Consider the following 72,089-nt stretch of genomic DNA (forward strand, 5'->3'; position numbering starts at 1 on the left):
CCACTACATCAGGTTGCTCAGAGCCTTGTCCAGCCTGACCTTGAACATCTCCAGGGATGTGGAATCCACCACATCTCTGGGCAATCTGAGCCTCATCACTCTTACCATAAATATATATATATATATATATATATATATATATTCCTTATATCCAATCTTTCACACAGAAAGTTATCATTTCCCTACATTACAGATGGGAGTGACTGCTCTGTGTTGGAGAAGACATCCATATAGGGGAGCCTCTCACCATATCCAAAATTTTGGTTCAGAGAACGTGCTCTTTCTTCACATTGGAGACATTCTTCTGTGCTCCTCTATTTCTATTTTAATCAATGGAAGTTTTTTTTTTCCTTTTAAACCTTTCCTGAGAATTTAATATTCCTTTAGTTGTTTTTAAAAGGCATGTAAGAATATGCATTTAAGCATTCCAAACACTTAGCTTTATGTCAACATGTTCTCACAGTCTAGAACACCAAGAGACAGTATTTATCTCAAGCACTGACAATAAGGATTATGACACCAGGATCAGATGCAGCTTTTAGTCCCACATGTTCACTGAAGTCAACACAAAGCAAGTAACAGAAGTCTGCAGAGAGATTCATGCAGCCTGACTCAAGTATACAGACAAGGAAACTCCCCTTTTGATGAAAAAAAAAAATTTTTTTTTTTGAAAGAGAGAAAGAAATCATGACAAAACGTCCTATATATTCACCATCAGATAAAACAAATGTTACATCCATGAAAGTCAAAAGCATTCCTGCTCCCTTATATTTTCATCCTAGACAGACAGAGCACCTTGGAATTGCATTGTTCCCCCTATAATTCCACAGAATATTTTGAATATTGATACACATTTAGTGAAATTTCTGGTAGGATTTTTTAGCAAAATATAAGAAATTACAACTGTAAGACTAATTCCTTTATAAGCTGAAGCAGATGATAAAGTAAATTTGAAAAATACTGAACATACACAGTGACTGAAATAACCTGTTACAAGCTTTGGATGTTAATTGGTTTGATGATCAGCAGACAAAAGCATTTGTTACATATTTGACTTCCACACTTGAAAGTGGAACTATTTTCATGCTGTGAATAGAGAATATATTAATTTTTTCTTTACTGCAGATTTATTGGATATTTAAACATGAATGGGTAAAAATGCATAATTGTCTCTGTGCTTGCTGCTACTGTATATAAACATACACTTTTGTCAGTTTATTACTTGAAGTGAAATTCTGGATCTCTTGAGTTCAATACTAATTTGTGTGGTATTAATTTAATGGAACTAAAATTCTAATCTGTATGTCTTATTCATAATTCAAATTGGAACGAGATTATTTCATTATGTAGTGAAAGTGAAAAGACTGTTTTCAGCCACACATTCAAAAAACACTGTTACTGACTAAAACTGACAAGAGAAAATAGTGATGAAGAAGAAACTTTAATATGCAATGACATTGGCTACTAACTGTAAGTTTTGGGTCCTATTTCCTCTGACTACTAGAACACAAAAGTGAAGTTGGAAAAAATATGCTTATGCAATGCAAGGGAGCAACTGCATGTCAACACCATATAAACAGCCAATATTTCCATTTGATTATTCCAGAATTGACTACTGTCTCTCAGATAAGGAAATGCCTGAGAGAAAATTCCAAGAGAAAAACTATTTGTAGGCATAGTTAGCTAACTTACACCTACACATAAGGGGTGCAAGGGAAATTTTATGCATTTGGCACCTGTTTTTGCCAGGAACATCACAACTTCTTCTTCTCCCATACCTTGCCTACTACTCCCACTCACCTCTGACACACACAGCTCCTCTGGCATCTACCAGCGAGCCACCTTTCACCAGCACAGCAGTCTCAGGAACGAGCATCCTCTATCAGCACTGTGCTCTTTACATCACACGTGTCCCGCAGGCCTCTGTCACGCACCTCTCTCCATTCCTTCTCTTTGCAGCTATGCACTCTCGGCTACCCACGGTCACGCTCCGGGACGGCACGGAGCTGTCCGTGGTGCTGAGCTCGACGTCTGGGTTCCTAAGCGGCCTGGTCGTACTGAGGGAACACACGAGTTTAGAGGTGATAGGCTGGGATATGAGCAAGCTTTCAGGTAACTGAGATATTTGATGCGCTTCCCAAAGAGTTGTTGTTTTGTTGTTTTTTGTTTTTTTTTTTTAATAAGGGAAACAAAGTGCTTTGCCTCAGCTGCCTATGACAGGTTTTATATCTTTTCTATGATGTCAGATGAATCACTGCAAATTAAGTTTTGTTAGCATACAGTGACACAAGTGCATTACTTCTCTAAATAAAATCAAATAAGTGACATTTTAATGTCTCAAAACACATAATTATAACATGCACTTCCTAGTATACTGTAAATACATTTACTAAATGCATCTTGTTCCACTAAATGGAACAAGGCTTAAAGAAGTAATTTCTTAAACAAATGCTCTTGGAACAGCTAATTCCAGAGTACAAGATGAGGGATTATTCTCTGTTAAGCCCTAAGTAATACAGAGTAGCTGGTTCAAGCAGTAATTATAAAATATGAGACAGATGAGCAACAGTGACAACATTAATTTCAACATCCTTGCGGATACAATGGTCTCAGTCTGTTGTGGGAACACAACGTCTGAAAATAAGATTTATCAAAACTAAGTAACCTGTTTAAGAGAGAAAGTGCTTAAGGACTGTCAGGAGATCCACCTGCTACCATTTAATAGCACTGAGGCATAAGCTAAACAAAAGCCTGTTTACTACTAGATACAAGTAAGAAGGCAAAAAAACAAGCAAACAAAAAGAAAAAGCAGCATGGCGAAGTTTGAAACATTAGCTAACTCCTTCAGAAAATGAAAAAACTGATAAGAATATACATCACATCAGCCAATACATAAGATGCAAGTTGTTATGGAATTCTAAAGGACTAAACTATTAATCCTTTAACAAAAGACGTAAAATTATTATTATTATTATTTTTTTAACTAGAAGCAGGAACACTTGAAAATGATCGGTAGGTCTACATCATCATCAAGAAGAAAATCAACCAATTAAGAATATGAAAATGGTGCAGAAAAACAGTTAATGATTTCTTCACCTCTCTCCTCAACACAGAAAATTCTAGGAAATACAGGCTGGGAGTAAATAAAAGAAAAAGTCACAGATGGAGATGTTAGGTCAAGGTGCTGGAAAATAAAGAGCAGCAAGTCATGAATGCATTATGTTGTATCTTGAAAAAATTCAATATGTTTTAGCTGACATGCTCTGATCAGCTCCTTAAAACCTTTAAAATGTCTTATGTTGAAGCAGTATCTAACATTGTTACTGTTTTATAAGCAGGTTCTATAAACTTGGTAACTGTAAATCTACATGCTTTCTTTTGGTACTGATTGACACAACAGATACAAGGGTTGGAATGTAAAGAGAACAATTACACATGTATGAAAGTAAGTATTATTTACATTATTTTTTCTTGCTTATGCAATGATAAATTGCACTTTGATAATCATAGAAATTTTGTTCATTTAGTAAACATTCATTCTGGGCACTGGAAGAAATAAGCATCCCATTGAGAAGACAATGAGCGTGTAATTATCACAATACAGATATCAATCAGAGCTTCAGAGCTTCATTATGGATTTATTCACAGAACTTTGATTTAGAAATATACTCAATATCTTCCTAACAGAGAGCAGGTAAAGGGATAGACAAGATACAATCATTGAAATTAAATTAATCCATCATTAGCATAGAAGGCAACAACTTATTCTGGACATTCTATAACAGAAATAAAGAGTTTTATGAAAGGAAGTGATACAAATACAGTAACAATCAGTAAACAATACCACCCAAAACTGCAGAGGAAGCATGATTGTTGAAAACTACATACTGGCTTCCTTAGCCTTGACAAGATCTTGTTCTATGGCCTCTCTCATAAACCAAGTATTAATTCCTCTCCTATTAAGACTAGGAGAAAAAGGTTTCTACAGTGATGTAAATGGCACAAGTCTCATCCATCACAACTCATGGTGGGTTTTTTTGTTTGTTTGTTTTTAAATAAATGCAAAAGAACTTTTACATTTAGTTAAAGAATTTGGTTTTTTAGTAATATGATGTTTAATGTTAGCCTCAGCAGTTAGGCACCAATATTTGTATTCCTTCTTAAAATGTCTATCATAAACTTTAAAAATTTGCTCAAAAATTCATATATTAGCACATGGGAACAGTTCATCAAAAGTTCCTTTTTTTTTTTCCTCTATAAATGATGAAGAAAGCACTACATTTCAGACTGCCAATAATCTGACACCAGAATGCATTTTAACTGAGCTGCTCAGTAGAGCGCTCAGGTTCTTTTCAGCATTGATACACTGTTTATACAGCATGTATCTACTCACCACACACACATTTAGATTAAAGCAGCTTTTTTCAGCTTGCATGTTATGCACAATTATAAGAGTACTGAAGTAATTCACCTGGGTGATTTGAAGAAGTATCAAGCATCAACACTTGATACAACATTTGACAATCTAAACAGGCTTAAATGAAGCGTATAAAGAGAGGGTGACTAAATCCCAGTGCATTTTCTATCCACAGACTTCTGATGGAAATCTGATTCTGAACTCTCAAGACTGATTTCAACTACTGGCTAAAGTACATCATGCAATTTATTTTAAATTCTTCTTATGTGACAGTCATCCCTGACTTCATCTTGCAGTATGATCTAAAATGATGGGAAGCAACATCTTGCTTGCATGCAGTGATATTTTTCTACCCATTTTCAATTTATTTCTTTACAACTAGGATGGATTATATGATGACCAAGTCCAAGGCATGCAGTTAATATTTTGTGGGGTAAGAAGAATATTTCAGGTGGCTGATGCAAATGATTAAAAATTGTCAAGTCAAGATGATGCCTTTTTATGCAGTTAATTTAATTATTTGACTCCATACTATAATATTTGACTCAGCACTGGAACAGACTGGCTAAAGATTGCAGTAGGTGGCCCAAATAGGCTGTGGATACTCCATCCTCAGAGATTGTCTTATCTGATCTGGACAAGACCCTGAGAGATGTCATCCAACTTTGAAGTTAACCCTGTTCAGAGCAGGAGGTTGAATTAGCTCCCAAAGATCTGTTACAACTTCAGTCAAACTGTAATTTAGATACTCAGTGCTGTAGGTTGGTTGCCTGCAGCTGTACCACACTTAAGTCAGCTTACTAACTGAAGTAAAATAAGCCTACTTTAAGGACACCAAATATTTCATTATTTTAAGTGATTTCAATTGTAAAAGAAAATATGAGAGACCGTTACATGATGTAACTTTTTATGGCAACAAGCTTCTATATAAAATAGCCCACATTTTCCTTCTAGAAAGCATAAATAAATAACATAAGAATCTAATACTGTTGGAAGGAAGAAAGTTTATTTACAGGGTGCCAACATAATTTTTTTAGGAATTAACAAGTATGCAACAAATAATGCTGCTGAAACGGTTCTGCGATTAATACAGCAGACTGAGTATTCTCTCTTACACTTTCATATATGTAGGTTATACGTATATATATATATATATATATATATATATATATATATATATATGAGCAAGCCCATTTATATGAAGTTTCTCTGACATAACTGAGAACTTAGCATTACTTCAAGGGTTCCTACTTCAATCTTCATTATCTGCCGCAATTAGGATTGAGCTCTTTGTGCTCAGAAGATGCTCTAAACCTGAAAAGAAAGACTGGAGTCCAGTTATTTTTACACTGAACTTCCAGTCAGGGCAGCCTTTGCAAATTTTTGCAATCTACATGTATATATAAATGATCTAGCAGCCTTTTTCATATGTTGCTTTTTTTTTTTTCTTAATACCTGCATTGATTCCTGCTGTCAGGGAGATGAACAGCAATCAAACAAAAAAACAAACAGCACAGCATACAGAGCATCTGCATCAAACAAGAAATAGTGCCTCATATGAAATACAGAAGACAAAAAGGAAGGTAAGTATCTGGCTTGAAGAGCACCCTGTTCCTCCTGTGCACTGAAGAAGTTGCGGATCTGATCGCAAATACTAATCAGTCAACTCATAAGTAGAAAAGGGCAGATCTAAGCTCATTGGAAGGTTAATAGCTCAGGACCTGAACAGTATTGCCACCTAAATTCTGTTATCAACCGCTGGATGATCCCTATTCAGCTAGACCATGGTGACCGTGGCTATGATATCCTGTATGATCAGCAGGAAACAGCAGTATTCTTATTTATGATACCAACGGTCGGTATCAATGAATGTTGTCTTGGCTCATCACAGAATGAAACCTGTCGCTGTTATTTCAGATACTGAATACCCTGATACTGAATTTGAGCCTCAACACAAAACTCTGCTCTTCACATGATTTCAATATGTACCCCTCCTAATTTCCTAGGATCAGCAAGACATGGGTTCTATGAGCAAAAACTACATCAACTCAAATTTGGCAAGATCCTTCCTGAAAATAGCACATGAAGAGAGTGTGTTCTTCTGCCACTGCTATGTGCCTTCCCAGAAAGCAGGCCTGATCTGTAATCCTCTTTGGGTCCACTCAAAGCGTACAAACAATAATTTGCTCCATGGTCTGTTGCTATCTGTTTTTCCAATATTCAATACATCTCAATCTCTAGAATGAAACCTCTGTGCATGTCATCTTTCATGATGCCAACTCTTGTTTGAAGGCAAGTTTGGTTATCTCTGGTTGAGACCCTCTCTAGGTGAATATGTAATAACAGCAGTGCTCCCTTTCAATCCCTTGTGAATTATACTGAGCTGCTGATTATTCTCTTCAGTATTCTTGCATCTGGAAAGAGGCAAGTCAAAAGACAGAAGAAACAGACTGCATTTGTATGACAGCTACTGTCTGAGGGACACCAGATTTGCATAAGAAATTTTAGGATATCAACAGAATTTTGGGAATAAGGAATACAGATTCTATTTTGACTTTTATCGTAAGACTGTGAGTTCATGATGGAGATATGAGGCCTGAGAATTAGCATTCCTACTTAAGAAGCAAGTATGATAGTTTCGTGCAGAGAAGACCCCCTTGGAAGGCTTCAAAAGGCAAAGTCAGCTTATAGCTCCTAGGTTTTTAAAATGAAATAGGCCTTAGATATCAGTTGGCCCTGTCCTACACTTCCACACATACCTTCTAAGAGGCTGTTTCATGTACCTTGTATTCATAGTTTACCAGACTTTTGCAGAAGGGTCATAAGAATATTTGAAAAATACAAAGCACCCAGTACACAAAAAAGAAAAATATTAATTATTAATGTTGTTATTATTAATAAATTAATATATCCTTTCAGAGCTTGTTGTCAGTATCAGTTCAGGGCACCCTTGTCAGCAGAAGAAAACATCTGCTAAAATGAAAGGTGAAAATAAGAAGCACATTGGAATCCCTAAGCAACATTTAAACTTGACACAAAATTGAACAATTAATTGAAACATAACAAATCCAGTACACAAAATACATAAGTCAGCAAAACTATGATTTCTAAAAAGAAATGATACAAGCCCATGTGTTCTATGAATAAAGATGAATATTGATGGGATTCCTGATATTTAGTAGAGATCTCTGATATTTTCATTTAGAAATAATTAGAGTTTTTACTGTAGCCTAAGGGAGACATAGATTTCACATGAAAAATAACCCACAAACAGATGACGAATTAATCTGTCCCTTACTTCTGATACATTAATTTTCTGCTCTTTATCATGGTTCAAATAAGCGAAGTCAAGTTTCAAATAAACCTTGCAAATAGAATATGACAAAAAGTTACCCACAAGATCAATGATATCATCTCAGTAAGCTGTAAATAAAGTAGCACTATGGAATTTCCTATCTTTCACAGAAGACGAGAATTGTCTCTCAAAATGCAGAGGCTGAGTCCAGCTCACTTCTAATACAGCAAAGGTACACAGTTACACAAGGCAAGCATGCAATTATTTTTGAAGAAATCCTGGTGACTGCTATAGTTTTATCCCAACTATGTCATTGTCCCAAGAAACATCAACCATGGAGTGATTCATTACAGCGTGAGGACAGTAGAGTATCAAGGCCAAATTACACATTCCTTAAACTAATAGAAGAGACCAAATAGTAGATGACAAAACTTCCAAAAAAGAATGCAGACAAGACATTCAAACAGAGAAATCCATCTTGCATCCATAAAATCTCTGTGAGGACGTTGCTATGTTACTATGATTCTTTTTCTATCAGTGCAGAAGAGGAAATTTGTTTTCCTCCCACACATCAAATACATCTGAGAGATAATTACCCAAATTTATTTTGTCCTACTCTCCACAGATTGAATTTTTTCTCAATCTGGGGGAGAGGTGTTACAAGGAGCAGATAGCTAGAGCAAGCTACTCAAAAAATGTTTTACTCTGAGCTGTAGGAATGAGAAAAAGCAGATTCTACATAGATAGAATTTTTTTTTTCCACACGCTATGCACATGTATGCCATTCTTAAAATATAATATGGATATTTAAGCCCTACTTATTTTAATAAAGCTAAACGCTGATTTCCCATATGCTGCCGAACAACTATCTTGAGATAACACTTCCAGTTCTCAAATGGGATGCCAGGAATACATTTGAGTAAGTGGCATCACAAAGAAAATGGTCCAGAGCTGAAAACTACTCCCAGAATATTTTTTTTCTAGCATATATAGCTTCAATAACTAAGATTTGCTTGAAAGTCACTAGCGGCTCATTTCACACATAGAAGGATGTATGCAAAAAAGGACAAGCATCCAGCAGTAGGCCTGGACATTTGGCCTTAGCAGCAGCAGTTGGGACAGTCAGAATGGCTTTTTATGCTTGTTATGATTTTAGTTTGAGTGTTCACATTGCCATGTGAGGATCAACTAAGCTTGCTAGGACGTTCTTTCTGACTTGATAAAATTGAATTAAATGCATACCAACGTGTAGAGACTGAAAACCTAATATCTGCAGCCAAACAGAGCAAAAAACACCTTGTACATTACAGCTTAAAAAGAAGGAAAGAGAATTTGCCTGTTTTTCTCAACACTGTGAAACCTCGTCGCAAAAAAACTGAAGATTCATCTTGATCTACTAGCTACCATAGGAGAGCGTCACTTTGGCTTCATCACTAAGTGTAATGAATACCTTTCCCAACAATGTAACAAACAAAAATTGCACAGGGACTATCTTCCTCTTTATTTTGCCAAGAAGCCATTTGTTAGAGAAGGAGCTAGCAGAAATGTGATTGAACGGTCACATAACATTAGCCTCAGCCTCTAGTTCAAACAGGCAGAGTTCAGAAACTTTTCTACAAAAAAGAAATCTTCTACCAAATACTTCTTCAAAATTTTTGATGCGTAGACAAACTTTGGAAGACTGTGACTTCTCTTGCTAAAGACAGAATCTCAGAACTAAAAAACTATGGCAGAAATCCAGTAATGTGTATCACTATTTATGATAAAGCAATTATTTTATACAAAAACCATTCACTTCCCACCTCCGTTGTCCCTTCAAGAGAGCTATATGAAATGCTTACTGTGTTTCTTCCTTTAAGAAGCAACTTCCCACAACCCGGCAACTCACATGACTAACAATTTGTTTCCATTGATTTTCTAAGTATACAGATTCTTTTTTTTTTTTTTTTTTCCTTTTTTTTTTTTCCTTCTGACAAGTTATTAGCTTTAATGAGACGAACTCCGAGTTCATTCCCCACATAAAACATTCAGCTTCCTGTTCTTTTCGGGGTTTCCGCTGCTTTCAGTTGGAAAGCCACATCATCTTGAAGATTCCAGGACACAGAAACCCATTTCCTTATCAAGCCAAACACCTTCAGGTGTGCCACAGCATGGAGTAATTGATGTCATTAATCCACTACTTTGCTCAGCACAAAGCACAGCTTTCAGGTTAACAGAACACCTGGGATCTGCTGAGTTCGCCCATAATTACTGCTTCATTGTGTTTCTGTTTGTTTCACTATCTCAAAATGGAAATTGCTAAAATCAAACATTCTAAGTATCCTCACACAGTTAATTTACTTTATAGTCTGAAAGTTGTCATTAAGATATTAAGGCTTAAAATAAGTGCTCACAAAATAAAATTTACATGCAATGCTTTAACTATGAGGTTTTTAAGAAGATTGTGTTGGAATCAATAGCATTTATGAGCTTCTGGTCTTTGCACAGGTAAGTGGGGTGTTTAACTGATGTGATGGATTGTTCACAAAATTGAACTGCCCTCTAAAAACAGGAAACATTCCTGCATTATTTGTCTCTGGTTAACCAACTATCTCCTGCTTGACATTTTAATCTAACAGCACTGGAACTACTGTACTGACTTCAAAATATGTCCTTACAAACTAGAAGTGCCCTTTATATTACATTCTATTAAAAAAAGTAGCAGTTCAAACAAGCTAAATTCTGGTGATAACATGGTAATAACAGCAAGCATTTGAAGCAATTAATAACAGACCATCACATTAGTGTTTCCAGAAATAGTTGGAAGAACTTTTAAATAAATCTGTAGATTCTGGCCAGTGTTCACAATTTCTCTGAACATCATGCTATGCCTAACCAAAAAATGCAAAGTAAAGTGTTTGCCATGTTAAGGAATGTATAGCAAAATCAGACACTATCTTAGGTGCCAAGCGTTACTCAGCTACAGCTCTACAGCTATATAGCAGTATCACAGCAGATGCTCTGACAACAAGAAATACTACTCACCCTTCTGACCAACCTGAGGTATAGACTGAGTGTCCTTGTGCAAGCCTCCTACACATTTTGTGGGAATGCAGAACATACTGTCTCCTACAACAAATTAAAAATAGAGAAGGGGCAGGTACTGTTGTGCTACACTTCCACCAGTCTTTCCTGGGAATGGCATGCTCTCAGAATACACTTTACTCAGAGCACTGCTTCCCTGAGTACTTCCTGTGGGACAAGCAAAACCCATCCGTAGTTGATAGTTCGAGTCATTTACTCCCATATTAGAACAAACAGTTTGAGGACTGGCTTATTTCTACAACCTTCCACTTCATATTCAGCTTGCTAGTTTAGCCTGGGTACCCATTTCAGGGGACTTCCATTTGAACGAACTGAGGTGAAACAACAGGATTAAAATCAGAATGATTTGTTAAATTACCAATGACATGATTTTAGCTATCACATTAGTGTTCATCCATTAGAGAATTTTGCTTCAAAACCCTTTTATTTATCTATTTATTTTTCCAAGCATTCCTAGGGAACTTTTCTTCCTTGGGCTGATGGTTCAACCGACATCCTGCAATACATAGCAAGAGTCATAATCCTGCCTTTTTCTTCGCTAAACACGTGTAATTTTATCTCTGCATACTTAATGAACTCAGGGACTAATGGAGCCTGCAATACCGGATCAGAGCAGCCCGGCTCTTCCCAACTGAATTCCCACAGCTCTAGGGGACTTTTTACGCAAACGAGGATTAAAAGACTGCATTCTTTTTCAGTCATATATTCTCATTCCAAATGGCTCTCGCTGATTTTACGTTTTGGAAACAACAGCAGAAAAGCAAAGCACACAATTCAGGATCCAGGGAGAAAGCCTCGACCACCCTCCAGCAGGGACACCCAGCCTCCTCTCCGAGCACGGCGCGCAGGCCCGGACAGGCCGAGGCGGGGCCTGCCGCTTTTGCCGCGGCGGCCTGGCTCCGCCTCGGACCCGCTCGGCGCGCGGAGGGCCGAGAGCTGCCGTGGGCCTTGGCGGAGTCTCAGCCATCCCGCCGGCGGGATGGGGCTGGAGACGGAGCCGCTGTTCCAGGCCTGGAGCTACTTCAGGAGGAGGAAGTTCCGGCAGTGCTCGGAGCTCTGCTCACAGCTGCTGGAGGGGGCGCCCGGCGAGCAGGTAGGGGGCTGGGCCGGGAGGCCGAGGGACGGGGTCTCTACCTGTTGCTGCCGCCAGAGAAACGCGCTGCGATCTGCCGTTAGAGGGTGAGGCCTCAGCCAGAGCCATTGTGTGACCGGTTCCGGTGCGGGCCGAGGGGCATCGATCAGCGCTGGGCGAGGTTTTGCGTCTCGCCGAGCTGCCCGGTTCTCCCCGCAGGCTACAGGCGGTGGGACGCCGCCTCAGGCGTGCCCCGCTCGGTGCCCTGCCGGTCCCGGCGAGGCGCGCGGAGCTTGTGAGGGTGCGGCACGTGAGTGGGGCTGCTGGAAGCCAGCTGTGGCAGGAGCGCGTCTCAGGGCTTCCGACACCACGCGCTGAGACTCACCGGTGATTTTGAGCCGTTGAAGGAGAAAAAGCCAGCACCAGAAGAAAATCTGCTTACATATGCTGTGGTCGATTTTATATAGCTGTTTGGGTATTGCTGCGTGGACTAAAGTGCATAAGAGATGCCTGTCTTACTTCAGCCCAGGTACAAGCGTTGGCACAGAGCAAAAGGTGCTGTCCTCCTGCTCCATTAACTCTCTCTAAATGCCAAGTTTCTAGAAACTTTGGATGTGTTGTGTGTTGTTAAGCACCTGTATTTTTTGCTGTTTGTGAATATTGTTCCTAGATTAGTTTTTGTATGCATGTAAAAAATTGTACTGCTGGATTTAGAAAATAGTAATTGGACTTTATCATCCTAAACACTTTATATTATGTAAACTATGTCTCACAAAGTATCCTATAGCTGCAGAATTTAAGAATTTTGAAGGTGATCTCTTTTATCACAGGGGTAAAAAAATCTTTAAAGAAAGCTGTGCAGTCATATGATTGTGTAATTTACACCATGTTAGGGCTGATATGTAGAAGGTGCTTTTGTTTATGGTATATATTGTAAGGCACCAGTAAAGAACCGCGAGCAGATTGGACATGGGGAAATGGTTTCAGACTGAGGGAGAGGAGATTTAAATTGGGTATTAGGAAGAAGCTTTGTATCGTTAAGGTGGTGAAGCACTGGAACAGGTTGTCCAGAGATGATGTGGATCCCCTGTCCCCAGAGACATTCAAGGTCAGGCTCTAATGGGCTCTGAGCAACCTGATGCGTTGTGGTGTCCCTGATCATTGCAGGGGAGTTGGACTGAATGGCCTCTAAGTGTCCCTTCCAACTCAAACAACTCTATGAAAAACTTGGAATATCTTCTTTACTAAGAAAATCAGGCCTGAACAACAGATAAAATTTAGCATGCCTTCTGTGTATGTCAAAAACTTTGAAACTTGGTATGTGCTCTTCAAAAGCATGTTCCTGTTCCCAATGTTATGTGAGAAACATACTTTTATTCAGTAGTGTATTTCAAATCTACCTGAAAGATTAGAAGGAAATGTCTTTGGTTTCTGCAAACTTGAAATACATTTAATTGGGCTGTTGCCTCGTTTTGTCTTCTTGAGGAATCCTTCTTATTTCCTGTTTAAGTGGCAATGAATGACTTAATTTATTTTTTTTTAATGCTTCTTCTTAAGACTAGAAAAAAATTTTTGAACATTTAAAAAATGCTTGAAACACTATTTCGGTCTTTCTCTAAAAGTAGATTTCATAGCACAGTGCTCAAGTAAAGCATATGGCAAGTGTGCAGACACCAGCAAGTAGATTTTGCTTTATATAAATACTTCATCTTAGGGGTTCATAACAGTTCAGACCCTTAAAAAAATATAAATGGAGAGCTGGTTAAGGGGTAATTCAGCTAATCAATGATTCTTTGGAAGGATTATGAAATATATTGTGCTTCATGGTGTGTTTTTATTTTCAAAATGAAATTACACACAGATTTTTTTTGCTCATTTGTTTTTTGCTATTTTTCCTACCTGACCTGTTAATCTAAATGAAGAACACTGCTCCTGACAGAAGAAAAATCATTATTTATATCCCATTTGTTGTGGTGCTGCAGGTGGGAAAAACTAGAGTATTGGTTCATTCTCAAGAGTGCAGCTTTATCCAGTCTCAAACCAACTTGACAAACAAGATATTACTCTTGAAATCTCTAAGTTAAACATTTGTAATGATCTAAGTTAAAATACAGCTTTAACGTTCATGGCAGAGTTAACATAGAATGGAATGATGTTTTTTTTCAGTCAAATGTGGTCATATTATTTTAGCTGTTATTGTAGTCAACACAAAATCCTCCTTGGAGAGATAACCAATAAAAATTAAGCCTGTATTTTATTTTTCTGCTTCGTGTAAAGCCTTGAAGGTCTTCTCCCTAGCTGTGTTAGGAAGCACTTAACCACTCTTTCTAATGCTTGTTGCTTTCAGGTACCAACCAATCTGTTACATATTTACCCTGCTTGACTTCAGGCCTAGAGAAGACAGTGATGTGCCCCACAAATGTATTTTGTGTGCAGTTGAAATATCTTGAGCTATTTTGAACTTACTTAATACAACATAATGAAAAAACAGATTGCATTAATGTATTGCAGTGTTTACTTTGCATTTAATACATCTGTTACTTTTTATGAGATGTTCAAAAAATACTTAACTCCACTGTTGGACACTGAGGCAGTAAGAACTCAAATGAGTGATACATAGATCATTAAAGGTTGGAAAAGACCCCTAAGATTATTTAGTCCAACTGTCAAACTGTCACCACCATGCCTGCTAACCTGTGTTCCTGAGTGCCACATCCACACCTTTCTTGAACACCGCGAGGGACGGTGACCCAACCACATCCCTGGGCAGCCTATACCAATATCTCACCACTCTGTCTGAGAATTTTTTCCTAATATCCAACCTGACCCTCCTCTGAAGTACATTGAACAGACAAGCCAGGAGAACAATTTTACATCATTCTGTGTTTATTCTAAAGGTAGCAGTTACATTTCTGAAGTTATGAATACAACAAAAGCGATCTCCTTAACCTCCTAGCAGGAAAATGGTGCTGTTGTCTATTCACGTAAATTAGTAGTATTTTATTATAATGTACAGAAACGTTTAAAACTAGTATGTATATAATTTTGGGTACCTAAAGTGAAATATCTTGTTTATTATATGCTTAAAAAGCACATAACAGTTCTAAATCCTTTGATGATCAAACCCTCATCTTCTATTATGGAAGTAGTTCTGCAAATCAGGCCCATTCTGGGTACCAGGAAAGCAAACAGACAAATGATAACACTTATGGAAAGCTTGGATTAAGTGAGCTGTTGTGCCCTGCAAGGCAGTACTCAACTGCTGTAATCACAGTGCCATCTGTTCTCATCCTGTTGTCCCATATTTCATTAAGCACGTGCGTCCCAATCTCTGCAACCAGTGACAGAAGGACCTCAGAGCGGTAGGCTGTTCAGGGAGTCACTTTGAACAGCATTAGGAGGTGATACATACCGAGCCATAGGAGATGGTATCCTTTAAAGAGATGCCCAGGAAGGGCTGAGTTAAACTGTGTTATAGTCTAGAACTTTTCTCGTGCTCAGGCAGCTAGCTTAATCCCTTGTAAGACATGATTTAACACTGATAAGTAAAAGAAGAGACTAACAGTGTGTAATCTGTTTGCATGCCTGAAAGACCCTGCATTTCTGACAGCCTGTATTTCCGAGCCACGTTGGCTGATCCACTAAATATCATCACTCCTTCTCCTTTGCAACTGCAAAACTGTCAGAAAGCTACAAACGACTGAATTCAGCTCTTTACAATAGCCTGTAATTTTTGCCAGTCATAAATGTAATAAATACATTTTCTTGACTTGTTCTTAATTTGTTGCTCTCTATACATGTATCTTACTATTCAGAATGTGCTTTAGAACATGGTAGGAGAAAGATGACTTGAAGAACTGAAAAATAAGTTTACTGACAGATGATCCAATTGATAGTTAGATTTACAATTAATATAATTCGCAACTACATTTAATTGATGTAGAACTCTTTGAACTCAGTCATCAGATGCAATAGGTATTAGAAGCTTTTAGAGAAATCATGTAGACCTCTTAGCCAACTGAGCTAAAAATCAGGAATTTTCTTCTGCAGCAGTATCAAATGCCATTATAAACATGCATTCTTATGAAACACATCAGTTAAGTCAAAACACTATAAAATTATTTATGTAATCATAAAGAGATCTTCATTACAAAAATGATCAACATTTTGATAGAACAATAATTAGCTCCTATTGAGTTAGATTTTTGTGGAAGGCTGAAGTACTTTTTCTATACAATTTCTTCTGCATTTCTTCATTTAAGTAGAAAGAACGTTATGTTTATTGAAGTTTATTTTGTTGCTGATAATCTTATCTCAGTGTCATGGTTTAGATAAATGATAGATAAAACAGCATGTTCTTTGACTAACACTCAGGAATACAAACACAGAAAGCACTGATGTTCAATTTACTTATTTTCTATTGTAACCAAGTAGGCGTTGTCTTCTATGTTTATAGTAATAGAAATGACCTAGAGGAAATACAATCCGTGACAGTCTCTGTTGATGATCCCGATTAGTTACCTAATCTGATTACCATTCTTTGTTCCATATGTCAGATTCAAGGCAGTAAACCAGCACCAATGTATGAGGTCTGCTCTAGTTTAACGAAAAAAATAAATTACCTAATTTATTACAGGTGTCCTGCCTTTAACTTGATGAATTGTATACTGTAAGGATTTGCTTTTGTTCATTTGTCCTTTCTTCTCTCAAAGTGTAATTTCAACTACTGTTACTCGCATACTGTTTTCTGTAAGGTCATGATAAAAGTAACACATTTACGTGGACTGTGATGTGAAAAAAATATCTTCAACTGAAATCAGTTGTCATTCAAAAGACCAATTACTATGTTTATGTATAAAAATTAGTGACTTATACAGGGATGTCACTGTTCCTAGGTCATGTATTTTGTATTTCTGCTCTTGAGAGGTATTTTTGGGATGTACTGATTTTAATATTCAGCATGAATTAAGTAATTCAACTGAAAAACATTATAAAATAAAGGTTCTTGTATCATTCTTTCTTCTAGGCTATGAGCATCAGAAGGCATCATTTTTCTAAATATTTTCTTAAAAAAAAAAAAAAAAGACTCTACACATTGTTTACTTTTAAAATGCCCTTAGTGGATTTAGAGATCCGTGTTAAATCCTTCCTTCATTGCTTTTGCAATCTTATTAATTTCAAAGGAGCTTTATATGTGTAAATGAAGAATAAATTTGACCTTTTGTTTTGAGGTACAAGCTTATAGGGCAACACTACTTGTTAATCTTCTCAAAGAAATCTTTACTCTGAATCTAGTTCCACTGGATTACTTGCATGAGTAGCAACTACTGGATCCACCTATGTTAAAAGACATTGCATTTCAATATTGTTTCTGTTGTTTCTATTTAAAATCTTGTTATTTGCTATGTTAGTTTATCACAATATATGAACAGCACACACTAGCACCTACAATTAAGACAGAACAATGTTTTTAGGAAATATAGTTGATCAGCTTTATTTTTTCTCCACTGGTGAGGGTTTTGCTTTCTGAATTTTTTAGCATGTGAATGCTCCTACATAACCACTTTGAGCTGATTACTTTTTCTTTAAGCTAATGAGCAGAGCCTGAATTAAGATACACAGCTGTAACATCAAGGCATTTCTGAGTTAGCATTGACATAATATTCCTGACCTTGCCCTCCTTAGTTACTATAGCACATATGGTATGGAAGATCACCTACTGCTCTTTAACAATTTTTCAGTACACCAGATGTGCTGTAACACTCAGACGCAATAGAATGAATAAAATGCAAGCTGAAATATCATATTGTCCTTTTCTTTATTGCTTAGCTAGAACAGCTTGTTTTATAGGGAAAAAAACTGCATAAATGTAACAACATTGAAAGAACTTGGAGTTCATTTAATCAAGACATCTAATATTTAAAGATATTTCAGTGCCTTATACAAGTACAGGTACACCAGACAATGGAGATTAATCCCTCCATTAATGTTTAGTTCCATGTTTTCCATTAATGTTTAGTTTAGTTTCACACACTCCAGCACTGCTGAACAAATTTATTACAAATGCAGTATGAAGAAAGATGTGGGAGCATTGCTAGTGCTCAAGCTTCCTGCTGTCATGGAATTGATGGAGTAAAAATGGTCAGATTGGAAGTCATAGCCCATGTCTTATACTACAGTGGGAAGTAAGGAGCATGCCTCACCTTTCTCTTGTTGGGAAGCATGAATCAGCAGGGTGTCCTTGCAATAGGAGCTAACAGAACATTGAACAACAACATAAATATGATGACAGCTACACAAACTTTTATAAATCACATGTCCTTTTGTTAGTATTTAGCTACATTCACCTCAAGTTTTAAGCATCCACAAGTTTCTACTGGTTAGTTTGTGAAGTTCCTTTGTCTGGATTTCTCTTTTAGTTTATTGGATGATGCAGAAAGACAGCGTGATTGTCTGGTATGCAATGAACACATCACTTCCATCATAAGTGTACAAAAAAATCTGTATTACACAAAGAAAATTCCTTTTACGCACCTGAGAGACATCACTGCCAGCACCACCAGCAATTAATAAGGGGTTTTATTATACAGGATTTCTAAAGCACGTCTTAATCAAATACTTAACTATTCAGAGATTTGCTTATGTCTTGCATTGCTTTATTTTTTAAATGAAAATAGACCATCTTTCAGTTTTGTTCATCGGTAATCTTAGTTTTGGCAAACATGATACATCAGAAACAAGAAAACATATGGTACCTGAAGGAAAAAAAAAAAAAAAAAAGCACTTGCTGCAAGTCTGCTTTCATTTTGTAAAATAATGCTGAACTCAGGAATACGTAAGTTAAGGTAATGCAATAAAACAGAAATTTGGATATATGTATCACAGAAAGTGTTTGTGCAAGATGAGGAGGTCACAGAATATTTTGTTTTAGTTTTGCAATTCCTTGTTTTATCTAATTGTTCTTATCGTTTAATATGTCTGTTCTTTAAGTTCTCTGTCTTCTCTTTCAGGAGCATGATACTGGATACTCTGCATTTCAGGTAACTCTCTTCCCATTAATATAATTATTAGGTGCAATAATTAGGAAAAAATCTATTATACTGAATAATACTTTTTTAATTGTTACATCCTTGATGATATAAGTGTGTTTTTCATCATTGTTAAGGCAAGAGATTTAATAAGAGGTATTTTAAATAGGCAGGCTTTACAGTAAGTAAAGTTATTTGTTTCATGTATTTCTTTAGATTTATTCAGCGGTTCAGTAGCTCAGCACTGAATCTGTATCGAAAAGAAAGGCCTTCATCATCTGGTGAGATTGGGAAAAAAATACAGCATGTATTTCACAAATAGAACATTTATGTTCTCAGGGCTCAGGTTTATATTTCTGGTAATCTAGTGTAATGGTGGGCTGTTAGCCCTGCCTTTCCTGTTCCTACAGCTCATTCTCCTTGCCTGCCTTTTCTGTAGATTATGAAACCCTGAAGCTGCGTGGTGATGCTTCACTCAATTGATGTAAGACAGGGTAATTGAATAGTTTTCGTTCTGCCTATATTACTGCACTGGGAAGAATAGCAATGTGCAAATTGCAGCTTCTTTTAGCTCTAGCCCACAATATTATGTTTTACAAGTCTCTTATTAATTCCAGTGAAGTCATATAAGTTGTTTGCATACAAGATGATTTAAAGGAACTACTGATAGATATCTTTTTAACTTTAAAAATTATGCTTCACAAGGTAGTTGCTACATTCTGTTGTTGTTAAGGTTCTATAGTCTATGGTATAAAATTTGTGGTAACAAAGCATTATTGCAATAATGGAACTCCAAATGAAAGGGAAATGAAAATATGTTCAGATTTAGATTTTAAGTTTTGATTTTTTTTTTTAAACTTGATTTTTGGCCTTTTCAGGAACAAAGGAAAGATACTTATTTGATTCACCAACAAATCAATTCCAAGGAATTAAGTGAAACACAAGGGTATTTAACATCAACGCTCTTCTTTCTGTAGTTTAGGCTTCTGAAGGAATCCTGTAGTACATTTATTGTATTATGATGCCTAAGCGCTACAGTCAGAAGGGTCAGCATGGTAGAAGAGCAATACAGGGGTGTAGGAGCAAAGAGACTAACACAAATGGGATGATATTAAAAAGGAAAAGTGCTCACCCATCTCTGAAGATTGAGGTTTGTAGGGAAAACTCCACAAAGAAAGGATCTCCAACCGGAGATCCTTCCATAGTGGCAGTCAGCCTTTAAATGGGGTCTAAGAGAGGTGCAGCCAGCCTCCACCCCTTCTGGTCACATAGCTAAATTGCCTTCACCTGTGCTCCCTGGGCTGACCATCTTTTTCCCAGGTGCTCAATCAGTAATTCATTCTGTGACTCAACAGTTGCTATACAATAACATATTCCTTCCCAGTTTAGTACTTGTTATTGTATGGTTATGTTCTGATTACGAGGCAAAAATGCAAGTCTCCTTCATAAACACAGGCACGTGGCTTGTCACAGAACAAAAAATATGGATCCCGCAGAGAGAAAGCAGATAATACAAATGAAATCTGATACAGCAGTTTGATTGGACAAACTTGTGCTAGCTAGAGATGTAAATAATATTTTTATGTTGCTACTTGGAAATACATGCACTTATTGTCTTGGCTATTTGTGATTATGTTAGTCTTCCTCTCAAATGTTGGCAATGTGGCTCTTCCAGTTTTATGCTTTGCTAATTTTAATTTTAGGTGGCATATTTTAGTTTCTGCTTTAGTTTCAAACTCTTGTAGGTTTCTGCTGAGCAAAATGTCTGTGTGTTGGAATATGGTTAATTACTATAATTGTGTACTTATGAAGGAAAATGTTAAATTTTTTCTGGATAACCAAAAACTGCAACACAGAAGGTAGGTTTATAAACCCAGGAATACCGGTATAAATTCTCTGTGTAAAGCCTGTGAGAGATGAAATTACTGAGCTTTGAACCATGCATGTGTTACGTGATAAAGGACATCTTTATGAGTAAATGGCACCCAATGTTTCTGTGAGGGGTCTGTTTTAAAACAGAAAGGTACATCTGTGAGGTTTTCTTTTAAAAAGTAAATCAAGTCACATACCATAGTTATAATAAAGTTTTGTGACTTCTTATGAATAAATAGCAAAGATTTTTATGGGCAAAAAGAATATCAAAACTTTCACTTAATTCTTTTTTAAAAAAAAATCTTTCCTTCATCTCCGTTTGTGTTTATATATCAGTGTACATTTATAATTCCATTTTGCAAGCGATGATTTTTCAGATATTTAGAAGGACTCTGTGTATATGTAGTAAAGATACTTTTGTTTCAGATGGGTCATATTACTAGTAGTTAAGATTTTTTTTCCCAAGGTAAATGTCATATTTCTGTAGTTTAAGTAATGAATTTGACATTTTTCTCTGTCTTGCTGCTGTGACCAAGGGTCCTTACACAAACATTGCTGTAGGCAATACTCTGATCTACAGTGTGGTTACTAATAAAGGAATAGTGCATGAAATTCAAGGTTGTTAGCTGTGAAGCCCCAAAATAGGAGCTGAAGACTGTAAAAGCAGCCTAAGAACTATTTTTCATCACAGATTTGTGTCTGAAAATCAGAAGACATACTGCTTTTAAAAACATGTTTTCTGGTCTTTGTTATTGGGAAAATCAGAATGATACATCTATGTCTGTGTTAAGAACTGTCCTGATTTAGTGATTAGAGAAGTTGCTACTTTCAATTCCCAGAAAAAGATCCTTAGTATGAGCAGCTTTTTGTATCTTTATTAATAGATAAGTGTTTGACTTATCCTGAGAGCTCTAATTTCAGCATATTCTCTATATAGACTCGATTATGTTCACTTCAGACATGTATGTCTTTGAAAAAAGCAGAGTACCACAAAGGTGTTTTTTTTTACAAAACAATCTCAAACCTACGTAGTTTTCTAGAATAATGAAAAATGGTTAAGGATACTGAATATCTAACTGCAAATATAAATGATAGTTACAGATTGTCAGCCAACATAAGAATAAACAAAAAGATGATAAAGCAAATCTGGATTATGTCTGTCTGGCCTACATTCAAATCATCCTGCCCTGTTCCTTCTTATTTGAACAAAGGTTTCTAATTGTGCCTGAACTGGCTGCCTAAATACCTTCTTAGCTCCTGCTTGGAAGAAAATGAGAGCTAAATATTTTAACATTTTTAAGTATACTTTTTTTTTTTTGGCAGGCAATTATAACGCTGCATAGAAAAATTACATGATATAAAGGTAGATGAAGGCATGGTCTGAGAACTGATGAACAAGAGGTGTCCCATTAAATAATGACTTACATCATGAAATCTATCTGTTATTTAAAGAATAAGCACTTTCAAGTATTTGACCTTCAGTTCCATTAAAAGTAGCATCACTCTATTTCTATTCTGAAATGCTTCCTTAGCAAATATTAATGGTTCTTGGGTTGTAGCCCATGTCAGAAAAGCAACAAATCAGATTATTTTGATAGAAAAATTTACTTTGGAAAATTTATGATGACCTTTTCAATATCTGAAGGAAGACCAGTGGTTGATCTTTTGGCTCACTTTATCAGGCCGGTTCTATGAGTACATTTCAGAGATACCAAGTTATCAAGGAAGTGATTGGATTTATGGTTATTTTGTTGGTACTGCTGTATGAAGTACAACTGGTACTGTTTGTTTTCCCCCCACTGATTTGCTCTCTCTGCAGACTACATGAGAGTTGTCACATAGTGTAAGATTGTGCTTGCCTTTCCACACTGCTCACATCCCCAAGACACTTAATGCAGTAATTTGTCAGTTAAGGTCACTAACAAGTTCTCCAGTAATCTCACAATCTGAGATATGCAGTCTATAGATTTTACAGCTGATGCTCTGAACAAAGGAGTTTTAGATTATCTTTTTAAAGGCTTGTAGATACTTAATGCTACAGTAATTAAAAGATTACTGGTTAAAAGATTTTCCTTCTTTCTCCACTGATGCCTTGGAAAGGCATTACTTTGCATTATAATGGCTTTACTTACCTTCCTCTCCCATCCCAATATAAATAAGGTGTCTGTCAGCTGTGGGTTTTGAAAAGTACTTGTAGCTGAGTATGTCTTCAAAAACTTGAGATCTCAGTTGCCCATGACATAACTTAGTCCTAACTTTCATCAGGCATGAAATTCTGTCCTCCAGATTCAGTGACTATAGCTGTTCCACTCCAAAAGAGTTGTCTAACGTCTAATCCCCTTTTTAACTCTGTCAAGCAACTGTATGATTAGAGTAGCAGGAAGGCCACTAGTATGCTTGCCTTGATTGGCAGGACAAGCAGCACATGAGCCTACTGGACCTACTTGACTGTGTAGGCTCCCCATGTGCTGAGGCCACACTTGAAGCTGCACTTTTGTCCTGAATGTTAAGCAACTCTGACTGTACATGCAGCATTAGGTCTGCTTACAGTGAATGTTCAGCTATACCCAATTGTTAATATCAGTAGCTTATTCAAGCTTACTAAGGCTTTGTTATTTTATTTTAAAAGGCAAAATTGCTGTTTAGATTATTTAATTAAAGGTGCTTTTCCTTTTCCTTTATCCTTATTCAGGCTGCCTGGAGCCTGAAAACACGAGCTTTGACAGAAATGGTATATGTGGATGAAATTGAGATGGATCAAGAAGGAATAGCAGAGATGATGCTAGATGAAAATGCCATTGCTCAAGTCGCACGTAAGAACAACTTTCTCTTAAGTATGTTGAAGCAACAGGAACTGTTCTGGTCACGATTGACATCAGTCATGAAACAGTATGTGCTGAGATGAGGTGATGTATTATGGCTTTTAGCTATTGTTGCGAGGATAGTTTTCAGTTGCTTTCTGATTGCATTGATCACATGATTTTGATAAGTTTAGGCCTGGATTTTAGACAGCGTTTTGTCAGTTTTTCTTCTAAATCCCTGTACTTACTAGGTTTTTTTTCCCATAACTTGATTTCTTTTACTCCTTTCTGGCTTCTTCTCCACTGGGAAATGAGAGAAATATATGCCCTTTATGCACTATGAATCCCATCCTTGCTCCTAGTTAATTTTAGTTAGTTAATTTTAGATAGAACCACTACCAGTGACTATTGCAAGATGACAGGTAGAAATGCTTGATATCAGCCTGGTTTAAGAAAATTAGAAAGTATTTAGATTGAGTTAAAGGTTATCTGTTTGCACAAGTCTAACTTTCTGCTTGAGCAGTGAAATGGTGGTGTCTCAGAGGTAATTACATCCTGAAGATGAGAGAAAGAGAGAAGAATGAAAAAAAGGGCAGACGTGAGGTTTTATACTGGTGAAGAAATAAAGTCAAGAAACTAGCTACATATCAGTATAACTTCAGTTCTTTGAAATGTTTGAAATAAGAACTGTTCATAAGTACATAGATAATAAATAGATGATTTGTCAAGAACTGCCTTTTTTAACGTAAATCTCGTTTCCTTCCATACATCTTGACGAAGCAGTGGACACACCAGCAAACGAATATATATCATACCACGCTTTTAACCAGATTTTTAAAATCAAGTCTTAGATATTCTTATGGGAGGCTACAAAAATTATAATAGCATATCAATAAAGGTGATGGAAAATCTATATTAATGATCTAGTAATTCTTAATGATCTAATGTCAAAACATTAGAAGTTGTGAGAAGGCCTGCCCTGTAGCTGAAGGCTTTTGCCAAGTCCAGGTGTTATTCTAACGCGAGGTAGAAAATAAACCATTTTAAAATAGCTTGATCTTGTAATTCCAATAGCCTTTATTTCTTAAATACTATTCTGAGATGTTCTTCTTGAGACGACAGTCTGTAGTATGTGTAGTATGTGTACCATGACAAAATTGCCTGCCTTCCCTGAGGAGAATAATAACTTAAACTAATAAAGTGAATGTTGTACAGATACTAGAGAAGAGTTATTTGAAATCAATAGCATTTCTTTAGGAAAAGTAAAGAGGAACAGCACATACTTCACATCTGTAGAAAAAGGATGAAAGACAGAACTACAGGAGTAGTATACAGAATATTAGTTTTTCCCATGTTCACGATGGCCTGTTTCTTGCAATATTCTAACAATTTACTGATTGTGCAGTTTGTTTCTTCTTGTCTTCCTTCTCTGGTGCTATGACTGCCCAGTTTGAGCAAGGAAATCTTCCATTTATTGTAAGACATAGGCATTTTTTAAAGACCCTTGTAAAGAGTGCAGTATCTCAAGTTGAAGTGAGCAATGCTCTTATTTTATAGGACCAGGAACATCTTTGAAACTCCCTGGAACTAGCCAAGGTGGAGGCCCCAGCCCAGCGGTTAGGTATGTCATCTTTTTTTTTTTTAATATGATCAGTTGCACGTAAGCAAATCCTAAATTTAGCTTCTAAAAATGAAATATTTCAGATATAAGTGCTTAAACTCTCCGTCAGTAAATTCCAGTTGACATGAGGATAATGTGCTTAATATCTTCAGGCCAGTAACTCAGTCAGGAAGACCTATTTCAGGATTTGTGAGACCAAGTACACAAAGTGGACGGCCAAGTACTATGGAACAGGCTATAAAAACACCTCGAACAGCTCTAACAGCTCGTCCAATCAGTAGTGCTTCTGGGAGATATGTCAGGCTAGGAACGGTAAGTTGCCTGACTCTTCTTAGAAAGACAGCTTTCTTGATCATTGCATCTGGGACAGATGACTTTGTATTTGAAATAAAGCTGCATCTAAACTATGTTTGAAGGACGTCAGCATTTTTATTTAAATTGTTTCCGGAGTCAAGTGTAGAAATATTACCTCATTAGTTTGCTAGTCTGTTCATGAACAAAATATACATCAATCCACAGGTTCACAAAAATTTACAGAAATCCACAAATTTACAAGTTTTGTGAGACCAATTTTTATTCACTGAAGATTAGTGAAAGGACTATAGCATGACTTTGCCATAAGCATGCTGAAACCTCCAAGTACAAAGCAATTACTAATCTCTCAATATCTACCACTTCATCAGATAAAGAAAATAAAGTATATTAGTTTGATTCTGATCTGTTGGCCAAATTAATACACTGCAACTGGCATGAATGTTTACTACCAATTAACATCATATTATTTACAAATTCTCACTATCATTAGTATGAACTGGTCTCCTTAAACCTGTCTGGAAGATTTTTTTTGTCCCATATCTCACCTGACTTCAGTCCATATAACTGTGCAAGCTACATGCCTTGGCACACTGTGGAAATAGTGAAGAGAGGGAAGTAAAAGGTAATTCCAGAATGTAGTTCGTGCAGCCTTTTTCAGGGTGTGTATGGGAGTAGGACATATTCCTGACTTTCAGAATAGATGAAAATCACTAAGACGAATCCCTATCACAAAGCAGAATTCATATACAACTGCATTGTTTTTCATCTTTTTGGTATATTGCTAATATTTTCAGAAATTTCTGGAAAAGTGTAAGGGTTCTTCCCACTTAAAAGCCTGTTTCTTCCCTTCAGGCTTCAATGATAACAAATCCAGATGGCCCTTTCATAAATGTGTCTCGACTGAATTTATCAAAGTATGCTCAAAAACCCGAACTGGCAAAGGTATGTAACTATTTTGGTTATCACTGTGATATCTGTTTCTAATTTTCTGGCATCATTCTTATGAAGCTGTACATGGGATTGGGCACAGAAACAATGAAGAACTGTGTTCAAGATGTAAAATTGAGAAAAATTGTATCTTACTTATCTTTTATGCTCTGGCAGTGGTTAGCAGGCTTGAAATTAAAAAAATAAAAAAAGTGTCAAGAGGAAAAAAACACAGCAGAATACTCCTAAGTTAGCTTCCCCATTCTAAAACATTAGTTAATATGTTTTCATATGTGGTTAGCAATTCATCTGCTTTCTCAAGCTGCTTTTTAAAACTTGATTTAGATAGTAATTTCTAGTCTTGCTAAATAATGAAAGACTTGCAAACTATCATATCGACTGCAGGCAACTACAAGCCAGTTCTTTTTCATTTTGGAAGAAGCTGCAGGTCTTTTGTTCAGTTATGCTCTTGTTAGCAATCACTCAGCACACATATTATTCTTAACCCACTAGAGTTTATAAAATATGGAGAATGTAAGAAACCTGGAAGGATTAAGGAACACAAGATACGTCTGTAGGAAATTAAGCTTAGATCTTCTTAAAGACAGCTAGGTTTTATTTTTTCTTTGATAAATGTATATACTATTTAAGTAGGTAGGTTAACTTTCAGACAAAGTATTTATTCTTGGCAACAGCTCTCAAGAATGCAAAGCAGATATTTTTAACAATTTTTTAATTGGCATTTTCTGGGAAGATGGAGTAACTCTGTCCTTCAATTTCATGTGAAAAGAAGCTTAAGCCAAAAAATATAAATCAGCAGTCCTCATGGAAACATCCATAGGCAGCAAGTGTACTTGTCAGTATTACAAAGCTAATACATTGTGACATTAATGTTTCACATAGAATGTAAGATCTGAGTTTAAATTTGGATCTACATGGATTTGTAACTTTTTTAGCATTTTTTTTAGCATTGTGTTGAGTATCATTGAAGTTTTAAAACTCTTTGAGCTGTCACTTCTCTGAGGTGCAAGATAACAAAAAATCCTCCAGTTCTTAAATTCACATAGCTACTTTTTGTATTCATGTTGGTATTTACTTCTCCTATATACTTCTTCCTTATGTTTGGAAAGTGTGTGCATCATCTCTTTTAAAATCAGAATATCTATTTTTAAGTTGCTTGGCTATGTCTTGCTAGTTTTTGAAATATAAAGGAATGGACAAAGTTTGCTAAGTCACTTGTCTCTGCCTGTAGCTAGCATCAGCCCTGTAAAGGACTATTGCAGGAAACACCATATTAGATGTAGGACTTATCACCTGTCCCCAGAGAGAACTGCTATTAATTCTCTGTTAGCAGTTGGTTGCTGCTAGGAAACAGGAAGTTTTATCTTCTTTAGCTTTTGGTTTTTTAATAGAATTACTAAGATAATTCTAGTTATTTTTATCTACGTAAATGTAGAGTCATTTAAATCCTTTTGAAGGTCATGTATATAGATAGATAGCCACAGTAAATTCCTCATGCTGGCCATCCAAGAAAATACCATCTTAATCACTTTTAGATTTACTCTTGCTGATTTTTTTCCTTATTATTGAACTAGTAGAGGAGGTGTGCTACTCCTTAGTTTTCCATTCTTTTGCTATTTTCACTTCTATTTACCTTATAAATAAATGTCTATTCTAATTTTCCTGTAAATGCATTTTTAGTAATCATTCTTTACTTTATTTGATCATCCGTGCAGATGCATTTCTGAACAGAAGAAAAGTTGTGGTTTACTTCCTCACCAGACAGGACAACTTATTTGTAGTTTTCTAGTTTCCTGAAGGTGGATCTGGGCTAACATTTTCATCTAGGGAAGTTTAGGTTTTTGTTTTAATGGATACTATGAGCAGCAATTAAGACCTGAGATTTACATGGTCAGAAGGGTCAATTTTCAAAAAAATCACACTATTCAGCCATTACTGCCTTACTACATTTCTGGCTTCAAGACTCCCTTTAGAAATCTAGTTTCTTCCAACATCATTATATTCACTTTAAATACCAACTCTGTTAGCTGCTATGTATTTCTTAGTATTCCAGTTTAGAACAGCTAGAAGGTAGTACTAGCCATTTAGTTTTATAAGGGGCTAATCAAAAACTAAGCAAAAATGCAATTGTAGTATTACTAGCAGTTAGCATAGCACAGGAAACATGTTACTATTTTAAGCTTTGTTATGATTATGGTGTGTATGAATTTCAGAAACGTGATATTGTTAGCATTTATCATTTATGAATAAAAAGGCATTTTTTCTTTTACAGATCCCCAAATTTCGTAGCTTATAGATTGTTTTTTTTTTTTTTTTTTTCTTAAGACATGTAATGCTCAGCTTTACTTTTAGTTTTAAGGACCAAAGCTTAAAAATGCTAATCTCTTGGATCAAGTTAAATTAATTTCCTGTAATAACAATGTAGCACATCAACAGATTCTGTCCGTTCAGGTCTTAGTGAAATGTATATTTCAGCTGATTAAATGTATAAATATAATTGCTTGCACAAAGAATTATTTTCTACCGGATGTAATCAAGATTCTGAATTACTTTTAGATAACATTTACCATTTTTCACCTTCAAATATAACTGTTTTAAATATTCTTCTGACAGGCACTGTTTGAATATATTTTTCACCATGAAAATGACGTTAAAAATGTGAGTAATTCATATATTCGATTTTCAGTTTTTATTAAGTATCATTCCGTTATTTCTTTTAGTATTCTATTCTATTAAATTGAGGATCCAGGTAGTGCATCATATCTTAATACAGAAGTGCAAATACCAAGATATTGATTATTCCCTTTTTTTTTTTTTTTTTGAAAAGCAAAATATTCTAATACTGTAAAATTAGATCCCTTATCTATCAATATGGTAAGATTCCCATACTTAATGATTTCACATTTACAGAATTTACTGGAGTCTGAGCAGTAGTACACATCAGGTTATTGAACTGTCTAGAAGATTCAGAGCATTCAAGGCCTGACATTAAGTGATAGGACATAGCCTATTACAAGAAGAAGGTGAAGGTCAAGTAGCTAGTTATTGTCATGAGCATTGTTTGACATCTCAAGCCACTGAGATTGTTGCTTATGCATTTGAGTGTGTGGAAATGAAATGTATTAACTACAGAAAAATAAAATATCAAAAGAAGTTTGGACACTTTTGTTAGAAATGTAATTCCCTAGCATTGAGATGTTCTGTAGTCTCACGGAAAAAAGTATATTGTCCATCCCATTGTCTATAACATATTTTCTCTACAAGTTTTCCTAATGACATAATTTGCTGTTCAAAATTTTTCTTCTGCTGTTCTTCATATGTTGTTCCACTGAGTTGGAAGATCAAATTTGAGTACAAATTTAAGCTTTGTTTAAGCTTTCAGAAATAAAGGTTGCAGATTTTTTTTGGCAGCTCATCCAGGGAAATAATTAGTTTACTGAATAAATAAAGTGTCTGAATATTTCCGTACTCTATTGGATATATGTATCGAGTTGAGATAGAATCAAAATTTCTGCTTGAAGTTTCTATCAGAGAATTGCTAGTGTCAGTAGTGCATTCTGCTGGACTCCTAACTGGTGTGTAATTAGGTATGAAGTTAAACACCAATGCTACATCTTTGATACTGTCATTTTCCACAATTAATAACACATAAATATATTCAGTTGTTGACAGCGCAGATCAGAATCAATTCCAACTGTACTGCTATGTGGAGCTTTTAATCTAGTATCAAATGATTCTAGTGGTACACTGTCAATTTATTGCATAGCATTTTTCTAAGAGGATTGAATTGCAATGCACTGTTAATCCAAAATGTGGTTGAACCAGTAAGTGCACTTGTCAGATACATCAGAGAGAAACTGCAGTTAGCATTTACATATTCTCATAATCAACATCAAGGGCCTGTTTTTTATGCCTCTAATAATTGGAACGCTCTTTGTTTGTTACTTGGAACTCTGTTCACTAAGAATTGGTCACAGAATGTAACCCATACTTGAAGGATCATTAGTCTGGTCGGATAATTTCATATAATGCAAGTAATTTTCAAGCGCTCCAAAAAAAAAAATGCTCTTACAAGAATTCTACTGCATGTGCTTTGAAATCTCTGCTGAGAGTCCAGGATTACTGACTGACTTACAAGAGAAGTTTTGACTGTGATTTTATATGCACCCTAGCCACTTCAGTAAATCTTAAAGCAAAGAAGTGTCGGTGTTGCTTAGTCACCACTATTTATTGTATAATGATAGAGGGCTTGACACTTTTGGTTAATGATAGCATTTTGCCCATGAAAAAAAAATATGTCTTAGTTCACAGTACAAGGTGCCTTTAGTTTGCAATGGCTTTTACTAAAGTTTTTTTGGGACTGTTCAGTTTGCTTACTCGTGCCTGAATCTATTTATCTTTTGTTCTGCTCTTTCTTCTCTACTATTTTCAATGCAGTTCAGTTCTCCAAGCTGTCCTTCCTTCCTTTTGAATCTCATCTGCGTGAAATTTTCATGAACTGAAAAGTAAATAATTTCTGCTTTAACTCAGCTGTGTCACTTTAACTCAGCTGTGTCACTGTTTATTCACCCTTGCTAACAAAGACATTTCACTGATTCGTTTTCTCCCTTCTCCCTGAAAAGACTGATCATTTTGGATTCAGTAGACATGTTAATGGTTTAAAAGTTGACTGGAATCTGACTTGATCATGCAGCATTCAGTTATATTTCTTGCATCTTTGGAAAAAACAGCTTTCTGCATAAGATGAGAAGAAAAAGCTTGGAAAGGGCTTAGATCAAACCCTGGGAAATTGGCTCAGTGTGACTGCACTGATGGAAGAGCCTCTACTAGCAACCTATCTGCATGGTTAGAATTTAAAGATGATCTCCTGCAGTTATACAAATAAAACACAAAGTTACAGTGAGGGTATGTTCCTTCATCACCCTGCTGATCTGAAACAGTGTGTTTTCAACTGCATTATTATTTTAAAAGCAATGGCAGCAGTTCTATTACTTTGCTTCTGTTTAGTATTCAACCAGTCTATAGAAAGAAAAAAAATGTCGTGGCAATTTCAGTTGGGAATATCATTAATCAGCGTGCATTCAACCACACAAATGACTCTAAGAAATCAGTTTAAATTAACGGTAAATATATCTGTAATCTATCAGTTGTCATAACGTGGGGGAAGGAAGAAGAGCAGGGAGCTTATTCAGCATGTGGAAATACATTCAAAAATTCTTTCATCTACCTTAATGAAATACTAATACTTCTAATACTTCTAATACTAATACTTATCTGAAGAAACTCCTATTACCCTATCCATTATTGTTCTTTACTTGTTCTGTTTTGAAGACATACGCTTTCTGTATTCCTTGAGTATTTCTAAATGCCATTTTATGGTCTGTGTGCCGTAAGAGCAGAGCAGTTAAAAAGACTTGACCAGAAATAGTTGAGTTTCTACTTATCTCAACAGTAGTCCGTGACATTGTATCCTACCACTGTTTGTAGGCAGATGATGAAAGCCACATATTTTGACTTGAGGCAGAACAAGGAATGTATATGTCCTTGGGTCCAGAAATAAAAACATGTGATACACTCTTGTTCTTTATAATAATTTGAAGTTTATACACTTCAATATAAATCTATTTATAATGGAATTATGTAAGATTTACAAACCACAGAATTTCAGAAGACACTCATCCAAATAAATTGTTTTAAATGAACCATGGTTGATGTCATTTACTCAGCTGTTTTCTAGATTATCCTGTGTCAGCTTGCCTGTATGTAAGAATTTAGTCAATAACAGTTACTGGGAGAATTGTTGCTATCCAACATCATGTGAAAGAAGCAATAGATGCCTCCTATTGTTTCCATGTATGTAATTTCTTGGTGCGTGCACAATGCCAAGAATGAAATAACCGAGTTCGAAATAAATATATGTTTACTGACTTAATTTTGCAATACCATAGTATAATACATACATAATATAATACAGCTTGTAGGACTGTAGTAATATAGCACAGTATAGTTAAGGAGAGTAATTGTTAAAAAAACAAATTTAGTCTTAAATTTAGACTTCAAAAAAAGTCTCAGAATCATGCTAAATATAGCATGAAAGACCTCCCAGGATTAAGGCTGTTGATGATAGAGACTCCTGCATTCATGAATAAATATGCTAAATGTTCTAAGAGTTACAGTCTCAGCTGACCAGTATTCCCAGATGATATATACTAGTTTGTAACTCTATCTTAAAATTAATTAAAACTATTTCACAATCCTTTTTTTCTTTTTTTTTTTCCCCTGCTACATTACAAGTAAAAATCCTTGAAAGTAGGTAACAGTATCTGTCAATCTACAGTCTTCACTGTCTTTCTCTATGAGATATTACTATGACTGTACCAATACTCAGCAATACACAGGGCTGCAGGACGCTTTGAACACTTAGTACTGTTATTATAGTTTTTAAATGAATGTGCTGTGCAGTTTGAACATTGATTTGTACCTAAACTGTGTGATTGAAAAAGAAGTTTGTATCAGAATGAAGTTGAAATATTTTGAAAGTTTGTTTTAACAAACTAACATTTCAAAGGCCACATTGTCAAAAGAATTCATTGTAATACCATCAGAAATTCTTAACTACTGGTGTGCAGGAATCTGATGCTGATACGCATAAAGAATTTTTGGGCAAACACTGCAGAAATGTTGATAATATTTGTGGGTTTTGTGATGACATGTAAAAGATCAGGAATAGGATATTCCTACTCCTTTCCCATTTCCTTAACAGAAAAGTATAAAAACAGGACTTACTGAGTTTCAGAAACTAATTTCAGAATAAAGTTGTGCTTTGTTTCTTGATGCTCTTAATAAGATCACAGTAAGATTCCAAGATCTGCACTAACAGCAAAAGTACTCTTGTTATGTTCTACTATGCCTGAAGCAGTCTTAGTTCCTACTTTCCAATAGCAGCCAGAATTGTTAGCCTTGCATAAAATAGTTTTCAGAAATAATTAGGGTACCAGAAAGAAAGCTAAATGTGTAGCTACAGAAGGGATAGCTGTTTGAAATTCAGGCCTTCTTTTTGAATCCTTGTCACCAGAGTGCTCTAAGGAAGGCTCTTTAAAGTATGTTATTTATAGAATGATCCTTAATTCTTTTATGTGACTGCTTGTGGCCTGTTTGAAAAAGGTGTGGTATCTGACAGATGCACACATTCTTTACCAATTTGAAATCTCAGCTGCTTTCCAGAATTTTCCTAGTGAAGCATACCAGTATAGAATTGCTTATATACCTTCAGTTTGAAGTATTTGTCTAGAAAGGAAGCGTGATTTTTTTCTTGAAGCAAGTTTTTCCCCTTTGTAGCTGTAGTCCAGGAGTCCTGTTGTGCAATTTGCAAAGCTATTAAGAAACAGAAGGCAGCGAAGATAACCTCTGCCATCCGAGGGCTTCTAGGATTCCACATACCTGAAACAAATGGTGACTTCAGGGGTGTAAGCCTTCCTCAGTTTTCTCACTCCTGTCACAGAAGCTGAGATTGACAACTGTCTCTCAGCTTGAGGACATTATCAGAGCAAATCCTTAAACCGAATTGCTACAAAAAATATTCTTTTTCACAGAGGCAAGAGAGAGCAACATGTTTAAGTTTATGCAGTTCCACTGACTTTGCCACTCTTTGTTGATTATTTGGGCCCCTCACTGCAAGAAAGATATTGAGGCCCTGGAACGTGTTCAAAGGAGGGCAACAAAGCTGGTGAGGGGTCTGGAACACAGGCCATATGAGGAGAGGCTGAAGGAGCTGGGAATGTTCAGCCTGGAGAAGAGGAGGCTCAGGGGAGACCTTATTGCTCTCTATAACTTCCTGAAGGGAGGTTGTAGTGAGCTGGGGGTCGGCCTCTTCTCTCGTGTCATTAGTGATAGGACCAGGGGGAATGGTTTCAAGCTACAGCAGGGGAGATTCAGGCTGGACATGAGGAAGTATTACTTTTCAGAAAGGGTGGTCAGGCACTGGAATGGACTGCCCAGGGAGGTGGTGGAATCACCGACCCTGGGGGTGTTCAAGGAAAGACTGGATGTTGTGTTGAGGGACATGGTTTAGTGGGAGCTATTGGGAATAGGTGAATGGTTGGACTGGGTGATCTTTTAGGTCTTTTCCAACCTTGGTGATTCTATGATTCTATGATTCTACTTCAGCCTCAGCTAGCAAAAAAACCAGGAATCAAGCCCAAAGGCAGGTGTCACTAAATTAGACTCTGTCGTATTTCAAGTATTTGACATTTTTTCCTGGAAACTATTGCTTTCTGTGCAACAAGTTGAGCAGTGCACAGAATTCTTCTACATTTGTAACAGACATCTAGGTCCTTATCTCTGTGATCTATAAAATGCTCATTAAAACAGAGAAAATAATTTCTTCATTATATTTCTTTATGCTTTAAAGCTTTTAAGACTATTCCTAAGACAAAAAGGACATTGTGTTACCTTGATATGTTCTCAGTAAAACTGGAATTTTGGATAAATAAATATAATATTTGCTTTTTGGTAGCTTTTGGTACAGAAAACATCAGTTTAAGAGAAATCTAGAAATGATAGCTAAAACACAAAAAGCCACAGATTCTGTCTATGATGGCCAATGACAGCACGTTGATTAGTCTACCTGTGTTTCCAGTATACCAGGTAGAAGAGATCCTAGAGTTCCACTTTATCAGTAGCTATTTCTTATGTCTATTTGTCTATTTTTACTATTGTGTAATTATTTACATAACCTGAGAGTTCCAAGAAGTGGAGGCAGCCTGAATTAGTAATTAGATGACAATTTTGGTAGTATTTCAAACTGGCAAAATAATTTCTTTAGTACATTTCTACTTGTTTTCAACAACTTATCATGAACCAAGAAGGGAAGTCTGGAGTTCTGAAGCTGCAATTTAGGACTCTAATCAAATTAATTTTGTATTTTCTCCTTGCACTGCCAGAAACTATTAGGAAAAAAGTTATCCTTTTAGCTACTTCATGCAACAAACTGTAAAAATAGAAAACAAATCTGTGCACTCACCTCAGGTTTACCAGGACTGTTTGTTTTCTCTTTAGAAAAGTTACGTTGTTTTCTTTTTCTCTATGTAAACATTGAAGATATTAATGTTGAGATGATGGGTTTGTTTTGGAAGGCTCTAGATTTGGCAGCCCTTGCCACTGAACATGCACAATTCAAGGACTGGTGGTGGAAAGTCCAAATTGGGAAGTGCTTCTACAGGTAAGCCGTTGTTCATTTCTTCAGTGCTCATTGAGTGAAAGTGCAGGACCTGAGCTGCTGCGTGCTGAAGAGTCAAAAATAGTTCAGTGGTTTTTAGTTAGAAAGGTCTGTTCTTTAATACAAGGAGATTATGGTCTGCTGCTGAAGGTAAAAGAGCCAATATTGAGTACCTTTAAATAACTAAATTATTTGCAGCTTCAACTTCATTAAAGATTTTCGAAGTCATTGTTTGAAGAGTCAGTAAATAAACAAAACTACTGTTAACAGAATGAACGTTAGAATATTGGCTTGAGAAATATAACTGGCAATGAGATTTTTAGATTGATAAATTAATAAAAAATGAAATATTGAGGTTAACCAGTGTCCGCCAGAGATGCATTACCTGAGGAATACCAGGCAGTTCCAAAGGTGCAAGGCCTCAGAGCTGGCACACAGGAACAGCTGGCACACAGCAACACTGGCACATGCCCTCCCCCAAGAGAAAGCAAGTGATTTGCATGAACTGAAGACAAAGCTGTGGTGCAGCTTACAATACAGCTTTTTTTTGTTGTTGTTATTCACTGCATGTTAAAGATTTTTAATATCAGCAACAGATGTTTTATTATTTTTAGGAGGAAGTGTTTGCTGATGAGGAACTGGGAGAGTAAGGGAACTTGCCAGGGCAAAGAAGCTGTGGCTGTGCTTCCAGAAGACAAGCTGAAAAACATTTTGAAATATTTTGAAAGAAAGCTTAAGGAGAGCAAATGTAAATAGAATGATTGTGGGTGATGAAAGAAGTAACAGTTAAAGACGACAGCTTTGTACTGGGGAAGAAGACCCAAGGAGTAGAAACGCAGGATTATAATGAGATGATGACAGCTGAGAAGACTGGGCCACTGTTCTGTTTGTTCCAGAAGACAGAAACCAGAAACTGTTATTATACTGTTATTATTATCAATATACAGCCAGACTAAATTGCCATCTGGGGACTTGTACAAGACCCAGAAATTCTCACATTCCTCTGCAAACGTGTAAAAAAACCAACAAGCAATGTCCTCTACTGCCCTTTCTATTATCTGTCCGAAGTAGCAGAAGTCTCCACTGCTATTTATACAGCAGTAGATTTCACATGGGACTATGCATTATTTTTAAGAGTATTTACATAAATGAGAAGAGAGAACTACTGTTAGTAAGATTAAAAATGCTAAGTAAGGTTCTCTGTATTCACTGGGAAACATACAGTGACCGTAGATGAAAATAGATGGATAATGTTCTAATTTAGTAATATTAATTGTCATGACATGAATATGTATGGTTTTTGTTACTTTTTCAAGACAGAACAATGAATTACTAATATTAAAAGAATGTTAACTTCATACGTTGTCAAAAATATTTTTTAGTCATTCAAGGTGCACTTACATCAGACAACCAGGATCACTTGTTGTTGTCTTCCATAGAATTGTGATGTCATGAATTTGTCTTTTTCATAATGTTAAATGTTTGTCTTTATAATCTCAATGTATTCAACAGCATAAGTTTTGTTTGCGTGACCTTAAAGTATGGTTTTGGGCAATTCCTTTTTGGTTTATGCTTCATTAATTAATAAGCTTTTATTTAAAAATGAAAAACAAAAAAACCCTCAACCTTCTACATCTCTCTGTTGTCTCTTTAGGTTAGGATTGTATCGAGAAGCTGAAAAACAATTCAAGTCAGCTCTCAAGCAGCAGGACATGGTTGATACAATCTTGTATTTGGCAAAAGTAAGTCATTTGCTTATTTCAGGGTGAATTGAAATCCCAACTTATCTCGGAGAAGTCCATACATCAGAAAAGCTGAGTATTGAACTTGATAACACCATTGAGTTTATAGTGTCTGATCTCCACATAGACGTGAGATAAAAGATGCTTGCAGTTGAAATTGAAATCTATAGTTTGAAAAAAGATTTTGAACCTTCCAGATTTCGTGAAAAAAAATCCTTTCTGGTACCTTACTCTGTTCTTTGCTCTAAAGTCCGGTGGGGATTACACAGCTAAATAATTATTGGAGTTTCAGTATGAGGAATAGTGAGCTATCCATGGTCTCCTAGGAAACTAATGGAATAAATCAGTAAGTGAATAGTGAGGATCAAAATCATAGTTTCACAAGCAAAATCAAAACAAACAGCTTAAAGAAGGCAGTCAGAGACCTTGAAGCAGAGAATGTTCTGCTTAAATAAAGGCATTAAAATCCTTAAGAAAGCAAATAGCACAGCTGAGCCTCAGAATTACTTACTTGAAGATCTCACAAACATCAGACTCGTAACAATTTTCCAAGACATTCAAAGTGAGATTGCTTCTGAGAAACTAAACCTGCATTTTTCTTCCTCTAGTCCTAAGAAGAGATGAAATCAGTTTTGCTGTCAGCTCTTGTCAAGGCAGCTGTCTCAAATCTATCCAAAAATCCTCATTAGCAGTAGATAATTTAGATACTCATATTATGATATTTGCTGTACCTTTGTATTTCTTGAGCTGTTTACTTTTAGTATGTAAATTACCATTTATATCTGAAGATGCATCTTCAACACAGCAGTTTGAGTTAGTTTATTCATTGAGCTTAGTCATTTTAGAATTGTATCACTAACAGGAGTCATTCTGTAAAATACATTATCTACAGAGAATGATCCAAGTAACATTGGATTGGACTAACAAACAGTGATTTATTACGGGAGATGCGTACAGCTATTTCTCACCACTAGCTCACGTAAGAGCAGGTTTGAACTTCTACTTCCCACTCCATAGACCAGCTAGCTCAAGTGGAAGGCATCACACAACATGAGTTAGTGACTGGGTGGACAGGCAATAGAGTAGGACACTGAATTGTATCTTGATCTGACAATACTGAAAAAATAAATCTTGAGTTAAGCAGCCATTAAAAAGTAATAGGATTACCTCAAGTTCGGTGTAAACTGACCAATACCACACTCCCTATTAGTTTTCTTGTTACATTCTCTACAACAACAGTTAGCAAGAGTTTGTTAGTTCTATTTTAAGTTTTCCTGAAAGCTAACTCTTCTTTGAAATGTAATTTGTGAAAGAAAGATTAGAAGATTGAAAGAAAACTGAAAAAGTAAAGACCATTAAAACAAGTCAAGATTGTTGAGAAGTTACAAAGTATTTCATGACCCAGACTGGCTGGGAATAGGGTTTTTATACCTGGGTAAGAGATAAAACGTATTTCATAAACAAAGATAAAAAGATTTTTTAAAAGGAACATATCTTACGGAGTTTATCTCCTCTTTTTAACAGTTCTTATTCTAAGAATATGAAGATAGCTTCATAGCTAGATTAGGACAAAACCCAAACATGCAAACAAATAAACAAAACTTCCAGCTTACTAAAATTTCAGGTATGTCAAGTAGTATTATTAAATGTGATATTTTTCCATCAGGAGCACTGAAAACACTTTTCCACTCAGTGGGAGACAGATAAGTCACTGTAGTCATCTAGTTTCTCAAAGTAGGTGAGTGAGGAGGGTTTCTTTTGCTGTAGCTGCTTTTTAAGATACCACGCAACAGGAAGGCTTTCGATTTGTACTCTCAGACTGCTGCAGAGGTGGCCCCTATCAACACATTGACATCCTCTAATTCTCACACAAAGTTATCCACATCACATGTGGTCATAATCAGCATAGAAGCCAAAATTACAAGGACTGAAATGCCTTCTTGCTGCTACGGGATTTTATTATTTATGAAAGGAAAAGCTGGCAGAGCAGTAAGAAAATTTGACAGCATCACTGCCTGGTGCAGTGCAGTCTAATTAGACCAAGTAAAATATTTTGTTATTTCAGCACTATCAACCTGAATATGCAGTACTTTCAAGCCCAAATTACATTTTTAAAACTATATATAAGGTAATACGTGCACCTCAGTGTCAAAGTTTTGTTATTTTGATATGGTGATAACATTTTTTAGTTTAGGGTAATGTCTGGATTAATAAATAACGTCTAGATGATATGCAATCAAATTTAATTATCTTAATTAGCCTATTATATTAATATATTAATTAGTCTATTTTATCTATATCCTGTATCAGCTGCCTTATTTTTGTAATATTACCCACAATCTCAGCTAATTTGGGAGGATTCATTCCTTCCATTTAACCTCCCTTGTAGAACAGCAGTATAAGAGGACATTTTAATTTTTTTATACACTTTATTTTCTTAGGTGTATTTGCGTTTGGATCAGCCTGTAACAGCAATAAACCTTTTCAAGCAAGGATTAGAACGATTTCCAGGAGAAGTGACTCTTATTTGTGGAATTGCCAGGATCTACGAGGTATGCATGCAATATGTAATTGTGGCCAAGGCTAGCAGCCCAAGCAAGTAAAAGAGCCAACAGTTGAACGTAAGTGTAAAGACATCAGAAATTAAGTACACTGATCTACAGTATCATTAATGCAAAAATTCCAAAGTAGTTTTGGGTGAGTCTTGGACACTTCTTTCAGTGGTTCATTACAACAGTGAGATCCTATTTTTCCTTGTTGAGATGTGCAGAAGTAAAATCACATTAAGTCAAGCATTCCAGGTGTTGTCCATGTATCTAGGCCTAGTTCATCTACAAATATTTTAAATTGAACTAAAAACACTCAAGTCACCAACAGCCTGCTGGCAGGATTAAGCAGCGAGATAGACTACTGATAAGGGTTGTCTTTATTGTCCCATAAGTCACAGTTGACTTCTTAAGCTGGTGAGGACAGTTGGAACATGTTTCTTAGTTATGGAAATAGTTGTTATTTTAATTAGGATTAATTTTAAAGTAGTTGTTTCAGTTTAGCTTGGTAACCATGTATTTTGCATTTTTGAAATGTGTATCTTCATGTTAAGTAGTGGACTTAGTGATTATATTCCCAAACCAATGTTTAAAACAAAGTCACGTAGTGTTCTTTTTTCTACATTCATATTTGGCATTCTTTCCTATTCTCATCATTTTCATCTAACCCCTAAGCATTAATCCATTTTCATATTAAATCCTTTTTGTCCTTCAGCAAGGAAGAAAATATCTGCATAATTTTAGAGGCATTTCTTTCTGAATTGTTAAACAGTTTTTAATATGAATATGATTTTGCAGAACCATATAAATAACATTGCATAACCCTTTAAGGAATTATTAAAGAGAAGCCTGAAGTTGACAGGATATAGTTTTTACACTGACACCTGAGTGCAGGATTATAGCTTTATTAGCAAAGATTTGTACTGCAGCAGAGAGCTGTTCTTGCTACACAATCATAAATGGAATATATGCATCAGGCATCTTAATCAGAACTTTTCTTTGACACTACTTTCTCATTGCAGAAAGAGTTATGGACCTTGTTTGGTTTTAAAAAAGCATTATTTGTACAGGGACAGCTTTGGTACTGTTTCCTTTAATGGCAGGAAATACATTTTTAATGGCTAAATGTGCTACTAAGGTTAAATAAAAGTTTGTTCTTTCTCCAGATTGAAAGTACAGTCTACCTACAGCACACAGGTAGAAACTATTCCTCTCTAAACACAAAAGTGTGTTTTTAACCACTTTATTTTCTTCTAATATAGAACAAGGTCCTGTGGTGACTTGCATTCCTCAGAAACTGTGATGCTTACAGCAAAGAATCCACCTTGATTCATTTGCCAACCAGCATATATCCAAGCGTATTTTGAAGTGAAATATAGTTCTCTTAACTGGCATATCCTAGCAAGTCCAAGTTTTGGTAATAAATCCACGATTCCTGTTTTCAAAGGCATATACTAATTCTTCACATACAATTATACTCTCACTTATGTTCAAAGCAACTCATGAGTTGACTTAGAAAACATTGAAAATAATGGAGATGTTGTCAGGGGAAATAAGTTTTCTGTTTTATTTCATACTAGGAAATTGGCTGGACAGTACTGTGTATCTTAAGGTGTTGTACAAAAGCTAGCAAATACCCATTGTACATGCTGAGCTTATGGCCAATCTTTCTTCCTTAAAAATATCTTTTTTGTACCAATGGCATAGAAGTATGACAAGTACAGCTAGCATTGATAAATGCATTCTTCTCATGGATGTGTGTCACTTCAAAAGTTGCTGAAAAGTGATTTAGCATTGTACAATTAGTGAACTGTAAAAGCATACAGTATTAATCTCAATTAAGTACTGTGCAGGACACAGATAAAGCACTCAGTAGATAGACATTTTGGTAAGTTTTATTATAGAAATTGCTGATAAAAGTAGAATTAATCCGATTTTTCCCCCTTACTTAGGAAATGAATGATATATCTTCAGCTGCAGAGTACTATAAAGAGGTCTTAAAACAAGACAATACTCATGTGGAAGCAATAGCATGCATTGGCAGTAACCGTTTTTACTCAGACCAGCCTGAGATAGCTCTGCGGTTCTATAGGTATCTATTCTTGTGGGGAGGGAGGAGGAACTGGATGCATAGAAGGTTGGTAGGGTTGGCTTTTGTAATGCTGACAGTAAAACAGCTAAGAGATTGACACTGATAAAGTTTTGGACAAAGATCACCAGAAAATCAGCTCACTAATATACATATCTTCTCTGCCAGTGATAATTGCATCTCTCTCAAAGAATTTCTCGTTGCTGCACATGAAGCTTGTAGAGGTATCAAGAGGTTATTTAAATCACTGATTGTTTGATTATTAAACCAGAAGTGATCTCTCACAACATGAGGCAGTTTAAGAACACTGTACCTTACTCTCAACTTCATTTGCTTTCAGGAGGCATATGGGCTTCCTGTTTAGCCTTTGGAGAAGGAGAGGGCTTTGAAAAACTCTACCTGCAGGCACGGGTAGTTGTGATCACAAAACCTCTTACTTTAATGTAGACTGGGATTCCCTTGTGTTTTGCTGCAAGTAATAAAAAGACATTTAAATGATGCCTGTTTTTTTTTTTATTTTAATACAGCCAGATTGCAAAGGAGTCTGACTCATATTCCTAAGCCTAAGAGCAGACTGAAGCGGTACAAGCACTGCAATGTCATGTCTGGTGTACCTGAGCTGCTTAATGCTTTAAGTTTAGAAACTCACAGTGATACCAATAGCAGCAGCCCTCTTAAACCCTGGCCCTCTTAGCATATCTGTTTTCCCTATAAATGTTAATCAGCTGAATTTTATAAAACATCTCTATTCTAGAAGACAAATAAAATCAATTTGAATCAAAACTTGACTTATGCTTCAAAAGTAAGATCAGTGTAGGTTCATATACTAGATGCAATGGTACTGATTAAAGTGGTGTTGAAGGATAGGAATGAAACAAAAATTTGAAGTCTGAAGCGTTATGAAGAGTAGCTGGAGAAAATCATGGTCTAATTGAGGTTAAGGGACTGGAAAGAGGAAATGGAGAAAATCTGTGTACAGCTCTGTTTTACAGTAAAATCAGATCACGTGATGCTGTCAAAATACCAGAACTTATTTAATTTACATGAAGACTGTTTTGTACAGCTCTAATTCCACTAACCAGAAATGCTATGCATTACCCACTTAACCAACTGTCGGTGTATAATCAATGACTATTAAAATGTTATAACTACAAAATAAACAAGAGAGTTAGGCAAAGCAGATTATGATAACAAAAAGAGAATAGACAGAAAGCTTACCCCTATCCTGGGCTCACTTACAAAACTCCAGCAGAGCGGATGTCCAGAAGAGATCCTTCCCTCTGGTTGCCAGCTCTTAAATGGGTCTCGAGGCTCTAGCCAGGCTCCACCCCTTCCGGCAGCACAGGAGAATTGCCTTCAGCTGTGCTCCTCTGGCTGACTCATGGCTCACCTCAGGTGATCAATCAGGTTCAGGCCGTCACTCAGCAGTTCTCATACTGTTAGACTATAACAAAATTGTCTGAGAGCACAAAATACAGTTAACTTACATGGCTACCACGCTCTTTTGGAATAGGGAGTAAGGAGAAGATAATTTTGTCATTTAGAATAGGACTCATATTTTAAACTGATCTTAAAAATAAATTAATATTTTCTTTCCATCTAGACGGCTCCTGCAGATGGGTGTTTATAACTACCAGCTTTTTAACAATCTGGGCCTCTGTTGCTTCTATGCCCAGCAGTATGATATGACACTAACTTCATTTGAACGTGCGCTGTTTTTGGCTGAAAATGAAGAGGAGACAGCAGATGTGTGGTACAACCTGGGACATGTGGCTGTGGTATGAAAAACACTAAAGTCATTCTGAAAAACTACAGAAACTGGAAAATAGCTTGGAAGTAATCATTGTCCTACTTTGAAATATGAAAGCTGATATTGTCATGGATAAAGTACAGTACAGACTTAACTAAGGGTTTATTTGCATTTCAGGAGACAAGAAGAGGCAAAGAAAGTTTTGTACATGATCACAGAATAGAATTTACTCCTGCTAAAAGACACTCCCTTCCCAACCATCTTCAGCCTTCCATTCTTTCTGAAAATTTGCAGTACGTCCCAGCCCTTGGGGGTTAGTCCAAGAAAAAAATTGCATTCAAGATATTTTTCTCTGGGCTGTAACTTATGTGACATAAAGCATTAGATTGATTTTCTGGTCATAAAGAATGCTGAGCAGTGGGTAGCTGAGGAGGCATGTTATCCTGTTGTGGTAGGCAACAGAAGTATTTTGTAATTATGTAATAAAATTTGTTAAGTTTGTGCATTAATTTGCATTAAGTGCCCATTTTTATGGATGTTCTGCCAGAAGTTGTGTTAGATATCTGTTTATCTGCCCAGAATAGGGTTACTAAATAATGTTTTTGTTAGCTTTCCCTTACAGAGTCTGTCCAAATGCTGATTACTGTTTAACTTAAGTCAGAGAGAAACTCAGCTGCTCTTCTTCTTTATAGAGTAACTAGGATAAACATATTAATTTATACTGCCTAAAACACCAAAATCTGAATTAGTATGCATGTATTTTTCAGCATTTTTCACTTAGAAGATTTAACCTGATGCTGTATCAGTTTTGTCCTAAAACTAGAGCATTAAAGCAGTGGCTCCATACAAAGAGATTAATCTCCCTTTTTCTGTCTTGTACTAAGTAGCTTTATATGGCTTTTTTTTAATCCATGAAGAGGCTGAGAAGCAGAATGATTTTTTGCCTGGAGACACTTCTATTTTCCTTACCTTGTTATAAAAGGTATCATATTGCATGGTCTTTAGATGATACTCTTGCCATCTAAAAGTTAAATTGGATGAACTGAATCTTACTTGAAGCATGGAAATTTGTCCTGGAGAGGAACAATGCTGTCTGGATAAAGAATGAGAAATAAATGAGATGATCTGAGAAGAAAGCACACATGGTTCTCATCAGCATGTTTTTATTGTAATTTGCACTTCATGGTAGTACATATGTATGAAAAAGATGACCAAAACAGCAAAACAGATGCATGTTGTTTCCAGTATTTTCACAAAGTAAAATGCAATCTTACTTTTAGGGGATAGGAGACCTGAATCTGGCTTACCAGTGTTTCAAACTGACCTTAATCAACAATAACGACTATGCAGAAGCTTACAACAACTTGGCTGTGCTGGAAATGCAAAAAGGTCACATTGAACAGGTTGGTGTTGAAAATGTATCTAAGCAGAATGCTTCCTCTGGCCTGCTTATACTAGAAGACTTCAGGAAAGTTGGTGGCTCATTTCACCTCAAGTGGGTATGCTGTGTTACGTTGCAATTAGCTGTGTAACTGGCAAACACAGTTGGCTGAAAGCAATCAGTGGATGCTTTTATACGCATACAGTGGAAGATAGAATCTCTTTGTTGAACTATTGGAACTACTGTGGACTATTTTAACCTTTCTGCTTAGGAGCAAGACTGTTGGGGGGGGAGGGGGAGGGGGTACATGTAGACATTGGGGAGCTACAATATAGTATAATATAATGAGTTTTTAAAATACATTTTTAAGAGCAAGTCATTCTGAAGTTAGCTTTATTCAGGTAGGCTGGTGATCACCATGGGAGTGAGCCCAGCACTGGATGATTTCAGATGAAGTTCAGTTTTGGTTTCAGTTTCGTATTCAGTCATACTAGTGACATTTAAATCCTAGGTAGAACTTCTGTTCATTGCAGAAGTCATTGCTAACAACTAGGAATAGGGAGCCTTTACACTGTAATCGAATGTTTTGTATTTTGTTTTTCAGCTTAAAATTTTCAATTTTCTTCTTGCCTCACATGCATAATAAAAATTAGGATTGTTCAGAACAAAAAGTATAGAAAACAATATGAAGACATTTTGCTTGTCTATTAATTTATTTTGTTTCACAATGTTATTGCATGCATGTGCTCAAAGTTGCTGGACTGAGGGAGTCTTAATGAATTCTATGCTCTCTACCTTTCCACTTTACAGATATCATTGTATTTAAAAGATGTGATATATTTCCACATTCTCCATGCTATAGTGAATGCGTTCAGAATCTGATCCAAATTTTCTGTTGAATTTATGGCATGAAAATGCATGCTCTGGTACTTAATTTTTTTATTAGTTTTTAACATTGTTTTGCTGGTCAGAAAAAGGACTGACTCCAGCAAGTAGATTATTCAGTACTTAATCAGAGTCAAGTTTTACAGCTTCATATTTCCTCAGTGATTTGTTTAAAAGTACATCCTAGGCCCAAAGATCTTTTTCTTTATTTCTTTCTTTCATGGGAGAAACTATTTGCCCTATTCTTCAAAATGTTTGGGCAATTTAGGCTGAGCAAAACAGAACGCATGGTCATTTGGGAGTCTATTAAGTCCCAGTAAAAGAGAACTCCAGATTATTTCTTTCAGGAATTATGAAGATTGCATTAGATCCTTCCCTCACAGATTTTTAACATGTTTGTTTTTTTCTGTACCCAGGCAAGAGCTTTGCTGCAGACTGCTTCTTACTTAGCACCTCATATGTATGAGCCCCACTTTAATTTTGCAGTACTCTCAGAGAAGGTAAGGCTCTGTCCTATCCTTAAAGTCTAAAAATTGAACCTCTGTGGGGTAGGATTTTTTTATTGTTAGTACTTTTTTTCTTTCTAAATAGGTAGGATAAAAAAAAAAAAACAAAATCCATAACCTCAAGATAAAACTTAAGTTACATTTTCATTTTAATAGCCAGAAGGTTTGTAAAAGCAGTCGTTCAGATATTTGCTGTTAAGAGTAGCGAACTAGCTACAGAGTAACTGTAATTCTAAAAATATGTTTGGAAGATGAACAATCCATTAATAATTCCACTTCTTTACAGTCAGTGACTCTTTCAGAATGTGAACTGATAGAGTATCAAATGATTTATCAGTAATTGTTGAAGGAATCCTGGTTATTAAACTCCTATTTTAGTGATCTCAAAGAGAATATCTGTTCTTCAGATTTGTGACCACTGAATTTTGTGTGCTGATATTTTATTCATAATGAGGTCTCAGACACTGAATTGCCACCAATAAAGAGAAACTTGTCCCAGAATTTTGTGAAATTGGAAAAAAAATACCCCTTGGCTGGAGCCTACAACTTTAAGATTCGGTTATGAGTCCGTTTGTGTAGCAGCACAACTCCTACAGATACTTAAGTACACGCATCAAGGAGAGGATAACTCATTAATTTGTAAACATATCTTCATTGTGAAATGGAAGACTGTTTATAATAATTGCATTCTGTAATTACTGATTAAGGAGTAAATCCTAGTTTGCAAATGTCATTATGTATCTTTTTGCCCAGAAGAACTGCATTGGTTGTAGGAGGAGACAGATGGCAAGATCATCTAGCTGTTAATGAAGTGTGATAACAGATCCGGTGTAAGGGATGGTTTACAAGACAGAAATCTCTGGCCTGGACTGCTTTTCTTCTCTTCAGAGAATTACTGATGTACCAAAGCTGTGTGTAGACTGACACACAGGCAACGAATTCGGGTCTCACTTCCCATCCAGAATCTATCACTTTTTCTAGATGGGATCCCAAACATTTGTTTGTTTTTCTGAACTCACTTTCTGAGATGCTGTCCTTACACGCACTTCCCTTGTCCAAAAAACTGCTGGCTATTTAAGAAAAAAAAACAAAAACAAAAAACAAAGTTGGAAACAATGTGCAAACAGTTCTAGAAACAGCAAAGGAGTAACATACAATTAATTAGTTCTCTGATCCTATCCCTGTCTCTCTGTGAGGAAGCAGGAAGTCACAAGGGGTTGCAACCTTTGCAGGTGCCAGTTTGACGCCCTCCTTTCTCTATTTATGACAGCACTTCAATGAAATTTAAAATCAGGTCTTCCCCTTTTTATTCCTTCTCACTTTAAGTAGTGAGCATAGCGTACCCTGTTGTCTTTCCTCCAAGTCGGGTAGGATATGAAGTTGTTTCGATGCACCCCTCCCATTAAAAATAAATAAATAAATCACACTTCTGTCTTTTATCTCGTCACCCCTTGTAGTAAGTATGAGGTCGTACTCAGGACCAACTGGTTACATTTAAACATTTGTGAGTATTAGAAATGTACTGCACAAAATGTATGATGCAAGTGTTGTCATGCTTGTACTTACAAAATTATTTTGTGTATTTTACAGATTGGAGATTTTCAGAGGAGTTACATGGCTGCTCAAAAGTCAGAGGAAGCATTTCCAGGCCACGTTGATACACAACAACTCATCAAACAACTAAAAGAGCGCTTTGCTATGCTCTGATAACATATTTTTTGAACGTGTAAAATCTGCTTCAAGTTCTCTAGAGTTAAAGTTCCATACATTTTATTCAAAGTAGGTAAATTGTACTTAATCCATTCCTGTTGCAAACACTATGCTATTTAGAGCAGCAGGAAAGGTTTGGGAGTCTGTGTTAGCTTCTATTATCTTAAAACACAGCTAGAAAACATGTTTCACTTACATACAACCAAGAACACAGAAGTGGCAGGATGTTGCCAGTATGAAAACTTTCAAATAGTTATCTATTAACAACTAAGTGTGTATTTAATATTAATAAACATTTCTGAAGACATTTTTCTGACTTTTCTGCAGAAAAAGAAAGTTTTTATATATTCTTGTGTGACAATCTGTTGAGCCTCACAGAGTAAGTATGCTTCGTAACTAGTCTCCAGACTTGGTTTTGATAGTATACTTTCTATATTTTCTTACTGCATGTTAAGTTTTAAACCTATGCTGAGCAAAATTGTGTTTTTTGGTATGGAGACAAAACAGACGTTCTTATATTCCTTGTTGTACTTTATGACTTAAATAAATTCCAGCTTCTATGGTTTGTCGCTTTTACTTACATAAGTTAAAATTACATCCTCATTACCTTGAAAGTAAGAGTCAGAGGCTGTAAAGCAGTTTGAAATACAGCAGAAGCAGTACTAAGCAAAATACGTATTCCTCTCTACTTAGAAGAGAGAGCTTAATCTTCATTTTAGTGAGGGAAAAAGATATGTAAGAACCTTGCTAAGTGCATATTAACAGTTGGGAACAAAACATTGATTGGGTGGTTACCTGTGCTCCCCCACCTGGTACTGTCATAATATTCTCAGAAACCAATTAAAACAGAACTTTAGTTGCCACTTGTCATTATTTAAATAAGATCTTACTTTTTGCTAAAGAGGAAGAATTTATAAGGAACTTCCATCCTTTGATCCACTGCACTTATGTCTTTCCAGTTGACACTGCTAAACTTACAAAGCTATCAGAAAAGAAAATGTTTGTCTTAGTAGTTTAAATACAACTGTTGAGAATACTTTGAATTAATAATATGACATTCAAAAATTTTTTTAAATTGCAGAGTAAAATAAGATTATTTCTACATGAACTGGAACTGAAACTGGTAATAGAAATTCAGTTTTTAATCCACTGTGTGACAGTTCACTTGTTCCTCATAGGTGCTTATATGATCCCACCTACTGTGATCACTACTCAAGTTGATGTGCTGAATACCTCTTTATTTTAGCAAATAGTACTCCTCAGAACATAGATCTGATATCATTATTCTCTTGATATCAATCCAAAATACTGGATTTTGAAAGGGAAAAAGTTAATATATGATAAGGAATACATGGCAAGAGATTCTTTTGTAAATTAATTTAAAATACACGCACTTCTAAGTAAGGATTAAAACCTTTTTAGCTCCTTAATGTACAGCATTTGCAAGTCCTTCCAAATACACCTTACATGGCGTGTTTTGATTGCCCCAAAAGGCAGCAGCTATTTCTTTTGTTGTCCTTTCATACCCCAAAGCAAATGCGTGACAGTATTTTTATTATTTCTTCCACAACCAGCACGTGTGCAAATTAAATCAAATATGGTAACAAGAACAGCTCTGCAGAGAAACAACAGATGAATGAGCAGGCTGTTTGTTGTGGAAGAATCTTTCGATTTTGTTTGATGTTAATTCAGCGCCAGCTCTGATGAGCAGATGAATCGTCAGGCCCTGGGGCAAACTGCCCTCAGTTAATTTAGTACGACACAGCATAGCGCAGTGCATCACAGTCTGTATTCATCTCTGTGGTAGAATCAAGTTAGGATGGTGTGACCTTAATATTGTAGGCAGCATTTCTGTAATACAAAAATCGTTTTTCATCTAACCTATAGCACAGCTTCAGCTGTGTCAAGCCAGCATTCATAAGGCCCCTTGGGAGTAAAAAAAACTGGAGTGTAAGAAAACAGCACAACTTTTCAAACTACAGGAGAGATGATGTCCAAAGCAGTGCTGTCTGGAATGAAACCACTAAAGCAGATTGATGGGAGGGCTTAAAGTTTTCTACCTCCCTACAGTAAAGGTTTGCGTAGTTTATGGTTGCTAACACCAATTCCAGTTGGTCTCTAGACAAGCTCTGTTACTGGAATCTCTTTGATGGATGAATCCACCTAAAAGTTCATAATGAAGGAATAGTATTATTAATGAATTTTGATTGTTCTGCAGGATGTCAAAGCTGTAACAGCAGTCACAAAACTGTTGAAGTGTGGATCGTGTCTGCAAAAAGCAGTCTCAGATGACGCTGGAAAGGATAAGAGCAGTTTGCCAATACATGCCAGTTCAGTCACTCTAAAACTTTGAATAATTATCCTGTTATCTCTCTCTCATTTTTCTTTTGATTGTTTCCTGTTCTTGTAGGCTAGAGAATTTGGGTCACTCAGATCTCTGATACCACCTGAGCCAAATTTTCTAATCCAGTTGTTCTTTTTAATGAACCCAATTTGTGAGTATTTAGTGATTACCTGCCAGAGCAGCATCAAGTTTTGATGTAAAAAAACCTATGGTACCTTCTGTGAAAGATTTTATATTTAATCATTTCCACTACTGTATGTTTGTCCTCCTTCTAACGGGTGATTGGGTGTTCATTTGCGTGCTCCCTTCCATCCACCCCTCACCCAGTGGCTACTTTTCATGTCCTGACACCAGTAGGACCACAGCCATTTTGCCTTCCCCAGCGATGCTAATGTGAGCGAATGCCATCTGTGACAGTTACTTTTGACCAAATAAATTGTTTCCCTACCACGGGCAGCAAAAAATATAGAGCTTAGAAGAATCTCTTATACCAGCCTACTTGTCAAAACTAGGACATGTGTCATCCATCCAAACAGCAAGAAAAAACTTGCCATGAAAACTTACTGGCAGGTATCAGCTACACCCCTTGAGCAAAGACCAAACTGGACAGTCTGAAATGCAGGTCAAAAATCATTTCAAGGTAAGTGTAGGGAAAAAGTAGATGCCTACCAGGACACTGAGTAAGCTGAGTGAAAGACTTGGTGAGATGCCATCCTGTTCTGCCTCATTCCAAGCTCAGTATTGCCTTTTACCATGCTTTCAAATGGGACTGTGCAAACACACTGTAATACACACATGAGATACAAAACCACTGTGGAATCAATTAAGGGGTGAACTTTCCTCAGAGGATCTGGACAAACTCAGTTCACACAATTTTTGTGGTTGCTGGAATTTATTAAAAGCTTAGTACTGTTGTGAACTTACAGTTCCCTGCAGATAAATGTGCACACATGAAATTCTGCACTGCTGAGCTCTGCTGGCTAGAGTAGTATTTTACTGATATCCCAGCCATCACCAGAAGAAAAAAAAAAAAAAGGAAGTGAGCAGAAGGTAGATGCAGAATGGAAAATGCTCTTTTCTCTTGAAATAAGAACTAGGTATTTCTTTGTGATTTAGAAGATGAATGAAGCAAATGCCAAACTGATGCTCAGATTCAGACAGATAACATGCATCTCTAGATACTCTCCAAGAGAATTAAAATTCTCATGCTGATAAGATAGTTGTGTTATTATCTTTCCTATTTACAGCTTCAGGGTTTAGGAGTGCTCAGAAGCTACAAAAGGTTCAGAATTATTTGTAAACAGGTTGAATGTGGGAGAAAGGAATTCAGTAGCAAAGCTATCAAATAAACATACCCTGAATTACGCTGAGTTAACTGAATAATCCATATGAGTAGTATATTTACCTTCTCCCTTCTACTGGTTACAGCAACTGCTCAGTGCACCACCTTCTCCCTTCTTCTGTTCAGTTTACAAAGAAGGCATAAAGGTTTACTTCATAAAGACTTTCTAGGTAGACAGTAGGTCCATGAAGAATATGATGTGTAATTGTAGACATGAATGTATCAGCACATACACAGATGTGGTTTTTCTCCATTTCCTTTTCACAGATATTGCCCGTGAAACCTAGTATATTTCTCCAAAGATAGGTCTTAAAGCCATAAAAAATGAGATGAAAAAAGAAATAGCAGGACACAAACTTTGCTAAGCATAATGGAAATGGCAAACTCATTAGAAGCCATGAAACTTGGTCTAAGGAAGGAGACAACCCTAGCAATATCATCTCATTTTCAGCTTATTCAGTAGCAATTTCATCTTATTAAATAGTGGAGGTTTTACATATTACCCTTAGTATTATTTTACACTGCCAACAGTTCCATATTTTTATATTTCTATAGCTCCTCTATAGCCATTAAAGTTGTTACCTAATTAAGCCTTATATACAGTGATTTAGACTATTCTAATCAAGGATCAAGAGATTCTGCTTTGTTTGTATATGAGACAGTACAGAAAAGCAAAGTGAGAACATATCCTAAGACTATTACTTTGAGCTATCATCAGTCAACAGCACAAGGGTTCAGACAGAACTCTAATCTTCTAAAAATATACGGTCGCTGATTCTGCCTTAGTTGGTAGAAGAAAAACAAATGCATGTTTCTGTCCCACCTTCCAAGGATTTAATTATTAGTTTCTCCAGAGATACCATTGTGGAAGGTCCAAGTAGAAAAGCTTCTGACTTCTGCCTGCAGTCTTTCAGTGTCTAAGGTAGAAGCTCAACACCATTCCCAAGTATTTATTTGTTCCGGTATTAAACTGTAACTACTAGGATGAATGCAAGATTTGAAATTTGTCGTAAATCCTAGAAAGGCAGGCTGATTAGCAGAAGACCCCATGCCATGCCAAGGTTGTATACCAAAAACCTCTGTAATATGGTACAGGATAACATTGCTGTATATGCATAAGATACCCACAAATAGCCTGTGTCTTATTCAAATTAGACAGTAGCTGTAGGCACCAAAGAAAATAACTCTCCGGAGTTCCTTAGACTGGAACTGAACACTGGGAAAGGTGGCTGGAATGTGAGGTAGAGTTTCACAGGAGTATAGGAATACTTACAAAATATACTTAAAATAATAGTAAATAATAGTAAATAAATATAGCATGGCTACTATGATCATCAGTGACCTAGGTCACTTGCACTTTACAGCAACATCTATGACTGTTTTTTTTTTTCTTTTTTCTTGATCTTTATTAGCAGATCTGCATACTTATCACACAGGTCTATTTTTCAGCAATTACAACCAAAGCTCAGAAATACTCAGCGCTCTGGCATGATGTGATAAGACTCGCAGAACCACTGTCCAACAAGTAGTAACTCAGTAACTCTTCCAAATCTTCAAAACAAGCAAGCAAATAAACAAAAAACAAGAACACAGTGTCTTTTCTGTCTTGGTGAACACCCTGACTTAAGTCATCATCATCATCATCATCATCTGTAACTTCACATCACGTTATCTTGCTGGGCCCAACTGCGCTGCAACATAAGTCAGTCCTGTTATGTCAGCTGCCAGTAAGCAAATTCCTTTCTGCCAAAACATCTGTCATTTCTAGACAAACAGAAGATACTTCAGGCACAAGTCTCCTGAACAAAGAGTGTGAGAAAACCTGCAAAGTATCATCTAGACAGGAAACAATATTCTCATGTTATTCTAAGACACCTCTGGGTCTCTTAGAGACTTTCACCCAGTAACATATCAGGCTTTGCAAAGATCAAGTTTCTGCTGCAGATATTAACATGTTTATAAGCACATGCAAGCAGACAAGTTTTGCCCACACAAGCACACAAGTCTATTCAAGCACCCTGAGGAAACAACTGCTCTTGCTACACATGACTCTATGTTGTATGTGCTATAAATAAATTCTCCTTCCCCCTACGGGAGGCTCATTTTGACTCAGGTTTAAAACACCACAACAGGTATTTTCATAGTGCTCAAAATGTTTGTGGCATACCATAAAACTGCTGCTCTTTAAGGGCTCCACAAAGCAGAAGGAAACATCAAGTTGCCACCTTTCTGAGAACAGCACAATTCTTGTCTTTGTAGCCCTGTAGCCACGTTTGAAAATTGAAGCTAGACTCTGTCATATCATAGTACTGTTCTGCTGCTTCAGGAGATCCTATCACCAGGCATACTAAGTTTAACACTTTTGTGTTACACCGTAGTAAAGGAGCAACAGACAGGAAAGATAAATGCTTTCCCTCTTCTTCCTCCCTTACATAAGGCAAAGCAAGTAGTCAGCAATGCTCTTCCCATCAGTTGATTATACCTGTAGAAGAACAACATTTTTTTCCCCTAATCCTGATTTTGGAAGGTTTTTTAACCAGTATTTTTGTCACTACTTAGGTGATGGAACTGCTTATAGCAGAGAAGCAGTAGATGTGAATGCACCTCTTACCCACTGAGAAATAAGAGCACTCATAGTGAACACTTCTCAGTAGGCAAGGAGAAACCACACTACAGCACTCCCAGCCATGCTCAAAGCTGCTCTCCTACATACATAAACATTGGCACAAATGTAACAGCTCCAACAGCTAAACATACGCTCAATAAAAAGCACAACAAACCAAGAATGGTCCAGGCAGTTGTTTTAAGGCTTATCTTACCTTTTAAAAATAAATTGTTGAGAAAATCTTGGTGCCCCAAAGCTTCTCGTGGTTCCTGAAAGCCCAGAAGGCCACCCCTATCTTTCATGGCTGACACCTGGAAGGCTCAGGTGCTACCACAGCCACTAGTGGGGCTAAAAAGGAGCCTTAACCCCTTCCTGGAGTTACAGCCTGCCTGATTAGCTAGCAGGCAGCTGAAGAAAGAAATAACTTTGGCTTCTAAAACAAGAGTTGCAAAAGTCAGGTTGTTTTCTTTAAAGCAGGCTGGAAATAGAAATCATTTCTGATCTGTGCTACAAAATAATCTAAGTATCACTAATGAATAGCAACCATGGTTTCTCCTCTTCTTTCAGTTTTGTGACCTAGTTTTATCTTTTCTCTCAGGATGTGTTCATCCTGCCACACTTTGTCGGCTTGTGACTTCATGTTCTGTTTCCAGGCAATTTTGCCTATATGACCCCAAAAACCTTTCTTCGCTCCTGCAGCTGTAGAAGGCATCAGCCTGCTTTTACCCAAAGAAAAACATTCTTCAGACAAAAGCCATAGAATCATAGAATGGCTTGGCCTGGAAAGGACCTCAAAGATCATCTAGTTCCAACTCCTCTGCCATGGGCAGGGTTGTCAATTGTTAGATTCAGTGCTAGATCAAGGTGCCCGGGGACCGATCCAACCTGGCCCTGAACATCTCCAGAGATGGAGCATCATCCACAGCCTCTCAGGGCACCATGTTCCAGAACATCACCAGCCTCTCACTGAAAACTTCCCCCTGAGATCTTATCGAAATATCTCCTCCTTTACTTTAAAACCATTCCCCTTTGTCCTCTCACTGTCTACCCACGTAAAAAATTGATGTCCCTCCTATTTATATAGCCTTCCTATAGAAAGGAGCAGGAGGGCATCACCATTTTATATGGGTGTGGAACCTGAGTGAGCAGCTGCCTAGACAGATATTTAGCGACAGCAAACAAAAAGGCGACTGCTCACCCTGGGCTCCAAGTGCAAACAGAGAAGAAGAAAATGTCAGATCTGCATAAACTCTGCATGGCTCCCTGATGGTATAAAAACACCTCTTTTGAACAGCATCTTCTAACTACGAAAAGTTGAGGTAACCTTTCCTTTCTTTTCCATTTCCTTTTTTTTTTTCCCAGAAAATATTTCCCTTCCTAATGGCATTTTCACTTGGTAAAGATACAATCTACTGCCAAACCTGCATATAATTCCATTGTTCAGATCTTACATCCATTCATTTCCTTCTCAAAAACATCACTGCTTCTCAGCCATATTTTTCCCATGAACTACAGAATAAATTGTCTGCTGTTCATTCTGCAAATGTGCAATGCATAGTGGCAAAGTAGTTGCTGGTAGAGTCAGAAAACTCCTGGAACTTAACAATTAATGATGAATTCTGATACCTAAAAGCAAATAAGTCTGCTGCTACAAAATGAGAAATGAAGATAACAAAAGCCAGCATTGCCCTGGAGGCAAACTCCGCTGCCTCAGGAGTTGCCGGTATCACAGGGATACAAGATATTTGTCTAGATACAAAATAGTTTTATGTCAAATAAATTATTCATACAGCCATTGCTCATCACAGATTTCCTCTCTTTGTGCTCATTCACATACAGAGATAAGAGTCTGCTGTTCACTGCATTATTAAGAACATCACAATAGCTGTTAAATCTTCACAGAGACCATTTTCTGAGGTAGTCCCTGTAGCATACATACACTCTAAATCAGTAGAAGGCCACAGGGCAAGAATTAGCAAAATATTTTCCATGAAAAGGAAGGTTCATTGAGGAAGGAAATCATATATTTAGTGTGGCTAAAGCTCACTGTTGCAAGATATACAGCCCCTCATGAGAGCCAGCCTGTTCATTCATCCATCAGCAGCTGGAGTCCTGGCAGCCTTTCTGCCATTATAAGAATGGCAGATTACCTGCTGTTGCAGTTGGGATTTCACCTTCTGAAGGAGGCCGACTGCTCTCAGAATCTGAGTGCTGGAGAGAATGTGGCTACTGCTCTCCCTGACCCCTGGGCCTCTCAGGAGAGCAGCTGCCAGGCATGGTGCAGCAGCCAACTTGCAGGCAGTCTGGCCCAGTACTGGCCCTGCAAGCCCAAATAGAACCACAATGGGGAGGAAGCAACACAACAGTAGTTTAACAAGAGCTTTGTTTTCAGAGATGTGAAATTGATTAGATTCTTCTTTCTTACCTCTCTACCACTTTCTGGGGAAGTGTTTTAAATGTAGAATTTCATAGTGTCTTTAAAACACTAGTAGGTGACTCAGGCAATGTTAGGGAAGTGGGAAAAAGATAAACTTTTAAAGTACAGAACCAAACCTGGTATTTTGTGCCTGCAGGACCTCACCACTGCTCCCTGCATGATGCAGAGTGCAGGTACAGAGAGTGCCCACCTCAGCATGCTTTAATCTGCAGAAAAAGTGACAATTCAAAAGAATACTATTTTGCTTCACAGAAAATTTGCCAATTCCAGATGAGGAACAAAGTCATGGAGTGGTACACGCACAGTGCAATTTGACTTAGTTTCTGACAAGAAATAAAATAAGGATGAAAGCTAAGAGAAAGAAACACCTGCCATTTGCAAAACCAAGCATCTCAGCGGAAATGAGGGCGAATCACGCTCTCCTGGGTGAGCACAGCTCAGACCCTTTCACTGTGCTATTTCCTGAAATACTGCTTTCCACAGCACTCTGCACCCAGCCTACGAAAGTGGAAGTAATCTGAGCTGCACAGTTGACTTAAGCTCTGATAAAACACTCTGCTGTGTTACTGTCAGCATGCCAGTAAATGTCATAGCTTTTTTCTGGAATATACCATATTAGAAAACTGTCTGGGGTAGAACTTGAATCTCCCTCCCTCACTGGGTGAAGCAGCAGATGAAGTCCTCCCACCCCTCCTGCGTACCCCTGGCACAGCAGCTCTCAGTCCCAACTCATGTCCACAAGGTAAAGCAGTGTTTGTGTGCTGGCAGGCTGCTGTTTCCCCTTTCTGTGCAGAATTTTTCAGTCTTCACCAAGAGTAAGTGATGTGAGATCTCAGCACACTGTCATGTACTGTAAGACATCTTTTTGGCTGCTCAGGATTTTGTGATGCACAGCCTGCATCCCACACAATCACTGGCAGCGGGTGAGCATGGGCCAGACTCCAGCCAAACCCAGGGCAGGCAGATGGGCTCAGCTCTACCAGAACAGAGCTGGGAAACAAGCTGGGTGCCTGCCCACATTGCTTACCTGCTGGAGTGTCCTTGGGAAAGCTCAGGGGGGCTGAATTACCTTAAACATTTCTCTTCCTGATAGCTCAGCACTTCTCTCATAACACCAATGAGGTATAGTTATTTTCACCCACAGGGTGTTGTGAAATTAATTATGAATAGCTTCGAGTTCATTACGTGAGAGGAGCTAATAGAAGTGTGACTATTATTTTTAATAATGCACAGGTAGTAATTTATTTAACGTTTCTTTGTATTCCTCATCAGGTTCCTGAACCCAATTGTACTTTTCTGCTCTGTCTGCAAGTTCTCTCATGAAAGTTGACAATGAGCTGTGAAGTTTTTTGTTGGTGGCTTTCTTCTTTTTTTTTATTTTTTATTTTTGAGGTAATGAGACATTGAGTATCAGCCATTAACGTTGTGACATCTGTTCCATTAAATAAAGGATGTCAAGTTTAAATGGAATAGGATACATCATGAAAGGGAAAGAACGAAACAGCTACTTTGTAAGCATAATCTGTTAAATCCAGTTACCAAATTTAGTCATAATTCTCTGCAATGAATTTATTCTGTGTTAGAATGCATTGATTTCAAAACCAGGGAGTTCAGGTAGATCTCAGAGAACTTAAACACTGAATGCTATGTGCTGCACTATGTGTCTGCAGAATCTACTTGCGCTTCAAAATGACAGAAAGACATCATACATTCATTTAGATGACACTGAGCTACATAAAAGCAAAATATTTTTCCAGGCAGAAGAGAAACAAATAACAATGTGCTCCATGCATGACCCGCACTGCAGATGCACACACTTCAGAGGCTGAGGTGTGCGGCATGGCCTGGATTGTATGATTTGGTGGCTTCTGCCACATCAAGCCCAGAAAGCCCTGCGTCTGCCCCACCTCTGAAATCAGGCCACTGTGAAAACAGTGCACTCTGGATCTATCCTTCCAGAGTTTTCCTCAGCAATAAGAAATATTCTGTAGGTTTGTTGTCGAACAGAATCTGAGTGTTCTCTCACTGGCAGCTACAAGGGAAAAACGAGGATCTGTCAGCCTGTGTGCAGCACTGTGTCTGGTACGAGAGCTGGGGAGCCAATGGCCGTGGGATTCTAAGCCCAGAGCAGAAGAATGTGTGTCCTTCTGCAGGTCTAAATTTCCTCATAAAAATGCACTTTTCGTATTACAGAAACTCTCTTAGAATAAAACACAGTAGTTGATCTTATTTTCCCTGCATCCAGGCCACTTGGACCAAGGCATCTGAGATTATCTCAAGAGTCACCTAGTCTTTTCTATCTGAATAAAACCATGAAGACAGCTCTCCCTTCTGAGCAACACTGCAGGTACATGTGGAAAAAAGGGGCACTGAGGCAACAGCAGACAGCCTTCCAGGCTCCCATAACTCCTAGGACATGTGCCCAGTGAATTAGTGAGCTCCTGTTAACACAGCCTGCATGACTGAGCACTCTGCTATATGTAACCAACAAATCTTTTGTTACAAGGGGGCACCCCCTTGTTTGCTGAATGCTCACTGTCATCTGCTCAGATTTATTGGTTCTTCTTTCTCCTCTTCTTGCCCTTGTCTGTAGGAGTGATTTCCTATGCAGCTCAAGGGGCACCATGCTGTATTACTGCAAGGGACATCACCTTTCGCATAATGACTGCATAGTGACAAATAAGAGAGAGGAAAATAGCACACATCAAAGAAGAGGAAAAGCAGCTTAGACCACAAATGTAAACAAGAAGAAAATGTCAGATGCCGCCTTGAGAGTATTTTTCTCCCGTATAAGTGTAATCAGAATTGTAATGCTGGGTTTCCTGGCAGCCTCTAGCCTGCGGAAACTAAATCTACGTGTACGTAGTGAAACAGCAGAGTCCCAGGCAAGGGTCAGAAGTTCAGTGTGGCTGTGACCATGCAGATGTGTGGTGAAGAGCACAAGCTCAACAGCTGCAGAAGATGTGGGCTTGATGGGTACTGTGGCTGTGCCATGGTGGAAGCAAAATATCTGTTGGGGCCTATGTGGGGAGGGGGAGGCAGTGCATAGGGCTGCAGTGGGACTGAGGTGTGGGATTGTGAAACTGATCTCACACAGGCAGAGGTCAGGTTTGGCAGGGCTGAGCAGGAAACAAAGGCCTATCTGGTCTCCTTGGGCTGGGAAAATGTCAGTAGCAGAGATCATTTTAACAGCAGTAATGCTAATGTGAATGCTCTCCATAAGCCATACTTTGAGTACTAGGCAGGGAAGTACACAGCATGCTGACTGCCGTGGGATGAATGAGGAAGGCTGCTCCCCATTGTACTTGTGACCAGAAATGCCCAGCAGCAATCCAAGCGCCTGTTCACAAGCTAAGGATGAAGCCAGCCGCTTGGCCCAGAAGCTCTGCAGCTGCCACTGTGGGGTGACCCCGCAGGGATCCCCACTGTTCTCCCACAACAGCAGCCAATGCTCACCTTGCACAGAGAAACACAATGAGAGAGCCAGTGGCTGTGATGGTGGGAGAAAGACAGCACACACTCTGTAAAGAGAAAGCAGAGAGAGGTCTGGTTGTCTTCCAGCCTTGGTTTCATACTCTCTTACCACCAAGCAAATCTGCAGGCAGTAAGTGCTGCCTCATTGCATTGACTTCACTCTTTCTCTTTGTAGTCCCCAGACTTACAAAAGAATCAAAGACACAAGATACAATGAATTTCCTTCACATCTGTGTCCTTTTCATTTCCTATGGAAATACATAGAATTCTTATTAAAAACAGAGGAGTATCGGAAGGCAGAATCTCCATTAGCTGTACCAAAGAAGAAAAGGGAGGTGTCCAATTGACCTGACTGATCTGTGTGTTACGGCTGCATAGCAAACAGGCTCCATCAGCACATAATTGCCTTCACTGTGGAAGAGCCCTTGACTCAGCTGAGGCTGGTACTGACTGTGCCGGGTACAGACGTCTATTAAGAGACAGTCCTTATCCCCGTGAGTCATCTAAGTAGATGGAACACATTCAAAAAGGCAGGGAACAAGCAGATCCCTTGGCACCAGGACTAGGCAGGCCTGATTTCCCAAGGATATCTTTTCTGAAGTGACTGTTTTTGTACACTAGAAGGTGAAAATTTTGAGATTTTATCTGTGATTGGGATATATAAATTAACTTTTTCTCTTGAAACCTCTGCTGTCTAATAGCGCATGAGGTTCCCACTCAGGCTCCTTCCCTGCTACCCTCCTCCAGGGAATTACCTCTAGAGCATTTATACGAATTGAGGAAGCATTGTCTCATTCAGACCATTACCTCTCTGCCAAATGTCACTGAAGTTGGAAGGCCTACAGAGGGACATACAGGCAGCATAATCTTGTCAAACCTCATTCCCACAGGAGAACAACACGTTCCAGGTAAAGCAGAGAACAGAGTGGCATGGCCCTTTGATTTTATTCTTTTTTAAATGTTTGCTTATCTGCTTTTCTGATTTGCTTTTTTGACTGAATGTAGCTTTGCCTCGTAATAGAAGCTGCCAGTCAAAAATCTGAAAATCAAGAGACCCAGTTTGTATAATGAAACAGCTGTTAAAAGCTTTACATCTCATTGCACAGATACTAATGTAGTCTCTGCAGACTGGGGCTTTAGAAATTGTCATTTCTGTGGGACTCCTTTGCAGGAGAGATATGGGCTGTGAGGAATAGAACCACTCCCATGATAGATTTTGAGATTTTTTATAAACTCTCTATACCAGGCTATCCAGCATTTAGTAGCAAATACTCATCACTTATTTACCAAGCAGTGTAACACTTGAAAACAAATTTGAAGTTTTTGCTATCGATAAACACCACTTCCAGGTGCTGGACGTTTTGAGTTTTGAGATCAAGTTTGGTGTTCAGAAGATTCTCTGGGAACACAGCAAGGAGCACTGTTCAATTTCATGGCTCTAGATGAAGAAGAGAGGAAGAGAGGCCTTTGCCTTAACAACAGTGGCGTTTTGCAGACCTGCAGTTTTGGGGCAGGGGTGCGAGCACAGAGTTCACCACCTACTGGCAGAGCAGTGTGGTATTTCCTATGAAGAGATGAGAAAAACTTTCAAAGAAGCTTTGAGAAATGAACAGTGAAACCCTAGAGACTGGAACATGTATTCCACACCGCGTAGAATGCCCCCGGAGCACTGTAGTGTTCATGGTGAGAGTTAGGATAGAATATAATGTCTAGCAGGATGAAGACGCGGCAAATTTTCTTGGCTGCTACTACATATCTAAATATAAATGGTTGCACCATTTTGCATGATAAAATGACCAAATAACTTTTTCTGGATCCTTGTAATAACCAGGGGCACAGCCTTTAGCTAAGGAGTCCCATGACTTTAAAGTCATTCCTCAGCTTCTCTGCAAGTATGAAATTTTAATAAAACAAAATAAACCAAATTCTCAGCTTCCTTTTGTCAACATGTCAAGCTCAAGCACAATGCATCAGAAGCATTTTGCCATACTTAATGTAACAATGTGTTTATTAATTTAGCCAGCGGGCCAGCTCATGTTCTCACTGAGGAGTACATAATCCTCAGCTATTTAGAACCTTTCATCTGCAGATGTCAAAACACATCACAAGTGCCGCAGAACCTTTTGTCAGAGCAGAACTCGCATTAACATCAGGGGAAGGAGGATTAAGCAAAATATGTTTCCTTGATATAAATATTTATTAAGAAATTACCTTGTTTGTTCCACCTCACTGTCTTTCAATGGCGAGTGTCACCAAAGCGCTTGCCCTCCCTCCCCAGGCAGTGACTCACACTGCCGCAGGGCCCGGGTACCCGGCCAGCAGCCATCTGCAGCACAGCACTGCCCGCCCTGAGAACCACCGCCGCGTTCCGCCGCCCAGCCCCACCAAGCACAGCAAACAAAAGCCCAGACAAAAATTAATCACACAATTGCATTAGTGCCCTCTGAACCAGCACACTCAGCTAGTCCTCCGCTGAACTCTGCTGTACTGAGGAGACCTTCGGGTGGATTATGCTTAACCAGAAGCATTAGCGCTGCGTACAGCGCAGTGCCCCATTCCCTCCCACGCAGATCAGAGTTAATGTCACATCACCACAGATGCAGCCGTAATGGCAGCATCCATGATCGCTTGGCATGAAACAGTTTGGCTTACCTATGTCTTCTTTTAGATCCTATCTGAGATCCAAAGCAGCCCGGCACGCAATGCACTAAGCGGCTGACCCAGTGCTCTCCTCCAAAGCACCACCTCTCTGCAAGTGCTTTGTGCTGCTCCTTCTGCCCAGAGGTGAAAATACACCTCTTAGCCTCGTGTAGCACAGGGATTATCCTCTTGACCTCTCTCGGTGTCAGGATGAGGGCAGCTTGCACTCAGCTCTCAGTCGGGAAACTCCACCTGGTGTTTCTGCTGCCAGACATCTCTCATCCCCATCCTGCAGGGCAGGACCTGTCTGGCCCCATACAGGCAGGCTCTGCAGGGGTGCTTTGGGGCCATGAGACATCCCCAGATATAGGGCATTTCCCTGAAAACTGGGACTGGCACTGGTGTAAGGCTAGTGCTCACAGCTCAGCATCCACTTCACGCTTAAACACTGGAGACTTCTTTTTCAGAATATGCTTGCTCTTTTAAGGCACAGACAATGGCATGTCCATCATTAGAGACTCTCAACAAAGAGGATGCTCTCCTTCCATTCTTCTCTGAGCAAGAGAATTATTGGTTTGAAATGAAATCACATTTGAATTTTATTCTGAACTCAGAACAGCAGTTACCTGTGCTAACTATGCCCGAATATGCTTACATGGTGTGGAGGATTAAAGGGAAGAGATTCTGATTTCTAATCAAAGCATAAATGTGCAGTAAGCATGGAGAAGTTCCACCACACAATAAAGGAATTATTTTGGGCACAGTGGGAGCTTTGGAACTTGCAAATTCTGAGTGCACAGGGCAAAGGCAGTGGTTCTGGGAGTGCGATTTTGAACTAAAATGCTACATAGCTTTGTGAATCTGGGCCTCGGGTGGTAGCTCACTAGTGCAGACTGCAGAAGTTCTGCTCTGTAAGGTTGTAAGGAGGTAGTCTGGTGGAGCAACGATCCTGATTAACAAAAGCATGAAAGGGAGGATCTCCTCTGAGCTCTGGTCAGCCACAAAATAGAGAGATTTTGTTAAGTTCTTAAAATTCCCCACACTGCAGATACTGGAGGTGATATGCATGTAGAAACTGTATTTGTTCCCTAATGCAAAGGGTTTCAATTCCCATTTCAGTACATTTCCAGATTAAATAAATATTGATCTAAGAAAGGTGGTTCATCTCAGCAGCACTTTCATAGATGAATCAACAACGGTGACAAGCAGACATAACAGCAGACATAACTCCAGAGGCTTAACACTGTTGCCTGTACCCTCAGTAGTAGTGTGGCCTCTGAAAGATTTTGAAGCAATAGGAATATGGGGCCCTGGAGCTTGCCAGCTTATTAACCTTGACAAGTGGGTGGGTGGGTGGGTAGGCAGAACTAAGGGCCTCGTGATTCAGCGCAGCAGAGGCTGACCTCTGTGTTTGCCTCCTGTGCAAACTCATGCAGAGCAAATTAATGCTTAAACAGTGCCATCTCCACTGCAGACAAGAAAATCCAAATACAGCCAATTTCCTTTGAGCTGTCTGAAGCCCAGCCTGGGATTGTACTGCCTGAAAACACAAAGCCAACTTGAACCAGAAGTCCTGGATCTTTCAAAACTTGGGGTCAACAAGCAATTATTGATTTCACTGGGAAAGCCTGTATAGATCTGAAAGCGATAGGAATTTCTTATGCTCTTAGGCACAGAGCAGTGGGAGAAACTGCTGCCTGTCCTCAGACCAGCACCTGTGAGAAAATAGGGATCCCAAGCACCCCCAAACCAAGTCCTGCTGCCATCCCACGCCCCATGCACATCTCTTGTCCCTGCCCACACTTTTCCGAGGGCAGTGGGTGCAGGAGAAGGGCAGAGAAGGATGCAGAGCACTGCAGTAACACCAGCTCCCTCCCCATCGGCCCCTCACCTCCCTCCCTTGCAGAGGGTCAGACAGATGGAGTGGGCAGTGGCACAACCAGCAGGCACCCAGAGGGGCCCCTTGACACGGCTGGCATCTGGAAATGAGCACTGGTGGCATTTCAGGAGCATGAATTATTGAGGAGGCCCAGTTAAACACCACCGCCTGCTGCCTTATACTGTGGGCCTGGGTTATGCAAGAAAGGGATATCATCAGCGAGCGGCAGCAGCAGCGAGCAGACAGGAGTCCTGCAGGTCTTGGCAGAGCTCCAGATAGAAGTGAAGTAAAATAAAATAAAAAGTGACTCTCCTCGATTCAGTCCTCAGATTACCCTTAAATAAATGGCTCTCCAAGCTTCCTAATTATATATACATTTGCAAAGCCATCCCCCAATAACAACAAAAAAGGCACATGCTTGTCTCTACTGAGTTCTCTGCAGTGTTGTCACAGCTAAAAGCTGTTAGATATTTTCACATATATATTTCCAGAGTCTCTCCTCTGTGAACAATAAATCCCTCTCTAAAAATATATACAAACATGGAAGAGGCAGCACCTTTTAGAAAAGGGCTTTGATTTTCTGTTATTAATATCTTTTTCCATTGTGTTTCATGCTTTCATCTTTAATTCTGTCGTGTATGAAACTGTGACATTTCATATTTAGCTCTGGGGTGTGCTTGTTTATTTTAAGTCAACATATTGTATTTTAGTTGTTAATGTTCAGCTCAGAGCTAAGGTTTGCCTTGATCAGCTGAGTTTTCTGACTGAGCACATTAGTGCTTCAGACTGACCTGAAGATTAAGAAAAATATGTAATTGTGTAATTGTCATTAACTGTGGAACTGAGAAACATCTTTGGTCTTTGCACATTTCTTTTTCATTTTTTTTAATACTGAAATGTATAAAACCATATTATTGTCTAACGAATGATTTTTTTGTTATATTCATTTAATATCCAGAATGTGAGAGATACGATCTTAGGATATGAACATATGAACATGATACAGTCTTATTTCTCCTTAATCAAGACATTTTAAAAAACAGTCACAAAGCAGTGGTGTCAAGGTTTCCTCACTTGTATTTGGTGATATGAGATACTATACACATAAAAAAGGAGAATCAGTCCCTGGAAGAAAGGGAGTTTTAAAAGGAGGGCTTGTAAGAGGCAGGAGGGATAGGGAATTGTTTTAGGAACCCTGCCCTTACTATTCCTACCACACCTCACTTCATATCACTGGTATGTGTCTCTGACTCCCCACCAGCTCTGGTTTGTGGGCCATCACATCTGTACTGGGAGTCTCTGCAAATGGAGGAATATGCACACACACAGTCACAGCTAAAAACTAGGACAAGCTGGATAACGTATTTACCATCTGTGGTAGAAATAGAAAAGGCTGAAAACTGCACCTAAATTTTCTGATTGCAAATGACTGTGGGCGAGGATTTAGCTTGCTTTTAAAGGCAGTAATATGATTTTTCTTTCTCCTCCTCCTCAGGTAGAAGTGCTCAGACTGTGCCTGCCCGTTACCATTTGTACTGCCCACATGTGTAAGGCAGTGACCTGCATTTATCATGCTGTCCTTCATCACGATCAGAATCTCAGCCCTCATCCCTACCTGCAGCCAGGGCAGGCAATGCCAGTGGCTGGAAATGGGCACAGCTGGGGCTCTGCCTCACAGTGTACTTCACTGAGGAAGGGAGGGAGTGCTGCTCCTAAAGTAGCACACTCCCTATAGCCACAGTCAAAAACACAATGAGATCTTCCTATGCCAAACCCACCTGTGGAGGAAAGGGGAACCTCTGTTTAGGAAGCAGCCTGAGGCACCAGTGGAAGATGGTGCCTGCTGTACATGAACATGAAGCATCTCTGAGTGCAGAGACTACTCCTCACACCTGCAGCTCTGCCAGCAAGATTGGCAAAGTCATAGAATCATTAAGGTTGGAAAAGACCTCTAAGATCATCTAGTCCAACCATCAACACCATGCCCACTAAGCCATATTCCTAAGCACCACATCTACACTGTTCGTGAATATCTCCAGGGATGGTGACTCAAAGAGCTCCCTGAGCAGCCTGTTCCAATATCTCACCACTCTTTCTTCCTAATATCCAATGTGAACCACTCCTGGTGCAACTTGAGGCCATTCCCTCTGGTCCTATTTCTGTTATATGGGAGGCCAACCCCCATCTCACCACAACCTGAGGTCTCCCCCTGAGCCTTCTCTTTTCCAAATTAAACAATGCCAGATCCCTCAGCCACTTGTGCAAGCCTTCTACACTTCCACCTGAGCCACTGCTCAGACTTACAGTGAGAACTGTGACATACAAGGAAAAAGGGCTTAGAAACTAGGCAGATCAGAATGGTGGGAATGAAATGCAAAGACACATGACCAACAGAGAGACCACGGGCATTTACAGTTCTAAGTTGGCAACATACACTGACTCAGGGCATCTGGAGCATCTGCAGGGGTCTGGAAGATGGGGTAGGACCTCTGGGAGTCTCTCAGCATTTGCAGTAGCAACTAGAGGCCAAGCAAAACCCTTGCGCATGGTAGCTGACACTGGATTCCTGGCTTTGGGTAATGAATCCCACATCACCTTCCAAACTGCTGTGTCCTGCTCTTTCCCATTCAGATGCCAATTATTAGCCAGAGATGGCTACAGTCTCATAACAGGTTGACCAAATCCCAGCATCTCTTATAGACAAGCATTTTTCAGATCCTTCTTGCTCATTTAGTTGCAAACATTACAACACATCACTTCTCAAGAGGACCTAATTCCACAAGGCAGAAAGCACTGACTGTGGTGGGGAAGAACAGGGAGCGCTCAGAAGAGATTTGGCTCTGGCTCAGCACCTGAGTCACTGCATCTATATCTTCATTTAATCAGTCTCCAGTTTCCACAGAAACAGTTGTTAGAAATATTTGTTTATTGATTATTCTCTTATTTATCTGACAATTTAAGCACTGTGTAATTATCTAATTCTCTATTTATTTATTACATTTCACTTTCATTTAAGTGTAATTAGCAGCAAAGCTGCTAACAACACCTGAATGTTTCTGCAGATACTGGAAAGAATAAAACACTCTTATTTTCTAAAGAAATGCTGGCTGTGATGTATCTGCTACTACAGATGGCAAAAATATAACTCACCAAGAGCATGAGTAACTATTTTTTTTTTTTTAATTGAAATCTTCATGTGGGTTAGAGCTGTCATGCCTGATGGGCAGATTGTTGCCCACTGATTTCTGTCAGATGATAATACAGAGCTTCTGGTGTTTATGAGAGACTCCATTTTATGCCTGCCCATAGCTCTTCTCATCTGGGCTTTGAAGTATCCAATCTGCAACAGTCCTCAGGATGCCAAAATCCAATAGCCTGCATGCAGTGGCAGCGATGGGAGTGGAGTTAGATAATCTGGTCTACAGTGATTAAATGAGTATTTCAGACATAACAGCATCTGCACATGGAGTTCCACCACAAATGCAAACAATTTCAAATGACATGTCATTCTTTCTGTAATAATTACACTTGAACACTGAAGAATAAGGGCATGTTTTCCACTGGCAACTTTTCAGCAGTACAGTAAGATTACTGGAAATTTCCCCAGCAGAGTATCCAGTCAGGTAGAAGCAGATCACAGCTAGCATTTATCAGAACATTAATGTACTCCTGGGACCAGTTGGGCTCCTTGTTTCACTGGGTGTGTTTTTAAGCCAATAGCTTTTTGCACATAGCAGGCACTGTCTTCTGGTGAGTGGTTATGGTAGATGCTAATCTGTGTTAGGAGTGTTTTCTGGAAACATTTTTCCACACATATGCATGGACATCCACAGAGACCATCCCCACAGACTCATGGAGAAGTGACTTTTAGGCCACAATAAGGAAAGCAAGGACCAAAAACTTACACAGCTCTGGGGCCACGGATGACACCTCAGAGGCTGCGTGGAGCCCGCACATCCCCATCTGTCAGACAGCTGAATGGAGACAGCAAAACAAGGCAAAACTCTTGGAGGATCTGCAAGCTTGTTACAGTGCAAGTGGAACATCTCTTGTTTGGTTCTCACAAATGAGCAAATTTAAAATTTCATCTGGACCTAAATATCCCAGTGGCCAAAGAAGGCAGCGCCCTGAGCCTCTGAAGGACGTTTTACCAAGGGAACCCAACTTTCCACTGTAACCCAGACTGTGACACGTATTTGTTCCTTTCCATTAGAGGTGTAGTTGATCCAATGTGTAAATTAGTCATGGTAAGTATCATGCCTGTGCACATGTCTATAAGGCCCTGGTATTTTCAGGCAAACAAAGACTGCCATAACCCAGGCATATGATGAAGTACAGATCACATTCCTTCTGTAACCTCTGCATTTCCCTGCTTTTCTTCCCTAAAACCTTGTCCTCCTCTTCTCCTAATTGAAGGAGTGTGTTTTGGCAGTGAATATAAATTACATTTTTAGCTCCTTGGTTGGACAGTCTTAAAATAACTGTCAGCCTTAGTTCTTTCAGAGACTGGGTAGTGTGGATATTTATAGTAAAACAGATTTGATGAGTTAAGACTAAAAAATTAGAATTTATATTACATTTCAAAATATTACTGTACAATTTGGAGATGCTGCCATGGAGACTGCAGTATCACCCTGCTTTACATGCAGGTTCAGTCACTAGGTCTCCTCAAGCTTTCATAGCAACTTAGTCTCCTCTAGGCTTTTTTCCCTTCTGCATGATGGCTCAGATATTTGCCAGCTCCTGTCAAAAGAGCCCAGACCTACACGCTTCCCAAGCCTTGGCACTGCCAGTTCAATCCCAAGCGCTGCTACTGCAACTGCTTCTAAGCATGGCAAGAAGGAAAGGGGTCTGGCATCACATGTCCCCCTCTGACTCCAGGAGGAATTGTGGATGCACTTTGACTTAAACAACAGAAATAAGAAGAGCCTGTTGACAAATTTCATAGAGAAAACATTACACCCAGCACTTTACCTTTATCTCCTCTTTAAGTTCTCTGGTTTGGCTCTCAATGACCAACAGAAGGATGCACATAACAAACTGTCAGCCCATAACCTGCAGGCCAGGTTCCTCAGTTTAGGTTTGTGATTAGGAGCACAACGATACCTTCTCATGCCCAAAGGTCAGTAAGTTGCAGTTTTGCCTGGAATTACTAGATCAGAATTGTATCATCAGCAGAGATCTCATAAATCACTACAAAGAGAGCTGTAACGAGAAAACCACATAATAATAATCTCTTCTTCTATCATCCCTATGCTATGCATCTGTTGGAGCCATGAGATTTGAACCCCAAAGTGTATCAGATGCATTTTGTGGAAGAATATTCCAGAGGAACCCCCAGCTGCAACACAATCAGGGCATGGAGGCTCTCTGGATGGCTTCATACACACATCTTGCTTTCAAGCTTAGACTGCAGAGCATCCTTGTAAAAGGAAAGGATGCAATTCCATGCTCTCATCCTATCTGTTTGCTAACATTTTCTTCAATACAGTTAATTGGGGTACAGGTAAATTCTGAAGAGTGCAGAGTACCTGGGCTCCCAGCTTTCAGGAAGACGTTCCATCGCTAAGCTACAGCTGCGCTATATACATACTGTCTTGTTGACACTGAACTTCTTTGTCCCACTGTAGTGGAGTTAATAAACCATTTTCAGAAACTGCCCACTTAACTTCAGCAGTATAAACAAAATCACTACCTGAGGAAAAAAGGGTTACTTCCAGCTGGTCCTCAGCAGAAAGAGAAGCACGCTGAGGAGTACTCAGGTTGTGAATGTGAGGTGGTCATGCTCCAGAGGCCATGTTACCTCAACATGCTAAAAGTGTAATACAATTCCTGTCTTCAGGCTTTGACCCACTTTTAACACAGGCAGCAAAAATTGAACAGCTCCTTTCCCCAAACACACAAGAAAAAGAACAAGTTCTGCTTAGATGAAGTCCACTGAAGTGATGAAATCATTGCTTCCAGGACAGTAACTGCAGGGAGTTCCTTCAACTGCCAAGACACTCTTAGCACTTTAAACAATTCACAGACTCAGCAAATTTCATAAGAATTCAGCTCCAGAGCAGACGCATTTGCTCCCAGAAGACTGGCCCACATCCTCCTAGCTGCCTAGATGCATTAATTCATTCTGAAACCCCAGAGGCCAGAGTGGGAAGGCATCACCGTGGACACAGCTTCTCTGATCTGCTGATCCCACAGCACAAGAACTGTGCCTCATGCTGATGTAAATCCCATCAAATCAGCTCAAGTAAAAAAAAAAAAAAAAAAAAGCAAAACAAACCAAAACATGTATTTCCTCCATATAGATTGCTTCCATAAATTATTATATGTATCTACTTGGGTAGAAAAATGATTGTGAATTCACAGCTTACAAAATACGGCCTTGGTAGGCAGTTTATCCCAGGCACTTCCTTAAATGCTGTCTTTCAGTTGCACACAGCTGTTATTTCTTCCCTTGGACCTTGTCACAAGGTCAGGGACATCACCAAACACAAGGAGATCAGGACATGACACCTTCCTTGATTTCCTGCCCAAAAGAAAGCTCTAAGGCACCTAGAGCCTCTGCTCCTGCTCAGTTCTGCTGCTGTTCACACAGAGTCCAGAAAAATCCTTGTAGCCTTGAATTATTATCATCAGGAACAAAGCACTGCCTAAAGCTGCAAATTTATTGTGATGGGTACTGGTGTCGTACGGAACTGTTTTCCACACGCTGTAACAAACACATTAAAGATCCTTCTCTTTTGGGCTAATATAAAGAGCATTTAATATTTGTGAGTGGAACATCTATCAATATTTTTTTCCAACTATCATGAAAGAGATACAAAGAGCTTGTCAAAACTCATTGGAAAACTTCAATGTTTTTGGTGGCACAACCAATAATAAATACTGTTACTTTCCCCATGCCATAGAAACGTTAGGGAGCCTGACAACAGCTTCAGTTGCCGACTTAAAACTGACACTCTCAAAAACCTTATCATGTCAAGCAAATTCCAGTAATGCAACTCCTTGGCATACGTCCAAGATCATATTTACCACTAGAAGCGCTTTCAAACTACATCTGTTTTCAACACCAGTTGTCTGTCATACACA

At 38.1% G+C, this 72,089-nt stretch overlaps 1 protein-coding gene across 2 annotated transcripts; it reads left to right on the top strand.

Moving 5' to 3' along the window:
* Nucleotides 1-11,690: 11,690 nt before the first annotated feature.
* On the top strand, nucleotides 11,691-48,839 carry TTC8 (tetratricopeptide repeat domain 8). Of its 2 annotated transcripts, XM_042867916.1 has the most exons (15): nucleotides 11,691-11,889; nucleotides 18,879-18,908; nucleotides 23,461-23,581; nucleotides 25,127-25,190; nucleotides 25,343-25,502; nucleotides 26,358-26,447; nucleotides 29,067-29,111; nucleotides 35,588-35,673; nucleotides 37,325-37,412; nucleotides 39,854-39,964; nucleotides 41,911-42,050; nucleotides 43,651-43,825; nucleotides 45,078-45,200; nucleotides 46,480-46,563; nucleotides 48,160-48,839. In XM_042867916.1, the coding sequence occupies exons 1-15, from the start codon at nucleotides 11,776-11,778 to the stop codon at nucleotides 48,274-48,276; spliced, it is 1,548 nt and encodes a 515-aa protein (XP_042723850.1). In that variant the 5' UTR covers nucleotides 11,691-11,775; the 3' UTR covers nucleotides 48,277-48,839. The 2 variants fall into 2 exon arrangements, with proteins under 2 accessions (XP_042723850.1, XP_042723856.1); XM_042867922.1 differs by lacking the exons at nucleotides 11,691-11,889; nucleotides 18,879-18,908; nucleotides 23,461-23,581; nucleotides 25,343-25,502.
* The last annotated feature ends 23,250 nt before the right edge of the window (nucleotides 48,840-72,089 follow it).

This window comes from Lagopus leucura, unplaced genomic scaffold (assembly GCF_019238085.1).
Source record: "Lagopus leucura isolate 7727_CA_CO unplaced genomic scaffold, USGS_WTPT01 Super-Scaffold_1, whole genome shotgun sequence".
Lineage (NCBI taxonomy): Eukaryota > Metazoa > Chordata > Aves > Galliformes > Phasianidae > Lagopus > Lagopus leucura.

What these genes read in the sequence shown, in the direction of transcription:
- TTC8 (XM_042867916.1), top strand. Translation starts at nt 11,776, where the DNA reads ATGGGGCTGGAGACGGAGCCGCTGTTCCAGGCCTGGAGCTACTTCAGG. An exon ending in GATATGTCAGGCTAGGAACG is followed by an intron (nt 25,503 to 26,357) that starts GTAAGTTGCCTG and finishes TCTTCCCTTCAG; the next exon opens with GCTTCAATGATAACAAATCC. An exon ending in ATTGGGAAGTGCTTCTACAG is followed by an intron (nt 35,674 to 37,324) that starts GTAAGCCGTTGT and finishes TTGTCTCTTTAG; the next exon opens with GTTAGGATTGTATCGAGAAG.